Source organism: Prenolepis imparis, unplaced genomic scaffold (genome assembly GCF_030444845.1).
Source record: "Prenolepis imparis isolate NDT839.2.m4 unplaced genomic scaffold, iyPreImpa1.0 SCAF_4, whole genome shotgun sequence".
NCBI lineage: Eukaryota > Metazoa > Arthropoda > Insecta > Hymenoptera > Formicidae > Prenolepis > Prenolepis imparis.
Window position 1 is genome coordinate 19,651,759 of NW_028141162.1, and position 72,089 is coordinate 19,723,847.

At 38.6% G+C, this 72,089-nt stretch overlaps 5 protein-coding genes and 1 long non-coding RNA gene across 6 annotated transcripts; 4 read left to right on the forward strand and 2 right to left on the reverse strand.

Moving 5' to 3' along the window:
• The first annotated feature begins 2,802 nt into the window (after positions 1-2,802).
• Positions 2,803-4,792, forward strand: LOC145935028 (uncharacterized). Its single transcript, XR_014425147.1, has 5 exons — positions 2,803-3,137; positions 3,531-3,672; positions 3,770-3,830; positions 3,937-4,245; positions 4,367-4,792. It is a non-coding gene; the product is annotated as an uncharacterized LOC145935028 (long non-coding RNA).
• Positions 4,793-5,448: 656 nt separating this feature from the next.
• Positions 5,449-10,270, reverse strand: LOC145935591 (uncharacterized). The gene is made up of 2 exons (XM_083037082.1): positions 9,040-10,270; positions 5,449-5,459 (listed from the first exon to the last, which is right to left on the reverse strand). Exons 1-2 carry the CDS (start codon positions 10,268-10,270, stop codon positions 5,449-5,451), a joined length of 1,242 nt encoding a protein of 413 aa, XP_082893208.1.
• Positions 10,271-27,077: 16,807 nt separating this feature from the next.
• Positions 27,078-29,087, forward strand: LOC145935592 (uncharacterized). Its single transcript, XM_083037083.1, has 2 exons — positions 27,078-27,118; positions 28,529-29,087. The coding sequence occupies exons 1-2, from the start codon at positions 27,078-27,080 to the stop codon at positions 29,085-29,087; spliced, it is 600 nt and encodes a 199-aa protein (XP_082893209.1).
• Positions 29,088-33,018: 3,931 nt separating this feature from the next.
• Positions 33,019-35,232, forward strand: LOC145935593 (esterase E4-like). Its single transcript, XM_083037084.1, has 4 exons — positions 33,019-33,028; positions 34,468-34,670; positions 34,989-35,164; positions 35,220-35,232. Exons 1-4 carry the CDS (start codon positions 33,019-33,021, stop codon positions 35,230-35,232), a joined length of 402 nt encoding a protein of 133 aa, XP_082893210.1.
• A 9,586-nt stretch (positions 35,233-44,818) lies between these two features.
• Positions 44,819-45,577, forward strand: LOC145935594 (protein CFDP2-like). Its single transcript, XM_083037085.1, has one exon. It carries the CDS (start codon positions 44,819-44,821, stop codon positions 45,575-45,577), a length of 759 nt encoding a protein of 252 aa, XP_082893211.1.
• Positions 45,578-49,810: 4,233 nt separating this feature from the next.
• LOC145934872 (uncharacterized) lies at positions 49,811-52,086 on the reverse strand. Its single transcript, XM_083035691.1, has 3 exons — positions 51,716-52,086; positions 51,273-51,676; positions 49,811-50,229 (listed from the first exon to the last, which is right to left on the reverse strand). The coding sequence occupies exons 1-3, from the start codon at positions 51,967-51,969 to the stop codon at positions 49,811-49,813; spliced, it is 1,077 nt and encodes a 358-aa protein (XP_082891817.1). The 5' UTR covers positions 51,970-52,086.
• Positions 52,087-72,089: the final 20,003 nt, after the last annotated feature.

Below are 72,089 nucleotides of genomic sequence, written 5' to 3' on the forward strand. Positions count from 1 at the left end.
ATAGGGAAAAAAGTGAGTTTTTTAAATAGAATAGGTAACTACACTAGATGTATTATATATAAGTCAATCATAGCGCCTCACTTTGAGTATTGTGCGACGCTGTTAATTGATATGGGAGAAACACAACTGAATGAATTGCAAAAAGCGCAAAACCGGGCCATGAGGGTCATATTGCAATGTGATAGATATACCAAAGTGGAGAGTATGCTGCAAGCGCTGCAGTTTATGTCCATAAGACAGAGGCTGAATTATAATGTGTGTATATTTATCTTTAAGATTTTAAAGAATATGTTACCGGATCAATTAAGAAATAAGTTAACAATAGTGGGAAAAGAGAATGAAAGACAGACACGGCAAGCTGGGGACATTGTAGTACAGTTTCGTAGAACAACGAGTGCACAGAAGAGTATGTTTTATGAGGGAGTGAAAATGTACAATGCCTTACCAGCTGAAATAAGACGAATCGAAGAACTGGAAGCGTTTAAGCGAGAGTTAAAGGAGTATATTGTAATTAATGTAAATTAGACTTGTATTTTACAAATAGCTGAGAAAGCTAATAAATATCAATCAATCAAAATCCCTCTCCCTCTCCCTCTCCCTCTCCCTCTCCCTCTCTCACTCTCTCTCTCTCTCTCTCTCTCTCTCTCTCTCTCTCTCTCTCTCTCTCTCTCTCTCTCTCTCTCTCTCTTCCTCTCTCTCTCTCTCTCTCTCTCTCTCTCTCTCTCTCTCTCTCTCTCTCTCTCTCTCTCTCTCTCTCTCTCTCTCTCTCTCTCTCTCTCTCTCTCTCTCTCTCTCTCTCTCTCTCTCTCTCTCTCTCTCTCCCTCCCTCTCTCCCTCCCTCTCTCCCTCCTCCTCTCCCTCCCTCTCCTCTCCCTCTCCCTCTCCCCTCTCCCTCTCCCTCTCCCTCTCCCTCTCCCTCCCTCTCCCTCTCCCTCTCCCTCTCCCTCTCCCTCTCCCTCTCCCTCTCCCTCTCCCTCTCCCTCTCCCTCTCCCTCTCCCTCTCCCTCTCCTCTCCCTCTCCTCTCCCTCTCCCCCCTCTCTCTCTCTCTCTCTCTCTCTCTGTCAAAGCAGAGAATATTTGTTAAGTGGTCGTAGAAAAGTATTTATAATTTTATGTTATTGACAACATAAATAAAAGTATTCTCTGCTTTAACTAAGAACACAAACTGATAATTATAAAATATTCTCTGCTTTAATAAAAATCACAAATTGTTTTCTGTGGGAATAATAATTTTGTTATATTTAAAAGAATATATTAAATTTTAATCCATTTAAAAATTTTTAAAATTTAATGAATTTAAGAAATATTTTTATCGGCTTTCAGTATTTAATAAATATAATAAATAAATATGATTTTTTTTAAAAACGACCAATAGAGCCAAGCACGAAAATTAATTCTAATTTTTAGAACTGTATCTCTTGGTTTAAGATTACTAAGTTCCATCAATTCATAATCCTCGAACTTTACAACGGGAAAATAGGCGAGAAAAATATAGGTCCGAAAAGTCGCTGAAGCGGGAATTGAACCCGCGTCTTTCGCTTGCCGGGCGACTGCTCTTACCACTAAGCTATTCAGACCCTTTCGATCCTATATTTTTCATTTGCCGTATAATGGATGTTAGTAAATAGCGCCATTAAAATTTAATATATTCTTTTAAATATAATAAAATTACTATTCCCACAGAAAACAGTTTGTGATTTTGATTAAAGCAGAGAATATTTTATAATTATCAGTTTGTGTTCTTGGTTAAAGCAGAGAATATTTTTATTTATTTTGTTAATAACATAAAATTGTATAAATACTTTTCTACGACAACTTAACAAATATTCTCTGCTTTAAAAGAGAGAGAGAGAGAGAGAGAGAGAGAGAGAGAGAGAGAGAGAGAGAGAGAGAGAGATATCATAAATTATCATTTTTTTACTTACTGACATCGAGAAATTAAAAAAAATTAATTAAAAATAAATGGAACATGAGCGACGATTTTCCTTCTCAGAATCTTATTTAAAGACCAAAATAAACAAAATATAAAAGTTACAAGAAAAACGGAGAGGTTGCCGTTATAATACACATTTACCCGATATTTTTATCATTGAGAGCTCTATACTTCTCTCACATAATAAATAAAATTTCTCGTAAAAATACAAACTCACCATTATAGGCGAGAACGAAGAAGGCCTTTTTAACCAGTAGATGTGTGTGGACTAGTTTGGTCGGTATTGGTTTAACTTTTTCTATTTACGTTATTTATTATATTTAATTTACATCAAAACTGAACCTATGTGTCAAAATATCAAAATATGTCAAAATATGTCAAAACTGATAACCTAAATAAATGACATTCATGGAGCGACATCAACGCTGTCTTGTAATGAATGCTCGAACTGGACATTTTCTGGTACATGCGCATTGAGAAGGTCGATGATGACGACGACCAAAACTTGAATCAATTTTTTAGAAAATCAACTTTACATTATAATATTTCCGTTTACAAAGCACATAGAGAAAAAGTAAAGACACTTTTATTATATAATTTGAACTCAATCTATCGATTGAGCTCAGTAAGAACTCGATCGCATCAGCCGTTATTGTGTATCAGAAATATATGATACTCTCAACTGTCCGACTCGTGTATAATAACACGGCATGCCTCGCAGTCGCTACACTGTAAAAAAATTAAGTAAATTTACACAAATAATAGTTGTAAAAATTACATGATTAGTCTTGTAAATATAAGAAATCATGTAATTTTACAGAAATTATGTAATTCCACAAAAATTATGTAGATTTGTCTTTTATTATGTAAATATATCTTCTTTTATATGGAAACTTACGAAATAATATGATATTTTAAAGATTTTATGTAATTATCCAAATTTTTGTAATATTACTCAACACAACAGTAATATTCTATATATCGTGTGGTATATTCATATTCCATGCGCGCATATTGCGCGATTATAGGTGGAAGTGACGCGCTGTTGCCACTCTGTTACAATCACGTCGCGACATGTTACTGCTGTTCCTAACTGTGATGCGTTACGAGTGCGTATATTAGAGTGTTTTGTTTCCGTGCAATACCAAAGGAAGAAATCAATCAATCACTGCATCTACTTGTATTCAACTTTTTACAAGAAAGGTAACTGTAATATTTTAGTAAGTTTTTTTCAAAACGTACAGGAGGTTAAGTAGCAAAAGGGAAAGTAGTAGGTCTTTTGTACATAGATTAATAATCAAATTATTTTAAGTTTTTTATGTAAATACTCGCGATTCCTTGTTTAATATCCATTCACTTTGCACACAAATATTATGAAAAAATTGTTTCATACAGCATGTGCTAAATTCTTACACAAGTATATACATGGCCATGGAAACAAAAAAAGTGTAATCTATAAATATTACATAGTTTAATTTTTGTCTATAACAGCAATCATTAATTCTGTCGCATTGTTTAGATCAACTACTTTGTACAACATATCCTAAAGTATTATTATATGTAATTAATGATATACATTTATATGATGTTATATAGGTGCGCATGTAAATGTGTGAGATATACGTTACAATAATATAAAGATATCATCGATTCAAATAACCCTACAGAGTTAAAATTGATCAAAATCATCATGAAGCATTTTAAAGAAGATTTTGAAGAATTATTTAAAACATACCCTGTAAATACTTTTTTAAAAATATGTATTGTAATTTATTTTGATTATGAAAATGTCACCAAACTTGCATTTTATTAACTAAAGTTAATTTATTAAACAGGAAGGAACAGCTTTGGAGGATATAGAACCGCCAATTGTAGCACCATGCATCGTAATCATAAGTAATTTCGCTATACATATAATAATATTTAATTTGATTTTAGTATATTATAATTGTTATATATTTGTGATTGTGCTCTAATTATCATATATATTTGATTATTACAGATGATCCAGCATGTCGAATGTTTTATTTATATATAGAAAAATTATTGATTGAAAGGACATATTGCTTTTATGAAGCCTTAAAAATGTTGATGTCGGTTTATTATATTTTCAATATGGAATATCCCAGAAATAGTACATGTACCTTAGAATTTTTACAAAAATATTTTTTAAATATTCATCCAGCTTGTGGCTCAAAATCTCGTAAGGTGTCAACAAAATACAAAGTACTATCACTCTTTAATAAATTAAGAAGCATATCAGACCAAGAAAATATTGCTACAGATAATATGTAACAAATACATAACAAAAGTAAGCATCATTCATATTAAAAAAATATATACGTTATATATTTATATTAATTTGTAATACACTTTATATCTTTACATTTTTATACTTGTTTCATAATCTGTACTATTTTTATTTGTTCCAGATTTTTATACAAAAGTAGAAATATATTATGGTCATTCAGGACTTTTTAATTTAGCCTACTTTGTTCTATTACCGCTATAGATATATCTCTATTTAGATTCTCTATTATTATGAAGGTCGACATAAAAACGAATTAAATGCGCTACATTATTTTGCAATGGGAATCTCACGTAAATATGTCAATAATTTGATGAATTCGACGAAACAGCGATTTTGGTATTAAATTATATACTAATATCTATATTACAATAATTCTTACTGCTGTGAAATTAATGAGTTTATTTTTTCATATTTTTAAATATAATTAATTAGTGTTTTTTATTTTGTATTGTTAAACATAATTAAAGAGAGATTTATTTTTGTTTTTAATTTTATATTGCTAAGTATATATAATACATTTATTTTCGTATTACTATAAGTACATATAATTAATGAGTTTTTTTTGTTTGTATACTAAATATAGTTTTTAAATTGTTTTTTTTTGTTTGATATTAAAAGAAATTTTTATGTGATTATATAATTTTACTTTTGCAAATGCAATATTATGAATTATTTGAATAAGTAAATTTTATCAACAAAAATTTAATATAATAAGTAATAAGTATTGTATTAGATAATTATTATACTGTATTACACAGTAAAACTTGTATCTTTTATTTATACTGTTAACATTGTCAATAAAAATAATTGAAGGTTTTTAAAACAGGGTAAATATTTCTCCATGCAATCACGTGGCATATCGGGAACATATATATATTTTTGACTAATCTCTTCTTGAATAATTATAATAAAATTTATATTTTAAAATATAATATCACAAACATGCAGAATACTATTACAAAAATGTTTTGTAAACATAATCTCTGTAATGTAAATTTCATATTTCGATTTGTAATAATACAAATGCGTAAACTATTATTACATTAATATTTTGTGGATTTACATTCTGTTGTGTGAATTTAATATTTGAATGTTTAATAATACAATTATAAAAAATATTTTTACATTATCGTCTTATAATTTTACATACATATTGTAAAGTTATTTTTGCAATCAGCTTAATTACAAATGAAGAAATTAATTTTACTTGTATACTGCAAATTTACAAACGCGTGGAAATTTACAACTATTATAGTGGGTCTTAAAATTACCCACTATAATAGTTGTAATTTTACACAAAATTTTTTTACAGTGTACGCAAAGCTACGCTCAGTAGACTTGGCGCGAGACACTACCGTGTCTCTTGATTTGTCCGCCGACATAAAAAACAAATGTTTTTCATTAACTTGCATGTTTATAGCTGTTTCTCCCCTCGTCTTTAATGCAGATTTAAATACACAAATAGCATTAACAGAAGCCGACGAAAATTTATTACGTTTTTTTGTTTTTACATTATTTAAAAGAGAAAACATTCTCTCCGGATCGGCATTAGAATTTGGAAGCGATCTAATAGTATTTATAACATTTTTTAAATTAGGATATTTAGCATTATTATTGGTGTCTCGACGTTGTAAAATTTCTTTCCAAGCATTATCAAAATTTAATTTAGTGAGGCTTTGTTTTTCTTCCATTGTAAAATCTGATGCTAATGCAATCCATTCTTTTTTTAAAGCATCTTCATCAAAACTGCTAATAGTTTTAATGACGAAAGAAACGTTATTGAATGATGTTTCTCTATTATAAAATAAGCTTACAAATGGTTGAAAAACTATTAATTGTGATAAAAATGTGTCATTTATTGGTAATCTTTTACGAATTTCTTCTGCAGCAGTCACATAAAATGTTAAACAATTTTCTCGAATAATTTTAACAATGTCTACGTGACCTTCCAGTAGTAATTCGTTAAGATATTCCTCACATTCTGAACCCAAAGTAACTTTATTAAGATCTTTTTGATTCTCCTTTAGAGAGAATGCAATATTTTCAGAAAATGGTTGTAAATGCTCTTTTTTTAAAAAATTTTTGCAGATTTGGAAAAAAAATTTTTTGGATTTTGGTTGTAATAAATGAATTCTGGTTTCTAATGCTTGAAAAAATGCATTAAATGCATTAAAGAAATTTAAAGTATATTTAAAAAAAAGAAAATAAGCTTTTAGTTCTACGTTGTTCATCATAGACAGTAATATTTTCCAGAATTTTTTTTTTCCCTTACAACCATTTCGGTAAGAAAATATTTAATTGTATCCCAAGATTCAAGAAGTCGTTCGACACATAAATAATGAGACAGCCAGCGTGTATCACATAATTTTAATATTTTGCGATTTGTTTCTTGGAAACATTCACAAAATTCTCTGAAAATTGCTGTACGTTTTGGGCTGCTGTTCAAATAATTAGAAATTTTTTTTATAAATTCATTGCAATACGCAGGTATTTTATTACATGCAGTATGCGCTGCTAATGCAGCGGAGTGGCAAGGGCATGTTAAAGTTAGTAAACGTGGACATAGTTCTTCCAACTTTTTTTTGAACGATAAATATTTCCCTGTCATAACAGATGCGTTATCGCACGATAAGGCAACAATATTTGGAAATGGTATCTGCAGTTTCCACATTTCACATTTAAATGCCTGAAACAACTTTTCTGCGCTTGAATCTTTGGCATCAATATCGATTAATTTGACTAATTGCGAGCGAACATCTAATGTCTCCGAATCAACGTATCGGACAAAAAAGTCATCCATTTATTATTAGATATGTCTGATGTTTCGTCAATAAAAACTGAAAACTTTGTATTTTGAATTTTATTGACGACACGATCCGTCTCAATCGGACACAAAATGTTTGTAATAATGGTTTTACATTTCGTTCGACTCATGCTCATGCTTTTCAATACGTCAGGATCTTCTCCTATTTGTTGAAAAAATGTAAGAATCTTTGTTGCATTTTGATGAGAAATGTTTTCAGCAATTTATGCTGCATATCTGATTTCCGCGGATTTTTTACGCTCATTAAATGGCAAAAGAGATTTATTTTGCATATTTAAATCTTCTAAATTTGATTGATTTTTTTCTAGATATTTTTTATATGTGTTTTGGATTCTGCATGACGATGGATTTGCGATAAACTACTAGCGATAGATTTATCGCAAATCAAACAAAAAAATAAACTTTCGTCATGTGGCACTTCACGCAACCAAAGTTTAAATTCTTCAATATCTAACCATTCTTTTTTAAATATTGATTTACGCGATTTTTTTATTGGTATCTCAACATTATCATTACTATTATTATCAGATGATAATGTATTCTTTTTAATATTATTTTGATGATACGCGGAGTCAGCATGTCTTAATATGTATGTTGAATTGCACGAAAAAGTTTTATTGCATATACTGCAATAAAATAAAGACTACTATCAGATGATACTTTACATACCCAAGATTTGTATCGGTCGTCTATAAGCCAAGCTTCTGCAAAACTTCGCTTACGAGCTTTTCGGGGCTTCGTTAATTCAACACACATTTTTCGTTACTTTATACTATTTGTTAAAGCGAAATATATATACTGATCAAGAGCTAATTGCTCGAAAACGAGAGATGTTTATAGTAAAACGGTCTACAGCTGACTCGACGAATTTCGAAGACATAAATGTCAAAAACCTGTCGCTAGATTGTTATTGTGTCAAACAGCTGATTGGAGAGCTGCTTGACAAGACGAGACGCGCGGTAAAACGATCAACACGCGCAAAAAAGGTAAACACGGCTCGTCGGGAAGCCGAATATAATGATTGAAATACATTTCCCAATATACAATATTTTAAATTTTTTGACGGAAGAAACCACCACCTTCTCGCGGTTTCCGTTGAGCAACAATATGTACGTCGTACATTAGTACAAAATAAATAGGGAATAAAAAGAATAAAATCTTAAACAATATTTATAAATTAAAATATTATTTTATTACAATTATTTCTTTAAAGATAAAAAATCTTTTTTAATAGAAAGGCGTATATATTGGCCAAGAGTGGATTTTTATATATAAAATATACTTATAATTATTAATTATCATTATTATTAATTAATAATTATTTTTAATTAAAATTTTAAATATAAGTTACTTAATTTATGTTTAAAATATATTAATTTTATTAATATTATTTTATAATATTAAATATATTTTTTATATTTTATATTTTCTTTTTGCATATTGGGTCGCATCGCCTACTCGCTATCGCCAGTATTCCGGATTCGCTCGAAATTCGTAGCTCTATTCTATCAAAAGAAAATAAAGGACAAAAGATATATACCTGTCCTCTTCTACATATGTTCGAAGGACAAGGGTTCTCATCTTTTCGGTGCGCTCTGCGCTGCCGACCTACCCCCTCCACTGCAAGATGGCTGTCGCGAAGTGGCTGTCGCGCGTGAAATCTTGCATCACTGCCCCATAAACGCCAGCGAAGGCTGTGGTTTTAGTGAGGTAGGTCTTGGACCCCATCGTCGATCCACATGTGAATCGACGATGGGGGACAAGGAGTCCCACATAACCCTCATCCCCTACCCGGGGGGTGAGTGGTACCATGAGGTTTCCACAGCGCAAAAAAAAAAAAAAAAAAAAAAAAAGGGTGTCGTCAACGGTGCAAGAGTGACTGTGAGCGACGTAATTCTCGTTCGATGTTTCGACCGCGCCTGACAGGATCCACCCTAGGGAGGTGTTTTGTGCGACAGGCTCTCGCGGACCTCCTTTCACCACGCCGGAATCCAGGATAGCCGCGTAGACGTCCGCGCATAGCAAGATGTCCACCGGATCGATGACTTCGAACTCGGGATCGGCCAACTCCAATCCGCGCATGTGAGTCCATGACTCCTTCCTCATCGTCGTTGTTCCGGCGTACACGGTGAGACGTGGAAGAATTAAAGCTGACACGGTCATCGGTGACCCTGCAGTGCGCGGCCGCAGCTGAAGAGATGCCCGGCCGTTCGCGGTGCCCGTTTGCGTCCCGCCGACGCCGAAAACGGTGATCGCGGCCGTTCTGCGCGGAAGCCGCAATCGTTGTGCTAGCGTCTCCGAGATCATGGAGGCCTCCGAACCTTGATCTATTAACGCCCGCGCTGCGTGTAATCCGCCGAATTTGTCCGCGACCCGAACGCGCGCGGTGGCTAGAAGAACAGCTCCCCGTCCGAGGCCCGGACGTTGTGCCACGTGTGATGTCGCGGCGACTTCGCGGCAGGTGTCGTGCAGCGACGTGTGGTGTCTGCCTCGGCACGCAGAGCAATTTTTCTTAGATTGGCACTCGCTAACCTGATGTCTGCCGAGGCAGTTGAAGCAGAGATGGTTCGCCTCGACGAGTTTCTTCCTTTCCTCAGGCGACTTCTCCTGGTAGCCGTCGCACAGCATGACGAAGTGGTCTTTTTTGCAGAGTGAACACCGTCCTCGTTTCGCCTCCTGCTTCTGCGCATGGTGAGATCTCGTTGACTTACTGTTATTCTCTCCTGACTTGTTCGGCTCATGCTTCTGCGGATGGAGAGCTTCGAGCGTGTTCAATTTCTTCTCCAGGAAGTCCTGGAGCGTGTCGTAGGAAGGTGGGGTCGAAGTTCCTGCGACGGCATCCTCCCAATCTCTCCGTGAACGTGCATCGAGAAGTTCGACAATTAGATGCACAAACAAGTCTTCGCAGTTCCTTATTGGTCGCTCGATGCTTTCGAGGGAGCCGACGGTGGAGACCATGCACTGCAGTATCCGTCTCAATTCGCTTGCCGACTCGCTCTTCATTTTGCTGAGCGCCGAAAACGTCGTGAAATATGAACGCACGAGCAGTCTCTTATTTTCATAATGCGCGATGAGTAGGTTCCAGGCCCGTTCGTAGTTTTCAGAGACGGCCGGAAGATTGCGAATGAGCGCCTCTGCTTCACCCTTCACGCTTGCTCTCAAATAATGTAGCTTCTCCACGGCTGAAAGGGTCGCATCCATCCCGACGACGGATCGGAAGAGATCGCGAAAGGGCGGCCAGTCGGCGTACTTGCCCGAGACGTTCGGTAATTGGATGCGCGGAAGGGTTGTGCGTTAGTAGGAAAACTATGAGAGTTCTAACCCAGGTCCTCCGAGGGGGGGTGCGGGGCGCGGGGGTATCTCAATGGCGCGGGGTATGACGTCACGCGGGGCGGGGGGTATCTCTTAGGCGCGGGGGCTGACGTCACGCGGGCGGGGGACGCTTATCGCAGAATCGGGGGGGGGGGTCTAAGCATGTTCGGCAATTGAATATCTTCGTGATTTATGGCTACCCGAAGCCATAAAACTATGTTTTTCATTTTATGGACATTTTATCATTAGGAAAGGAATGAAGATTTTAGGGCCGACGCTGCGACGAACATGTCAAACGTTATTTATAGGGGTGCAAATGTAAAAGCGTTGACGTTCGGCAGCTTTGTACCCTCGCGGAAAATCTCCCATAAACGAGAGCGAAACATCTTCCTTAATATTTTTTAAGGAAGAATTGCGACGTATCAGCGCCAACGTTCGGCTGCTTGTAACCGGAGCACTCTAGAATCCATAAAACTATGTTTTTTTTTTCATTTTATGTCCATAAAATCATTAGGAAAGGAATGAAGATTTTAGGGCCGACGCTGCGACGAACATGTTGAAACGTGATTAGGTGCAAAAGCGCTGACGTTCGGCAGCTTTGTACCCTCGCGGAAAATCGGTCGTAAACGAGAGCGAAACATCTTCCATAATTTTCTTCTTGTGTCCTTACTCCTCTATCCATAAAACCGATATCTCGGGAAACTATCTTTTGAGATACGCCAAATGTTAGAAAAGGAGATAGAATTAGGTGAAATATATATAAGGAGGATGAGAGCGCGTCAAACCATAGTACGATTTGAAAGCGCATAGATGCAGCGGTGAAAAAAGTTTAGTGGTTACTTTCTTGTATTAGAAGTGTTAGTGGTATAATAGTGAATAAAAGAAATAATGGAAAACATCGAGCAGAACGAACGCGACCTGTTAGAGCAGTCCCGCCAAGTCACCACTTTGGGCGAATATTTTGAATGGGCGCTGCGCTGCGAGGACTTTATCAAACTGCTCGAAGAACGCAGTCGTGTCAAGCGTCTGCGACTCTCGATTGGATATAGACAATCTTTGGTTGCTAGAATCGCGCGACTCGAGGGTGCAAAGACTCGATTGCAGAGACAGTTTATACCCAGTGGTGGTAATTACAGTGGTGGTAATTACAGCGGCGATAATAACACGGGAAGACTCGTTTGGCGAGAGATCGATACCGCGTTCGAAAATCGGATACTGACAGGTGCGGTGATTAACGCAGACTATATCGAACCGCGACAATTTTTGGAAGACGCTAGTAGTGTAGTACTCGAGCAAGTGCAAGATGTTATAAAAATACACAACTGTGCAAAAGTAAATACCGTGTTCAACGGTGAGTTTGTGACAGGTGATAAGCGCGCCAACAAAAGCATTAACACGCGAAATTATGAACTCTTTCGCACATCTGATTTACGCGAGTGGTATGACCGGCACGTCATCGAATCCACATTGGCGTCTCTCGAAGAGTTTCAGGAACGTGATAGCGGATGGGCATTGTCACGAATCCTCGATCTTACGGTCAACGTCAACAAGTGCAATCCTATGCGTGCTAGGTGTTATTTAAACTTGCCGCGAGAAATTGTGACGAAGAGAGCAGTGGTGAACGTGCGATCAACGGACAATGCATGTTTCGCATGGTCAGTGGTGGCCGCTCTGTACCCCGCAGAAAGACATGTGGAACGAGAATTTTCATATCCCCATTACACGACAGTGTTAAATCTTCAGGACATTGAGTTTCCGATGACGTTAAACCAAATTAAAAAGTTTGAACATATAAATAACATCTCAATCAACGTCTACGGCATCGAGAAGAAGAAAGAACTATCTATTCTTCCGATACAACTCACCGATCGCAAAAAAGAAAAACATGTAAATTTGCTGTACGTGGAGGAGGATGATAACATTGGGCATTTCGCGTATATCAAAAATCTGTCTCGCCTCGTAAGCTCGCAACTGAGCAAACACAATGGTCAAAAATATATCTGCGATCGGTACGTATATTTATTGCAAATTATATAATAATTGTAAATAAAATTGTAAATAAAATTGTAAATAAAATTGTAATTTTTTTTTCTTTCACAGATGCTTGCACTATTTCGGATCGGAGGACAAGTTGCAGTCACATACAGTATACTGTCGAGAAATGAACGACTGCGCTATCCGATTACCAAGCGATAAAGACAAGTGGCTCGACTTCGACAACTACAACAGAAAGGAGCGACTTCCCTTCGTGTACGCCGACTTGGAGTGTGTGCTGAAGAAGACGCCGGAATATGCGTCATACTCCCAACATCACGAGGTATTCAGCATCGCTTATTATATACATTGTTCGTACGACAACTCGTTATCCGCGTATAATTCTCGCCGTAGTATCGATTGCGTTTCATGGTTCGCCGAAGAACTTAAAAATTTAGCGCATCGCGTAAAGGGTATTTTGTCTGATAATGTCCACATGACAAAATTAACGCAAGATGAACGGGAAAAATTTCATAGCGCCACGCAATGTCACATTTGCGAAAAACCGTTTGTACAAGACTATACACGCGTACGCGATCATTGTCATCTGACCGGGCGATACAGGGGTCCCGCGCACTCAAACTGTAATATAAATTACAAAGACTCTTATGTCATTCCTGTAGTTTTCCATAATCTATCCGGCTATGACGCACATTTTATCATAAAAGAAATAGCTACCGCGTATGAAGGACGCGTAGATGTGCTTCCAATAACAAAAGAAAAATACATTTCATTTACAAAGACTGTCAATAGTACTGACGATAAAGATTGGAAAGCTTGCGTGAAATTACGATTCATCGATTCATACAAATTTCTCAATGCTAGTCTTGACAAATTGACATCTTTTTTGAATAAGGATAAGTTAAAAATTATACGTTCCAATTTTTCTGCATTATCCGCTCACAATTTTGAATTATTAACACGAGAAGGTGTCTTTCCGTACTAGTACATTGACTGCGTGGACAGGCTGTAGGACACGCGTTTACCACCACGCGAATCGTTTTACAGTTCTTTCACCGGTGACACTGTATCCGAGAGCGACTACGCACACGCCGTCAACGTGTGGCAGCAGTTCTCCATTCAAATCTTGGGTGAATACAGCGATCTGTACTTAAAAACTGATGTCTTGTTGTTGGCAGATATATTTGAAAACTTTCACAACACTTGCATCGCGAGTTACGGACTCGACCCTGCGTATTATTATACTCTTCCCGGGTATACATGGGACGCCATGTTAAAACATACACGCGTAAATTTCGAACTGCTTACCGATATATATATGGTCATGTTTATCGAACGGGGTATACGCGGTGGTCTAAGTCAATGTTCAGGAAGATATGCGCAGGCCAACAACAAGTACATGCAGTCATATGATCCATCGAAACCATCATCATATCTCATGTATTTTGATGTAAATAATTTATACGGATGGGCAATGTGCCAACTATTGCCATATGCCGATTTTCGATGGGTCGACGACGTATCTAATTTTGACATCTAGTCAATAGCGCTCGATTCGCCTACAAGCTATATCCTCGAAGTAGATTTAGAGTATCCACAACATCTTCACGACACGCACACTGACCTACCGTTTTGCCCGACACGTGACAAACCGCCCGGCAAGCGGGAAGATAAGCTTCTCGCAACGCTATATGATAAGAAGCGTTATGTCATACACTACCGCAACCTGCAGCAATGTATGCGACACGGCCTTCGCGTTATAAAAATACATCGCGTATTACAATTCACTCAATCTCCATGGCTCCGAAATTATATCGAACTTAATACAAAATTTCGAACACACGCGAAAAATGATTTTGAAAATAATTTATACAAATTAATGAATAATGCAGTATTTGGCAAAACGATGGAAAATGTGCGTAATCATGTAGATGTAAAATTACTGACAAAGTGGGACGGACGATACGGAGCAGAGGCGATGATTGCTAAACCAAATTTTCACAGTAGAAGCATCTTTTCGGAAAATTTAATTGCCGTAGAATTACGTAAACTCGAAGTAAAATTTAACAAACCAATCTATGTCGGTATGTGTATACTCGACATATCGAAAGTGTGTCTGTACGAATTTCACTACGAGTACATGTCACTGCTCTATCGTGAAAGATGCCAGGTAATGTACACTGACACAGATAGTTTAATATACCATATTAAATGCGAAGATGTATATGAGAATATGAAGCGCGACATGAGCAAATTTGATACGAGCGATTACGCTGTGGGCAATGCGTACGGTATACCGCTCGTGAATAGAAAGGTACCCGGTCTAATGAAAGATGAAAACAACGGCGCGATTATGACTGAATTTGTAGGGCTTAGAGCAAAAATGTATGCCTTGCGAGTGGATGGCAAGAAAGATACCAAAAAAGTAAAAGGTGTCAAGAGTAACGTCGTCGCGAGAAACGTTTGACGATTATACACGGTGTTTGAATGATGATATTGAAATGACACGTAGTCAGTCTTGTATAAGATCGAAATTGCACGAAGTATACACCATTCACGAGACAAAAATTGCTCTAAGTCCGTACGACGACAAGCGGTATATCATATCTGAAACCACTGATACATTACCGTGGGGACATTATAAAATACCATTGTAAATTATATTTTGTAATGTAATGTAATGTAATGTAATGTAATGTAATATAATGTAATATTGTGTGTGTGTGTGTGATATAATTTTATGTAACATATGTGTATGTATTTCATATATTGGAACGGAAAGGATGTATTAATAAAGATTTTGTATTTCACATATTTCATGCATATTGTAATATTTCAAATACTTTTATATGTTGTACACATTATATATTTTTAAATTTTTGAGTAATTAATAAATACAGTTTGTATGAATTAAATTGTATTATCCTTATGTATCCAAGAGTTGTGTGAATTGTCAAATCCCAGCCATTTTACGTAAACCTCGTCACCCCTCCTGCGCAGTACTTTCTCCACGAGATAGACGTCCGGATAATTCGCGCTATGCAACTCGTGCTCGTAAAACGCTCCAGCGACAGATGTTTTGCGATAGTCCTCGAGTAGATAGGTTACGGGATTAGTACGCTGCACTTTAACAATTTTTAACACTTCGGTTGTCCAATTTGGTGTGTAACCTTTCTCAAAAAGTTTCTTGTACTTGCTAACGCGTACCGGGTCACCTACTTTGAACTTTGCCGGAGCGGCAATCTTTATGTTACTATATACCGTTTTTAAAAGTTTATCAGCGATCGCGGGGGTGACGTCGGCGGGTCGCATGCCAATCGTTCGATGCTTGCGCGCGTTGTAATCCGATACGAGTTCCGCCAACGCGTCGATCCACTTGTAAGTTCCATTCAGCGTAAACATCTTCCACATGTCGTTCTTCAGCGTGCGATTGAATCGCTCGAGTGTAGAATAGTGATTGATGTTATGTTTCCGTATAAGCCGTTGCACGTCGGCGTTATAAAATTCTTTCCCCATTTCGGTTTGCATGTTTCTCGGGGATCTCTTGCTATCTCGAATTATCTCGGCGATAGCGTCAGCCGTCTCGCTTCCACCTTTACTCTTGAGTGGAATTGCCCACGCATGCTTGCTCAACACATCGATGACGGTGAGTATGTAGTGGTAACCTCTGTTGAAACGAGAGTACGGACGCATCTCGACGATGTCAGCTTGCCACAGGTCATCGTATCCCCGCACTATGACGTGTCTTCGTGGATAATTTTTCCTTGCCGGCGCGTGCAGTTCGTTCACCAACTGCCGTTTCTCCAAACTATGTTGTTTCTTCACTTCGTCGGTTTTTCTCGATCGCCGTTTGTCGCTCGTTTTATGATTCATTTTCGTTTGTCTTTCTTCAATAGCATTTCTTGAGCCGTTTCTGACTCGTTCGTAGCCGTTCTTGACCCATTCTTGAGCCGTTCGTAGCCGTTCCTGACACGTTCCTGACCCGTTCCTGAGCCGTTCCTGACCCGTTCTTGAACCGTTCTTGAGCCGTTCGTAGTCGTTCTTGAGTCGTTCTTGCGTTGTTTACTTCCGTTCTTGATCCATTCGAAAATCGTTCTTGATTCGTTCGCTGCCTAGTTCACAGTCGTTTCTAACCCGTTCGTAGCCTTTCCTGACCCCTTCGCAGCCGTTACTGACCCGTTCGCAGCCCTGCTTGAGTTGTTTGTAGCCTTGCATGTAGCCGTTAATGACTTGTTCATAGCCTCGTTCGCAGCCCTGCTTGAGTTGTTGGTAGCCTCGTTCGCTGTTGCTAGGCCGTTCATAGCCTCGTTTGCAGTCCTGCTTGAGTTGTTGGTAGCCTCGTTCGCAGCTGTTGCTAGGCCGTTCACTACCACTGCCACTCATTGTAGTTAGACAGTAGTTCGATAATCCTTCGTAGCTGTTCGATAATTTTTCGTAGCCGTTCGATAACTCTTCGTAGATGTTCGATAACCGTTCGATAGCCGCTCCTAACCCGTTCACTGCTACTCATTCAGGTTGATAGCCGTTTCTGAGTTAGCGTTAGCCGCGCGTTGAAGTTCGTTTATCACAATCTGTATTGCCCGCACATCCTTCTCGAACGAAGTCAGCTTCTCATCTGATTCTTTCTGTTGATTCATCAATCTTTTAACGCAGGATTCCACATACAGTTTGTTGACGGCATCGGTGTCAGCCTCAGGTTGCGCTACACGACGAATCTTCCGCGACCTTGCGTCATAGTCCGTAACGACGCGACACAGAGCGTTTTCGTGCACATAACTTTTCACCAATCTATCCCAAGAACCGCTTGTGCCGGTTGCATCATTTCTTGCTTCGAATAATCCAAATTTGTTGATAGGCATTTTTTTCCCCGATACGAGTGACGCTGATCGACTGATTAGATTTGTCGAGACACCATTCAATTTATAATAATGCCTGCTTCGCGAAGTTCCTCGATGATCGACAGGATCTCATTGTCGTGAGCGTTGTGACCAGCTCGGCGCGAAGCGTCCAGCAATCGTACCCGATCCACTAGCTCGTTGGGGTCATCCCAGTGTATGTAATCGATCTTATTGTCGGTTAGCACCATCGCGTGAGGCATGAATACTCCCTTTTCAGATTTTTTCTTTTCAATCGATATCAATGGTGCGATTATGTTTGTACTTGTATCCCCTGTTGCTTCGTAATTGGCCTTGTGTGTCATAATTGCGTTTATGCGCGTTCGTCGCCAATAATATGCTCTTGTATTTATGCATATCATCCTCCGTGTAAATGTCATCATCGGGAATTCTCTTGAAGATCAACTCGTATAATCCTGGTGTACCAATGTACCTCACTTTGTCTATAATTATAGAGTCATATTTGTCAATGTCGAATCGTTTGTTACCGAGACGCATTTCATCCTTGTCGAAATAGACACCGTACATGTGATCGATTTTCCTTTCTTTGTCGCCACCGAGGAGAGTGCTCATGTACTCTTGTCCCAGTGGTCCCAAGTGCTTTCGCAACATTTCTTGACCTTCCAGCGTTTGTAATGTGTTTCGAACAAACGATGTTTCGAGCGTGCTGCCCGAGGTTTCGAAAACATTTTCGTTTGCGAGTGTTTCGGGTATCATAGGTTGTACGATTCTCGTTGTCGCGAACGGTGTAGAGGTTATCATCGGTTCATCCAGTAAAGCATCTGATGTACGCGGTGTCGATGAGCGATTCGGGTTTGACCGTTTCCTCTTTTTCGGTGTCGCATCATCCTTCTCCTCTTCCTCCTCCTCCTCCTCCTCCTCCTTGTACCGCTTGATGGGTAAGATTTTAATCTTTGTGGTACTTTCCGGCTCGTTTTTCACCGCGATCGAGTTGTCGACAATCTTTTGTAGCGGCTCAATAATAGGTCTAAAATGGGTCTTGACCGCGATATCGTCATCGATCTTACCGGTCTTCAAAGCGCGATGTTTCTTGCGGATTGATTCACTCGTTTTCGCAATCTCCTTAGCTATCTTTTCACGCTCGCGAATATTATCGCTCTCAGCCATGTTGACAGAGTGTCGAACGCTCGTGTTTCACCTCTCTCAACAGAACATCGGCAACGACTAATTGTTTTGCGGTATCGCGAACACGTTAAATCCGTTTCTGTATCGGCCGTTCATAAGCGAGCTATCCTTATCTATCTAGAAATCCATACTTTTGCTGCCAACAAGTACAACATAATTCACTAAAATCCTCGTATGACATGTCGGTATTCACGTGATCGTTGTACACGCACCGGCAGAAATGGTGTCCGGCGGTCCGGCGTTTGATGTGTGAATACGTGTATGACAGCCGAAAGTCATACGCACACATACATAGCGCGAAAATACGTGTCGCTTTAAGCGCGTCGGAGATCAAGGAGCGAAGGAGAAAGTAGTAGGAGGTACTCCGATATTGCATCTCTTTCGCACATCGCACGATCGAGAGAGAAAGCAATGCAAGACGTGATGTCTGCTAGTAGTGTCCAATAGCTATCTCACTCACTCGACGCTCGAATGAAGGGAGTGCGAGTGAGAAAGCTATATGGACACCGCGGATCGCGCTGTCTCTCGTTCGCTCCAATATCGATCCGTCGTACTTTTCTTTTTCTCCTTTAAGAAATGTGACCCGCGAGTCGCCGGGCGGTCCTCTCCGATATCTGGACGATGTTTGCCGCGTTCATGGCCTCCTGAACAGTGCCAAACGGATGTTCAGAGACTGCGGCGACGATAGCCTCGTCCACTTCGCCCATCGTTTTACGAGGACGACGATTATTATCACGATGATCGTGCAAAGCATGATCACCGCCATCAATAAATCGTTGTATCCAGCGTCGAACAGTTTTCTCAGAGCACGGAATAGCAGCAGTAATCTCTGCTACTGCTCTTCCGGCCTGATACTGTCCGACAATACGTCCACGTATTTCCGGACACAGGTTACGAGGCATTGTTAACTTTTTATCGAAATTACGTCCGCTTAATGCTGAGTCACCACGATAAATAAATTAATAAATGAAAAATATAAACAAATGAAAACCGCGGTCTCTAAAACATTCGCAGCCGCTGACGTAGTAGTAATTGTAGCAGTAGTTTGTTCGTGTATTTTCAGCGTACGGTATAAAAAAATTAAAATAATAAATTTTTCTTTTTAAGATCTCAAAAAAATTAGAAATAATTATTAAATAATTATTAACATAATCAACATAATCAATTAAATTTAATCCACCTGAGCATTATTCCTCAAAATTTTTTATGTTGTCGTTAAAAAGTTCTTTTATTCTGCCAAATTGTTGTTATTTAAATTATTTACTATCGATTTATGCTCTTAATTTTAAAATTTATGACTACAAAAAATTATAGCGAATTAAAGTTCAAATGTCGGCATTTAATAACTAGGGCACATATGTAAATGAGATAATTAATGGGGATACTATATAAAAACAATTAAAATAACGTTTAAGGGCAACACGGCTTACAAAATTAATAAAAACAAATGTTTATTACATGTAAAAATTTAAAAATAAATAATTATTTATGAATAATTGTTCCATTTTTCGCCACAAAATTATTATTTCAGCTCGAGTTAACATCGTCTTCTGAAAATAAACAATTGATGTTATAAACAATTAATAATTAATATCATAAAATATATAAATAAATTTATATAAATTCATATAATAACTTCAGCCGCTTCGTCATCTCTCGTTTCTGCTTCACTTGCTTTATATTCCTCTGAAAAATACACATACTATTGTAATAAAAATTTATTATTTGAACAATAAAATATACAGATTAATATATAATATCTTCATCTTTCTCGTTGATTATCTCACATTCATATCATATCTATTTTCCTTTAGTAATACATATATTATGCATATACATATATTATAAAATACTGTTCATAATCATAATATATGTATTTCTAGAGGAAAGTAGAGATGAGATGAATGTGAGATAGTCAATGAGGGAAATGAAGGTATTATATATTATAATTTGTATATTTTATTGCTTAAATAATGAATTTTTTATAACAATAATATGTATATTTTTCAGAGGAATATAAAGCGAATGAAGCAGAAGCAAGCGATAACGAAACGGCTAAAGTTATTATATGAATTTATATAAATTGATTTATATCTTATGACATTAATAATTGTTTATAACATTAATTGTTTATTTTCAGAAGACAATGTAAACTCGAGCAGAAATGATAATTTTGTGACGGAAGATGGAATAGTTATTAATAAGTAATTATATATTTTTAATTTTTTGCATGTGATAAACATTTGTTTTTATTAATTTTGTAATCCCTGTTGCCCTTAAATGTTATTTTAATTGTTTTTGTGTAATATTCTTGGTAATTATCACATTTACATATGTGCCCCAGTTATTAAGAGACGATATATAAAGGAGGATGGGTAAAATCATCGGATTTTGGCCTAAGCGATGGAACCTTTTTTATGCATGTTTTCTTATATTTTTGGATGTGCTGAATTCAAATCAAACGTTATTTTCAAGGTATACCAATGGGAAAATATTGAAAATCGCATTTAAATTGCAGATCTGCTCTTAGCATAACCCAAGATTAATGACGTAAACGTGGCGGTTATCTCATCTCGTGTGTGTGTGTTAAAAGTCAAGCATTACAAAAAATATTGTATGTGGCATGTGCGGAAGACAACGAATTACGTCGCGCGTGAAGTTGTCGCATTCGCCTCAGCTTATGATACAGATACATTCACACTCGTACTCGTGCCTTCGGCTTGTGCTACAACTTCACGCGCGACGTAATTCATTGTTTTCCACATTTGCCATACAAGATACTATTGGGATATTTCAGAAAAAAATTAGTTTTATTCTCACATTTAGACTGACTTACAGTCAAATTCGGCTCTATTAAAAAAAAAAAATTATTTTTATTAGAGCGCTTAGATTTATCTTTTCATATTTTCCGGCAATAATTACTCCGGCGCGGTGATATAATATATTTCTTCATTTTTTTATTGATTGGAGTGGATAAGATTGTAACATTTGTGGCGTGAGCTTAGCTAAAAAAGCAAGATCATCATATCGTCATGTAAGTGACAATATGTTTGAATACGTAATATGTTACAGAAAATCTCATCGTGACCAAACTCAAGCTGTTCAAAGCACAATTCCAAATAAGTACGACGAAGGGTCATGCTAAGAGGAGAACTTCAATTTAAATGCGATTTTCAATATTTTCCCATCGGTGCACCTTGAAAATAACGTTTGATTTGAATTCAACACATCCAAAAATATAAGAAAACATGCATAAAAAAGGTTCCATCGCTTGGGCCAAAATCCGGTGATTTTACCCATCCAGCTATAATAATTTTTTCTAGTCGTAAATTTTAAAACTAATAGCATAAATCGATGGTAAATAACTTAAATAACAACAATTTGGCAGAATAAAAGAACTTTTTAACGACAACATAAAAAATTTTGAGGAATAATGCTCAGATGAATATAATTGTATCCGGTTATTGATATAAGGATTAAAATAGTTAAAATGAGCTTTAAGCTGAAAATTAAACGCATTTGTTTACGCATTTTCAACCTACAGTATTAAAAAGTTAATTTCTCTTTTTAAAATCTCAATTAAAAGATAAGAAATAATTATTAAATAATTATTAATATCATATAATCAATTAAATCGACAATTAATGTTTCTAAAGGAAAAGTAATAAATTTTAAAATTTCTTTTAATTTTAATATTTTTTAATATTCTTTGTGTATATAATTTGTAATTTGTTTATAATTTAACATAATATTTATATATTGAGAGAGAGAGAGAAAGAGAGAGTCCGAATCGATTGAGATATACTGACAATGAGATACGTTTCTTTGAGAGAATTTATGTCGTAATTAATTGTAATTATCATTGTAATTGTAATTATCTTATGACATCTTATCATCGTATACATTATAATTATAATTGAAGGAGTCCAAATTTTTTGAAAATAAATTCAAGAATATTAATATTTTATTTTATCGCTTTATAATTTTGCATTTTTTGCCATTTTTAAGTTTTGAAAGAAGGGTGAATTTGATTTACAACAAATTATATTTTATAAAGGCGTATTAATTATTTTTTTAAATAAAAAAACTGATACTTTTTTTAGCTGCATATATAAAAAATTTAATGAGATTAAAGATACAATTTAATACAAGTCAGAACACATCATTTAATTGTAATATAACTTTGTTGAAAAATCGATATGTATATATCTTATTTAAATAATCGCGAGAAATGTTTATAACTTTAATTTTTTTTTAACTTTTTCAAAATTATGAATATAAATGTCAATAGAGGGCTTCTTTATATTTCTATATTATTATTATATCAATATATTATATGAATGTTATTAATATTTATAATTATTTAATAATATTTTCATACTATTAATACTATTAACATTATTATTAATATTATTATATTATTTATTAATCATTATGTTTATACATATAAACATAATAATTAATAAATAATATAATAATGTATAGCATAATATTTTTATGTGATTTAATTATTAATAGAATAAATGCACTCGCGGGTCACATTTCTTAAAGAAGAAAAAGAAAAGTACGACGGATCGATATTGGAGCGAACGAGAGACAGCGCGATCCGCGGTGTCCGTATAGCTTTCTCACTCGCACTCCCTTCATTCGAGCGTCGAGTGAGTGAGATAGCTTTTGGACACCACTAGCAGTCATCACGTCTTGCATTGCTTTCTCTCTCGATCGTGCGATGTGCGAAAGAGATGCAATATCGGAGTACCTCCTACTACTTTCTCCTTCGCTCCTTGATCTCTGACGCGCTTCAAGCGACACGTATTTTCGCGCTATGTATGTATGCGTATGACTTTCGGTTGTCATACACGTATTCACACATCAAACGCCGGACCGCCGCACACCATTTCTGCCGGTGCGTATACACATGTTTCAAGTTGGTATCATCCTGTTTAAACAAGATTAGCAGATTTGCGTTGTCGCGTATAAGATGTTTCGGTATTCTTGCGTATGTCTGACAGAGATAGAAGCAGTCGACGTTCGAGTGGCGTCCCATTGAAAAGTACACTCTTATCGTATTTTGTTTGTCGCACGCCACGTCATCGAAAACGAAAATCGAGTTTGGACATGCTTCGCTCGGTGGAATGACGTCACTGTTATTGGAGAATGTAAAATAGCCGATTTCATCGATCGACGTCAACAAATTCTCCAGATACCGATATTTTGGCTGTTGCAGCGACTTTGAGTACACGTACACGTTTTCAAAGCGGACATCGTGCGGGCTTTCTATCAAACTAATCAACACGTTAGTTTTACCACAATTCGAGGGGCCGCAAACGATCGCGCGTATAGTAGTCGGCAGTATCGTACCGTGTCTACGCATCTCCGCGTTGCCCCCATCGATCGTAATCTGGCGTCGTAATTCGTCACGCGTATCGCGAAAGGTTGTCGCACGAAATTCATGTTCACACTCCTGACTGGATCGAACGTCTGCCTATTTATAGCTGCGCGGAACCGCGAATTGCTCAGTAACGAAAAAATGTTTGTCTTGCTATCAAGTCCTTACGATATTTGTAATTTGAGCGCGGAACAGCTACAATTTGTGTCGAAAACAGTTTTATTGCGAATGTGCGGCAATTACGTCCACTGCGTGTGGGACAAGCTTCCGGAACATATAAAGGCGGATTTGGAGGTTCAAATCTATCGCCGCTGTTTCGAACATTACAATCGACCATGGCAGCGAACGCACATTGACGGTCCAGCGCCGATGATAAAAGATTGCAGCGAATGTCAACGAAAATAGGTAGAGGCCTATTAAATCTCGCGATAAACGCACTTCCGATCGAATTCCATATCCCCGGCTATCAATTTTGCGGTCCGCGCACGCGACTACAAAAGCGATTAGCCAGAGGCGATCGAGGTATCAACCCATTGGACGCGGCGTGCCGTGAACACGATATAGCGTACTCTCGAAGCAACGATCTCATCGAGAGACACGCGGCAGATAGGATACTCGCCAAGGAAGCGCAAACTCGCATCGTTGCGAGAGATTCGACTCTCGGTGAGAGAGGCGCCACAGCTGTCTGGGCAGCGATGAAAGCTAAGACGAAGTTCGGTATGGGCCTGAAGACGACAAAGACAAAGACGAAAAAAAAGATGGCGAAGAAATGAATACTTCCGGTAGCGAAACGTGGGGGTGTATTGCCGATTCTACCAATGTTGGGCGCGCTCGGATCTCTGATCGGTGGAGCGGCTGGTGTAGCAAAGATGGTGAACGACGGAAAAGCTGCACAACGTCAGTTGCAAGAGATGGTACGTCACAATCGCGCCATGGAAGGTCACGGATTGTATCTCGCTTCATACAAACACGGACGAGGAGTTTCAACGAGAAAATGGAAAAAAAAAAACGTCATAGAGACGCTGAAAATGCCGCAGGGTGTAACTACCCACATACAATTGCTACAACCGGCAAAACGTATGCACATTCCGTATTTTAGAGGTGTTTTCATGCGTGATTCATTACCGATCGGTGGTATATATCGAAACGAGAGCGGCATCGTAAATTTGGATAACGCTAAAGGATCGGGTATTCATTGGGTAGCGTATGCAAAGAGGGGGGATCGCGCTATATATTTTGACAGTTTCGGCAATCTTCGACCGCCGAATGAATTGGTGCGATATTTATATGTGACAAAGATACAATACAATTACACACCTGTTCAAACTTACAATCAAAGCATCTGTGGACAATTGTGCTTACAGTTTCTCCGAGCGGTCGATGCACGCGAATTTAAAAACTGACATTGCGCTATTTAACTCAGTATTCGTTTAACAGTTTTGTCAACATGTCTATGACATTCACACTGACCGGGAAGAGTAGTGTTCTCGCGGTAAACTACTTTCCCGCCGTAGATTTGAGCGACGATGAATACGAGCTAGGTCTAGCGGATTTTGAGACTTATCACACGATATCGAACGTGAATTCCTCGAATAATAAATTTTACTTTGGCAAAGATGACTCGGAAATTACGATTCCCGAGGGATCGTACGAGCTGCAAGCGATACATGAGTTTTTGAAACATGCAATTTCACGAAAACGTCCGCGACACGCTGTTCGTGACGATGATAAAAAACACGCTGACACCACGCATATTCGGACGAATGACGACGGTGACTTTGAAGATGGAGAATATCCGATAGTGCTCCGCGCTAATTATAATACGATGAGGAGCGAGATCAAATGCGCCTACAGAATGAATTTTAGCAAGCCTAACATCATGGGATCGCTGCTGGGATTCTCGAACCGTATACTACAGCCGCGAAAATGGTACTAGTCGGACATGCCGATTAATATTATCAACGTGAACATTATCCGCGTAGAATGTAATGTGATCGCGGGCGCGTACAGCAACGGCAAACTCGTTCATACGATACATGAATTTTCACCGAGGGTACCACCAGGATATAAGATATCGGAAACATCGGCGCACATCATTTACCTGCCGATCATCGTGCGGAGCATTACGGATTTAACGTTACGCGTTGTCGATCAGGACAGACGATTGCTCGATTTTCGAGGAGAAGAAATCACCATTAGATTGCACGTACGACGACGACAGCGATAACGTACGTGTGCGGCGTATGAGATGCTCGTGTTGAACGGAACGAAAGACACGAGAGATAACACAATCTTTACGGAGCCAGCGACAACAACAACAACGTCGACATTCGCTAATATCCAATCATCCGGTTGCACTAAGAAAAAGAAACTGAACGCATCAAACGTTGCGTTTTTACAATCTTTGGGATTCGCGGTCCGAAACATCTGAACAATGACCGACATCCTCAACATCGGAGACGAGCCAATCTTCGATGATCGCATCGTCAAGATCGAGACTCACACGTACAACCCGTTCGCTAACACAACATTCGGACACAGTGATGAGATAAGAATACCTATACAACAACAGGATCTGTATACGTTGCCGTATGAGAGTTTCCTATACATCGAGGGAGAACTAAAGATAAATAAACCAGCCGAAGGATCTGCTGTGATACAGGGAAATAATTGTGTCGCATTCATGTTCGATGAGATTCGATACGAACTCGATGGCGTGGAGATTGATCGCAACAGAAACGTGGGAATAACAAGTTTGCTCGAAAACTATGTAACGATATCATCCGATAGAAGCGTGATTATGAGAAACGCCAGCTGGACTGATCCGACTACTGCGAATGGAAACTTCAATTTTTGCGTACCGCTCTACATGTTATTGGGATTTTGCGAGGATTACAGACGAGTGGTGATTAACGCTCGTCATGAGTTAATCTTAATACGATCGCGCAACGACAACAATTGTCTGTGTGGAGATTCGACGCTGGAGCTTGTGATCAACATATTCAAAATACAATGGCGAATGCCACATGTGTTATTGAGCGAGATTAACAAACTGTCGATGCTGCGCGCTCTGGAAAGCGGACATTACCTCAGCATGGGTTTTCGCTCGTGGGATCTGTATGAGTATCCGCTATTGCAGCGTACAACCAAGCATTCATGGGCCATTAAGACAGCGACTCAGCTGGAGAAGCCACGATATGTTATCTTCGCTCTGCAGACAGGTCGGAAAAACATTATGTCTGAGGATATGAGTCGATTCAACGATTGCAAGATGACCAACGTGAAACTCTATCTGAATTCGGAATGTTATCGGTACGACGATATGAATCTGGATTTCGATAAAAACAGATGGTCGATTCTGTAAGATACGTATGCGCGTTTCTGCAAGAACTATTATGGATACGAGTATCTCGAGCCGAGTCTCACCGTCTCAATGTTTCTACGTAACGGCCCATTCGTAATCATCGATTGTTCTCGACAAAACGAATCGATCAAGAGCGCAACCGTGGATGTGAGATTGGAATTCGAGTGTAAGGAGAATGTGCCGATGAATACCTCTGCGTACTGTCTCATCATACATGATCGCGTGATCCAGTACAGCCCGTTGACCAACGTTGTGCACAAAATCACCTAAACGCACCAACAATTTAGAGAGAGGGGGAAGCATAGCAGAATATAAATCAAAGTGTTATGAGATGGTTGTCATTCTTCTTTATAACTGATGCATCGAAGAGAGAGATCTCGTCATATCCGTACCAATGTTTGTGGATCTACAGGGGTTTATCCTCAATAAACAATTCATTGTAAAGAAAGCGGCAATCCTGAGAAGAGGATTTATTTTATCCCATTATTTTTTCGCATGTCCTGTACCATGGGGTGTGCTCATAAAATCGGAGAGACACCAAGCCTCATGGTTGACTCAAAATCATCATGGATTACAATAGAAAGATGGAAACGTTCCATATAGCATGGCTCAGCGTTTGATTACAACAGCTATCGTTGGTGGACCACATGAAGAAGAAGAAGAAGAAGAATCCTTTCTCGTATATGTAAAAGGACTTGAAAAGCGAGAATGGTTAGCCGATATATTGGATGATGCGGGAAACGGTTTCATTATTGAGACCTTGGATGCTGATTACGACGATATCGAGTCTCTAAATAATCTAGATGTTAAAAACACTATGCGATGTGGAAAACATGTTAAGAATTGCGCATTACAAAATGTATTCAAAATATTTAACTGGTGGTCGCAACGCCAGAAAGAATTGCAAGATTTGGAAAAATAAAATATTTAAACATTAATGTTTTATTTTTTATTCCCCCTCCTCATTCCTTCCCTCGCGAGTCGTTTAAGAATTCTTTTTATCCGAGCACCGTCTCTCCCTTCTCCTAAATTTCAGAGGGCCAATAGTATTCTAGAATCTCCCACCACATTTACCCCACTACTTTGAAAAATAAGTGTCACGTATATTCTTAATTTTATACGATCAATGTTGCGTTAACTGTTCGTGCTGGTGGTTCATTTTTAAAATCTGGAAATATGTACTACGCTGAAAGAAGCAGTGGCTCCGGCAGACGTGTGAATAATTACGTACCGAGTCGTGATGACACTCCATCGTTTGAGAATAAATGTGACGAGTAAGTTTTGTTTAACTTCTTTCTATCTTTATATTTTTTTTTTTTACAAATTGTATTACTTTTAAACTAATTTCGTTTTTACAGCATTTTGTTGGAGCGTCGTGCGGTTCGTATACTAGGCAGACGATACACATTCACAGCTACCGAGTTCAAATTCCTCGCAATTGGTATCAACGTGGGTCCACCGAGTTACGTGGAGTTCGTTATAGGAGATCGAGGAAAGGAACTGATACTATCTCTCGAAGCGTGGAAGGGACTCTACGAGCAACGTCACAATATCCAAAATTTTCTTCGGTGCGACTCGAAAGATGTCCACAGTTTTATAAGCGTTGGACCACTAACAGTGAGATTTCATACGATTAACGACGCCAAGTTAATAAGTCTTGAATCTTCAAATGTACGCATGATGATGATCGAATCGACGTTACACCATATGTTCGATCTCGATCCATGCATTGATGTAACTTTTGACCGATTGGTTAAAATTACCGATACAGTCGATATCAAGTTTACACAATGTTCAAATATCGCATCCAATGTAACGAATCCTAAAGAAGTATCAAATGTAATACGCGCTAGCGACGCCTTCAACAAGCATCAGCTCATCGATTGCGAGCTGGCAGCTTTAGTTTTTAGTCCATAATATGTAAGAAAAAAATATTTAAAAGAAGAATAAAGAGTTTTTAGGTCTAAATTATGATGTAATTTCTTTGCATGCATTTCCAATCCGCACTCTTTCCCACCCGTAAACAGTTCCCTAGCTCTTATACGTATAACTCCCCAATAATTGCGTGGTCCTTGCGGGGGATGACGTCATGCGGGAATGACGTCATGCGGGGAATGGGACCGCGAGGCTAGAGACCGAGAGGCTAGGGACTGAGAGGCTAGGGACCGAGAGAGAGGTAGCGCGAGAGAGATAGCGCGAGAGAGATGACGCGAGGCGCAGCGAGGAGAGAGAGAGAGAGAGAGAGAGATGACGCGAGGCGCAGCGTCAGCCCTAAAATCTTCATTCCTTTCCATAATATCCTAATGATTTTATGGACATTTAATGGACATTTTGTCCATAAAATGAGAAACATAATTTTATGGATTCTAGAGCGCTCCGGTTACAAGCAGCCGAACGTTGGCGCCAATACGTTGCATTCTTCCTTAAAAAATATTAAGGAAGATGTTTCGCTGCCGTTTTATGGGAGATTTTCCGCGAGGGTACAAAGCTGCCGAACGTCAACGCAAATAGGTAGAGGCCTATTAAATCACGTTTCAACATTTTCGTCGCAGCGTCGGCCTTAAAATCATCATTCCTTTCCATAATATCCTAATGATTTTATGGACATAAAATGAAAAAAACATAGTTTTAATGGACTCTAGAACGCTCCGTTGACAAGTTTGAGTAGCCGGACATTGGCGCTTGTTCTATACCTTTTTGGGAAAATGTCTAAGATCCCTCATAAAAAAGTCGTAAAGATACCATCTACAAATATTGCACTCAGAAAACTCCCCCTCCTTTGCCGAAACATCCCCTCCACCCCGCGTAACGTCAGCCCCCTCGCCGGCGAGATCCCCCCGCCCGCGTAACGCCAGCCCCCGCGCCAACGAGATCCCCCGCACCGCGCACCCCCCTCGGAGGACCTGTGTTAGAATTGGCCTAGTATAGCTATTGTTTGCAAATCAGTCAATATAATTATAATAATTTCGTGTTATTTCGCTTTATGTTACATCAAAAAAACAGTTCAAATAATTACTCATTAGTTGGAAACATTAAACAATTTTCTTCTTCAATATTTTTCAATTAAACAAAGTGAGATCAAAATCCTCAATATCAGGTAAATTAGCGTTATAAGTTGACTGCTGATTGTTATTTGATGTTTCAACATCTTTAGCACCTCTACCAGAATTTGATAGATTGTCTGAACTGTTTAAGAATCTGCACAAAATTAAAAATATAAATTTCGGAATTAATCAATATCATATTTTTTTTGTAAAATGTGTACGATGTATAATTGTTAAGTACAAATAATAAATATATACATATAAATAATATTACAAAAAATTAAAAAGAAATTTATGTTTCTATCAATGCTTGATAGATAATCAATAAACAATTTGTTCGCAAAAATGTCAATTATAATTTTGTATTATTTCGCTACATCAAATAAGCAGTATAAATAATTACTCATTAGGAAAGACCATTAAAGAATTCTCTCCTCTAATATTTTCTATTGAACAACTCTTTTTTCCAATATTCTTCATTACATTATTAACAGAAAAATCGATATCTTTTTTAGTATCCTCAGAGACAGTACTACAACTTGACAAAGGAAAACTGCTTGATGTTGCAGCATATTTACCGGAATTGAAAAGATTTTCTAAACGACTTGATAATCTGCAGAATTAACACAATATAAATTTCTGAATTAATCAATATTATGAAGACTTCAAAGTAAATTATGTGCACAATAAATAATTATTGAGTACAAAGTTTATAATTGCAAACTATAATATTAATAAAACAGTTTTATTATCCAAACATTTTTTGCTCAAAATATCTATAATCAAATACATATATATTTATGTATAATGTGTGTGTATATGCAAATATGAAAAATAATAAAGAAATTCAAGACATTGAACAGTTTTAAACTGCATGGGTATATGTATATATTTTTCATTTTCAATAGAAACATAAAACATTAGAAACATCTATTTGCAATTTTTTTCTATTAATTAATTAGAATTACTTGTATGCGTGTGCGTGTGTGTCATATATAATATGTAAGTAATTCTAATTAATCCGCTACACACACACACACACACACACACACACACACACACACACACACACTTGTTCAAAATTTGAATTATGACTATTAAGTTTAAACTTTTGCATCTAAAATATTAGTTTACTCGAATATTTACATTTGTAATAAACATATTCTACAAATCTAAATTTTATATATTATTATTCATTATGCATAATTTTGTTCATTGCATAAAAAAATGTACATTAATGATTAAAAGAAAACAAAACAGTAATAAATCAATTTATCGATGTTTCTCTTACCCCGTTGGTATATGTTCTGAAGGTACCGAGATATTATGAGATTGAGATAAATGTATCATTAATTTAAAAGAATTACATTTATCAATCTGTTCGCAAGTTTCGCATTTCTGAGTGACCTCAAATGTGTCCAGTACCCAAGTGTTGAGTAAACCAATTTAATTGCTATTTCTTCACAAAGCTTATGTTTACTTTCCATGTGTTTCATTATTGTAGAACATATACGAATACTTTTTTCATAAGTCTTAGTACAATTATCACATTTAAATTTGTTTCCTGATGAAGAATAGGGCAACACTCCTGATGCATCAATTTCTTTATGCATTCTTTTTATATGATCTTTAATAATATTCTTGTAAAATTTCAGTTGGTATATTGCATCACAAATATAACATACTGCATGATCTTCGTTATATTTTGCTAAATAATTCCATATCCATTGACGAGATTTATTTAATCTGCATAGAATAAAAAGTAAATTGTTGGAGTTAACAATATGTTAAAGCCTTGCTTGAATTATGTGCACAATGTGTAATTACTAATACTAGATAAAATCCAATATTATTAATAAGCTTTTATTGTCTCCTTCAATTTCTTTCATCCCTAAAACTTGAATTTTCAATATTCTTAAATATAAACATTAAACAATTATCATCAAATACAAAAATGTTTACCCTGTTATTCACATACTTGTTCATACTTTTATATAGAAATGCCACAAACTATCGATTATAAAAGTTCTAAATGTAATAAATGGCAAATTTATTAATATATATTACATCATATTTTGCATATACATAAGATGTTAAATAAAAGAATTTTTGAGAACAAGTAGATTGATTTTAAAAAAAATGTAATTAACAGGTGTTCTACAATTAAATTCTTTGAATTAATTAGACTTTGTTTTCTTGTTCGGATTAAATATGCTTTCAAAATATGTGACTCTTTTTATAACCTTGTATATTTGTACTTTAATATTATATTAGCTAACAATAAAAGTTAACTCAAATATTTAATATTTGTGATAAACATCCTACATATTTGAATTTATGATTTTATTCATTATACATAATTCTATTCATTGTGCAAAAATGATTCCAAAGTGCGAAAATAAAAAATGAAATTTAATTCATCGCCGTTTCCCTTACCTTTTACGTGTCGCCATTTCCGAAAGTACAACGAAATTATATTTTTTTTCTGTATTCGATAAATTTGATAATAATTAACACAAATATCAATAATGCTTGATTGTTCTTGATGTGATATAGTCTCACAATCGGTCTTATTACCTTCACTCGATCTTGCTGATATCTGCTCTGTATCATAGATCGTGCACTTCTATATAGGTACATGTGAAAAATTATTTTAACGAAAAATATACGAAAGATATACAAATTTGTAATAGAATAAAAGAAGGTCGTGGGAAGAAGTATAATTCATTGTAGAAACATAAATATTGGTACACAATCTAAACTTGCCTAACGTTTTAAGTTTTACGATTAAATGTTAACCAATAATGACACCGAGTAGGAAACAATTTGAAAAAAATTTTATAATTATAAACATTACAATAGATGCGACTGTTCGACACTTTCCAAATTTCTGAAAGATATGTTTGACTTAGCAGATATTACTTCTGTCAGAATAATTAGTGTAAATCACTAGGCTAACAAAAAAGACAAAAATACGGAATATCAATTTTTAATCAGTTAATATATAATAGACTTGTATGTGTATTAAATAAATTAAAAATATATTTATTTTATTTATTTTTATTTTATTTTGTTTTATTTATTTTATTCATAAATTTGCACTAATTTTACATTACTATTATCACTTTCAATGCATCGGACCTATCAAGAAATTATGTATAAACACAAAAATCATTCTTGCGAAAATATTTTGGTTTAATACTCTTTTAAAAGAGTATTAAATTCTTACAAAATCTAAAATAAAATTATATCTTTCTTTCTCTCATTTAACACGAAATATAAGTAAAATGTATAAAAAAATTATTTACATATGAACTATAAAAAATATATATAAAATTATTTATTTTTGGCAATCCTTAATAAATAAATAGTTAAAAAAATATGTGTGCATATAGATATAATTAATTTGTATGTTAAATAATGCAAGAGACAAAAGCAAACGATTGTTTATCAGAGGCTCTTTAATTTTTACACTTTTTTGGAATTATTTAAGTCAAAACTGAAATTATTGCAAATTGTATGAATGTATGCAATTGCTTGATATAGCAACTACTTGATACAGCACAAGATGTATTACTATGCTTATGTAAAATACTATTTTATTAATGACAATATATCAACTTTATATTTTTCTTCTTACATTTACAGTATCGCATAAGAACACATATTTTTACCTGAACAAACTAAAATGTTATTTATAAAATAACTTATGTACATTATTAGTACATTTTCTTATTAGTTATTAGTACATAGTTATTTTTACATTTTATTAAAATTATTTTTGTGGAATATATAATTATAATATATAGAATATATAATTGTATAAATTATATATATATATATATATATATATATGTTATAAATATGTTATATAAAATATATATAAATACATAAAATATAAATATATTATATAAGATATTTAAAAAATGATGGATATCTAGATAAAAGACATTTTTCAATGTGTGGCGATGCTTACTTAGGAAATAGTTAACACATTATATGTTTACAGATAATTTTATACAGTTTTACAAAATCATTTCACGTTATATATATTATATTGTATATATATAATTGAATATATAATTAATAATTATAGATTATACAAGATATAAAATACATGGAGAAATAATGGATATCTGTAGAATATACCTATAATTATAGATTATACAAAATATTATTAAGAAATATAAAATTTCTTATATAAAAATTTTTTTTAAGTTGAACAAACAATTTATGCATAAGATGCTCCTCAGGTATTTACGGACGAGATCAGGGTGAACATGTGAAGAAATTGAATAGTGATTTCCACAATGTTGCACCTCTCAGCTTATACTACGAAGAGCGATACCGTCTTCGAGATACACAATTTCGAGATGAAATAAGCACTAGTATTCGCGAATTCTACTTCGGCAATGAAGACGATAAATCCGATGAAGCTAGATTCAAAGTCATCGATGTAAGTTCAAATTAAATAATATAAATGTTAATATTTTTGAAGTTTTAAAACGAAAAGAATATATGATTTCATTTTCTATTTTTATTATAAAAAATAAGACATTTTCTTTAACTCGCAAATAGAGTATACAGTTTCTACAAAAATTATTTTATTCTAAAAAATTATTTAATAATACTTATAATATGTTTTCTATTTTATGCAAAATTAATCCAACAAGAGAATTGCAGTATTAATTTAATTACTAATTAGTTTCTACTAATTACTATTTAATTACTAATTTATTTAATTAGTTTCTGTATTAATTTAATAACTTTGCAGATGTACAGCGACGCGTGGCTTAATCACGGCACTCACGAAGCTATCCAAGACTTTATTGTGAATCAAACTTCACCAGTCTATTATTACTACTTCGCGTACAGAGGAAGCGCGTCTTTTAGCTCGATATTCGGCGATAGAAAGAAGAATTATGGAGTGTCACACGCGGACGAATTGCAGTATTTGTTCCCTGTGGGTGAACAATTGTTCGTGGAAATGGAATTGTCCAAGCAGGATAACGAGATAATCAGTATCATGACCGAACTCTGGTACAATTTTGCAAATTCCGGGTGTGTTAATATTTTAGCGATAAAATTTATTACTGAATACAACCAGCTATCTCACAATTCGGATTTACATCGTGATTTTATTATGACTATATATCAGAATTGTATACATATACATATATAAGTTTTATAAAAATATGAAAGACCAGTATATAATACAATTAATATTTAATCACGATAATAGTTAGCGTAATAATGTCTATTTTTTGCATTATTTTATCATGATTATCTTATAATAATTATACAATGAGTTAATAATGGAGTTATAATAATTTTTTCTTTTGATTATACGTTGAAAATGAAAATGATTAGTATATAAGGTACATATTACAATAAAATTCTTTAGAAATCCAACGCCAAAGGTCACGAAGGCAATTCCCATAAAGTGGAAGCCGGTGAAAACAAATTATTCACCAGAGTATCTATACATAGGAAATTCGTCTAAGATAATTATGGAAAACAATCTTCTCTCGGAAAGAATGACATTTTGGAATCAGCTAACACATCGGATGAAGTTACATAGTGCAGATTAAAAAAATTTTAAGGACGAGTTGTAATTCACAGTTGTAATTAACATTTTTATAAATTGTTGTACGAAGATCTTTCAGTGATTGCAAGAACTTCAAAATGTTGAGATCTCTTAAGAATTTTTAAGAATTGATTTTCAAAATTTATTTTATAAGAATATATTTTTAATCTTAATTGAAACTTTATAAACAATTTTAATTATGGGTTATTATAAAATTTTGTATTAAAATGATTTTAATAAAGATATTAAATCTAATGTATATGTTCTCAAGTTGCATTTTCTTTATATTTTTTCTACAAGGCTTAGGCTTATTCTTTTTTTTTCTTTAAGTCTAAGTCTCTCTTCATAAACATCAATGCATTTTATGAAATCATTTGGTATCAATGCACATTTTCTTAATTTCTTATTCATAGATATAGTCGTAAAATTAAGAGCCATAATTTTTATAATCTTCTTATTAACAAAAATTAAAAGATAAATATATATCTTGTGATTATTAATTTTCTCAAATAGTAATAACATAATCTGTGCACAATTTTTCTGTTATTTTAACATGAACAGTTATATTCCATTTTTTAAAGAGTATATGATATTTTTCTTAAATTTTCTGAATCTAAACAATAAAATATAATTATTATAAATTTCCATATTTATGATTATATATTTACAATTATATATCTAATTATATATTTATAATTATATATAAGTAGATATACTATACCAATTCTAACTCAGGGGCAATGAGGGTGGAGAGGGGCGAGGGGAACCTGTGGCGCGGGGGAATGACGTCACGCGGGAGGGGGAATGACGTCACGCGGGGAGGGGGAAACGTCCGCGATATACCGCGAGGGGTCCACGGGGTGGGGGGAGCGTCCGCGATTTTGGTGCCGGGTCCGCGAGGGGTCCGCGGGGAGGGGGGAGCGTCCGCGATTTTGGTGCCGGGTCCGCGAGGGGTCCGCGGGGAGGGGAAAGGATCCGCGATTTTGGTGCAGGGTCCGCGAGGGGTCCGCGGGGAGGGGGAAGCGTCCGCGAGGGGTCCGCGGGGAGGGGGAGGCGTCCGCGTGGTTAGTGTCCGCGAGGGGGCCGCGGGGAGGGGGAGCGTCCGCGATTTTGGTGCCGGGTCCGCGAGGGGTCCGCGAGGAGGGGAAAGCGTCCGCGATTTTGGTGCCGGGTCCGCGAGGGGTCCGCGAGGAGGGGAAAGCGTCCGCGATTTTGGTGCCGGGTCCGCGAGGGGTCCGCGGGGAGAGAAGAATCCGCGAAAGACCGCATGAAGCTTTTTGGGTGAGGGGTCCGCAGGGAGAGAGGAACGCGAAGGAGAGCGCGAGGCACACGTGAGAGAGATGACGCAAGCGAGGCGTATATGCAAAAGCGAGAGAGATAGCGGTCGCGAGATGATTCAGCGAAGGAGAGCGCGAGGTGTTGCAGCGAGGCGTATATGCAAGAGCGAGAGTGATAGCGCGAGATGAGAGGTAGCGAGATGACGCGAAGGAGAGCGCGAGAGCTGATGCAGCGAAGGAGAACGCAAAGAGAGAGGCGTTCGTAAGAGAGAATTTTTTTAATTAATATTTTTTTTCTTTTAATATTTTTTTAAATTAATAAGATTTTAATAGGAGGAAAGGAGAGAGGACCTATTCTAAAATAAATTATATATTTTTTAATATTTAAAATAATGTTTATTATATAACTCTGTATGTGTGTGTGTGTGTGTGTGTGTGTGTGTGTGTGTGTGTGTGTGTGTGTGTGTGTGTGTGTGTGTGTGTGTGTGTGTGTGTGTGTGTGTGTGTGTGTGTGTGTGTGTGTGTGTGTGTGTGTGTGCGCAATCATACAATTTTGTGTGTGTAAATTTAAAAATTTTAAATATAAAATATAATATAAAATACTATGATGGCTGCGTCATGATGATCGAACCAGGTGGGTTGATATGATATTTTGCGATGATCGACCCATGTATCACGACTTGTGGTATGAGGCGGAGGCTGTGAGGTGGTGGCTGCGAGGTGGTGGGGCGGTGGCTGCGAGGCGGCAGGGAGGAACTCCTACATGACAGAAATTTTTTATTAAATATATTATTTATTTTATTAATCAATTTATTATTTTAATAATTTATAATTGAAGAGAAATACTTACAACAATTATTCCTCCTCAGAGGATTCTCTATGCTCAGCATAGTAAAATCTAGAAACGCTCGACTCGAATAGGAGAGAGCGATTTTTCGGATCAGCCCATAGTTTCATAGCCCATAGTTGATATTTTAGAGCATCAGTATGAGGTTTTTTCAAACCTATTTCGCGCCCATGTATCATCTGCACGATTAAATTAACCGGAGTGTTTGTCGATACTGCCGGAACATTCATATCTACGCTTAAGAAAGGTTTGTGTAGCGATCTTTTTAAGTCTTGGAGTTGCACGATTCGAGCTTTCCGCGACTGCAAATTTCCAATTAATAATTTCTTGGGGTTGATTTTCATTCCGAAAATTCTCATTAGTTCTTGTGGGCATTGTCCTTCTAACAAGTCGATACAACCATCACAATCTGGCTCCCACATACAGTAAAACGTTTTATCAATTTCATGTGGATGCAATCCGATTAAATCATGTTCTTTCAGCTCAGCAGCCGTCACCAACACAAGTTGTTCCAGTAATTCAATGTATTCCTCCAGAGTTAACATCTTCACATCACTCGTCATTTTCACAGCACTTTAAGTGTTTTAATTTTTAAACAGTTTAATGTGTGCAAATAGGACACACACTGCACGATAAAATTTGATTTAGGGAGCATCTACAGTTGCAACACGTTTTCCCTTCAATTAGAGTATATCTTACAGTTTCATACAACCGCACAGCACGAGCATGCGAGTATAAGTCTGCTACTCTATGACACGACACATATATTATAATGTTGCTCCCTTCTTGATTTTAATTCTACATCTCTCTTCATCTCTTCATCTCTCTGTTCTAACTGGAATATCATCTAGCTCATCATTTTTCTACATCTCCAGAGAGTTTTGTCGACTATGTATATCAGACAGGGAAGAAATAATTAAACACAGTTTAACAGTAAAATAATTTATTTGTTGCAAGCATTATAAATAATTTCATTTATAACACAAGTTATCAATTCACAATCTATAAGTGATTCGCTATTAAACATATTACTATCACGTATCGCCTTTGCGGCATTGCTCACATCGCGGATATTATCACATTGTGAAATATTTACAAATTGCTTAAATTTTTCATTAACACTATGAGTATTCTCACACAGCCAGGAATACATATGATCAATACATTTTTCGAAATCGAATAAATGTAGTAACGTTGATGGTTTCATGTACAAAGAATTATCAGATGATGTAATTTTTATAATTTTTGAAGTATACATGTTAACCGCTTCGAGTGTCAGATCACTAATCCATAGCGGAGTTTCAGTTAGCTGCTCAATGTCTGCTCGTTTCCGCATTAGAGATTTCCATGTTTCAATGGGCAATATTATTTGATTACCTCGATTATCACCGAGAGCCAATTCCACATAGGATATTATTCCGACGCTGATTCCTATTTCCAAATATTTGTATGATGTTGGGGTTAAGACGTATCTTCTTCCAAGTATACGAGCCGCATGATGAGATAAACCGCTACAAAAATTTTATTGAAAATAATTATTTAACAAAAAAAAAGTTGTTTATTGAAAAATTCATTCAACAGATAATATTGAAACTTACTTGTCACATTTCTTCTTGCACAAAACATTGCTCTCTTGTACTGGAACGTAATAATTCATGCTGGTGGAGTACATTTTAAAAGAACCTTTTCAATCGAGTGATCAATGTGATATTAAATTATTTTTAAATTTTATCCATAATATCCATTGTGATGGGGTGGGGATTATTGCTGATCCAATATTATTTTCAACCAATCAAAGCACCGATGCACGACTGCTGCTATGACATCATCCTCAAATGAAATGTCAGAATTATTGTCAAGGTTAAAATGTGCAAAATGCAACATATTCAAAATTTTCAAGCGCCGATGTACGGCTGCTAGTGAATCATCCTCAGATGAAATGTTAGAATTATTGTAAAGGTTAAAATGTACAAAATGCAACATATTCAAAATTTGAAGCGCTAATGCACAGCTGCTGCTATGACATCAGTCCCAGGTGTTCAAAATGCAGCATATTCAAAATTTTCAAGCGTCGATGTGCGGCTGCTATGACATCATCCTCAAATGAAATGTTAGAATTATTGTCAAGGTCGAAATGTGCAAAATGCAACATGTTCAAAATTTTCAAGCGCCGATGCGCGGCTGCTATGACATCATCCTCAAATGAAATGTTAGAATTATTGTCAAGGTCAAAATGTGCAAAAATGCAACATATTCAAAATTTTCAAGCGCCGATGCACGGCTGCTATCACCTTGAGATGAATCTTGCGAAATGTGCTAAATGTATCACGAGCGCCAATGCACCGGCTGCTGTCATCCCCCAGGTGTTCACAATTAGTTGATTAGCAAAATGTCCAAAATCGCAATTTTCAAACATAGCTGCATGGTCGCTATGACATCATCCTTAATGAAATATTAGACGCAAAATGTATCAATTTCAAGGCCGATGAGCCGCACGTGACAAAATCGCAACATACTCGAGTTTTTCAAGTGTCAGTGATCAAATCAAAATGCTGGTAAGGAGGCATACTCTGTCAGTATCTTTGTCAGAGGTTCAAGAAGTGCATCTCGAGTAAAGAAATATGGCACAATTGGAAGCAAGTTTGTTGGAGCAAGCCACAAGGGTGAATTCGGTGGAAGAATATATTGTGTGGGAGCAGCAATGTGACGAATACATCGAATCACTGGAAGAACAAAGTCGAATAAAACGTCCACGATTACCGATCGGAGTTCGACAATCGCTTGTCTCCCAAATCGCGCGTCTCGAAGGGTTGAAGAATTCGGTACGCAGACGTTTTGTACACGCAGGTGCCGGAAGCAGTTCGCGAGACATCGGACTCATATGGCGAGAGATTGATACGGCGTTCGAGAGCCGCATCTTGACTGGTGCGGTGATAAACAGCAATCACATCGAACCTCGTCAATTTCTAGAGGAGGCCAAAGACATTGTGATCAGACACGTGCAAAAAGTGTTGCAAAAACACCCTAGTGTGAAAGTGAACACTATGTTTAATGGCGAGTTCGTGTCGGGCGATAAGCGTGCTAATAAAACTATCAATACAAAAAACTTTGAAATCTTTCGCATCTCCGATTTACATGATTGGTACGATCACCGCGTTATCGAGCCCACACTAGCATCGCTAGAAGAATTTCAGGAACGCAATAGTGGTTGGGCATTGTCGCGAATAATCAATTTAATTGTAAATATAAACAAGTATAATCCAATGCGTGCGGGATGTCACATTAAATTACCGCGAGAAATAATGATGAAGAGAGCAGTGGTTAATGTGCAATCAAAAGACAATGCATGTTTTGCGTGGGCGGTGGTCGCTGCTCTGTACCCCGCCGAAAGAAATGTGGAACGGGAATCATCATATCCGCATTACACAACAGTGCTGAATCTCCAAGACATTGAGTTTCCAGTGACTGTAAATCAAATTAAAAAGTTTGAAGTTCATAATAACATTTCGATAAATGTGTACAGCATCGAAGAAAAGAACATTGTCTCGATACGTCTCAGTGAGCAGAAGAAAGACAGACACATCAACCTGCTGTACGTGCATGATAGCAACAGCGTTGGACATTTCGCATGGATCAAGAATTTATCCCGCCTCGTGAACACACAATTAAGCAAAGATGGTCACAAGAAACATATCTGCGATCGGTACGTATATTTATTGCAATAAAATTATATATTAAATAATCATAAAATAATTATAAAGTGTTTGTAATTGCTATTATCTTTTACAGATGTATGCATTATTTCGGATCTGAAGACAAACTGCAATCACATACGGTAGACTGCGAAGAGATGAACGAACGACTGCGCTATCCGGTTACCGAGCGATAAAGACAAGTGGCTCATCTTCACCAACAGGAAAGAGCGGCTTCCATTTGTGGTGTACGCCGACTTGGAATGCGTTTTGGCAAAGACGGAAGAAGAAAAAAACTTTCAACATCATCAAGTATTTAGTATTGGATACTATGTACACTGCTCGTACAACAATTCGTTATCCGCGTACAATTCTCGTCGCAGCACCGATTTCGTTTCATGGTTTGCCGAACAACTACAAAATTTGGCGCAACGCGTAAAGACTATTTTAACCACAAATGTTCCTATGGTAAATTTAACATCTGACGAGTGGGAAAAGTTTCACAGCGCAACGCATTGTTACATTTGCGAAAAATCGTTTGCGCAAGATGATACACGCGTACGCGATCATTGCCATCTGACCGGACGATACAGAGGTCCCGCGCACTCAAATTGCAATCTAAATTATAAAGAATCTTTTTGTATTCTGATAGTTTTTCACAATTTATCAGGTTATGACGCACATTTCATTATCGAGGATATAGCTACAGCGTTTGAAGGGAGCATTGAATTACTTCCGATAACTAAAGAAAAATATATATCATTCACAAAAACTGTCAATAGTACCAACGATGACAAAGATTGGAAAGCTTGCATAAAATTACGATTCATCGATTCATATAAATTTCTCACGACAAGTCTCGATAAATTGGCACCTTTTTTGGATAAAGACAAACTCAAAATTTTACATTCGGAATTTAAAAATTTACCGATTGAAAATTTCAATCTATTAACACGGAAGGGCGTCTTTCCGTACGAATATATAGACTGTGTCGACAAGTTGCAAGATACGTGTTTATCGCTGCGCGAATCATTCTACAGTTCCTTGACCGGTGACACAGTATCCGAGACCGATTACGCGCACGCCGAGAACGTCTGGAACCGATTCTCCCTTCGAACGCTAGGCGAATATAGCGATCTGTATTAAAAAATTGATGTCTTGTTATTAGCAGATATTTTTGAAAATTTCCGCGACACTTGCATCGCGAGTTACGGACTCGATCCTGCGTATTATTATACTCTTCCCGGGTATACATGGGACGCGATGCTAAAACATACAAATATTACGTTTGAATTGCTTACCGATATCGACATGGTTATGTTTATTGAACGGGGTATACGCGGTGGTCCAAGTCAATGTTCCAACAGATACGCGCATGCTAATAACAAGTACATGCAGTCATATGATCCATCGAAACCATCGTCGTACCTTATGTACTTCGATGTAAATAATTTGTATGGATGGGCAATGTGTCAACCATTGCCTTATGCCGATTTTCGATGGATCGAAGACGTTTCAAACTTTGACGTTAACGCGATCGCTCACAGGTTATATTCTCGAGGTTGATCTAGAGTACCCACAAAATAAACACAACACACACATTGACCTACCGTTCTGTCCGACGCGCGACAAGCCGCCCGGCAAGCGGGAAGATAAGCTCCTCGCGACGCTATATGATAAGAAGCGTTACGTCATACATTATCGCAACCTGCAGCAGTGTCACGGTCTTCGTATCGTAAAGATACATCGCGTATTACAATTTACTCAATCCGCATGGCTCCGCGATTACATCGAACTCAATACGAAATTTAGAACACAAGCGAAAAATGATTTTGAAAAAAATTTGTACAAATTGATGAACAACGCGGTATTCGGTAAAACTATGGAAAACGTTCGAAATCATGTAGATGTAAAATTATTGACAAAGTGAGACGGACGATACGGGCGATGATCGCGAAATCAAATTTCCATAGCAGGAGCGTCTTTTCGGAAAATTTAATCGCCGTTGAATTACGTAAACTAGAAGTAAAATTTAACAAACCAATCTATGTTGGTATGTGCATACTCGATATATCGAAAGTGTGTCTATACGAATTTCACTATGAGTACATGTCACCGCTCTATCGTGAAAGATGTCGGATAATGTACACCGACACCGACAGTTTAATATATCACATCGAGTGCGACGATGTGTACGAGAACATAAAACGCGATATCGCTAGATTTGATACGAGCGATTATCCAATTGACAACGCGTACGGTATAGCGCATGCAAACAAAAAGGTGCCAGGCTTGATGAAAGACGAGAATAACGGCGCGATAATGACCGAATTCGTCGGGCTTAGAGCAAAAATGTACGCGGTGAGGGTGGACGGCAAAAAAGACACTAAAAAAGCAAAAGGTGTCAAAAGTAATGTCGTAGCGCGTAGTATAACATTCGACGATTATACGCGGTGCCTGAATAACGAGATTGAAATGACACGTCAGCAGTCATGTATTAGATCGAAATTGCACGAAGTGTATACCATCCGCGAGACAAAAATTGCTCTAAGTTCGTACGATGATAAGCGGTATATTATACCTGATTCGACCGACACATTACCATGGGGACATTACTAGATACCCTTATAAAATATAATGTAGTATAATGTGTGTATGTGTGTATGATATATTGTTATGTAACATATGTGTAATATATTGTAACGATTAAAGGAAAGGATGTATTAATAAAGATTTTGTATTTCATATATTTCATGTATATTTCATATATTTTATACGTTGTACACATTATATTTTTCTTAAAATAAATAGTCTATATGAATTAAGGGGGGGGGGGTGTAAGGGGATTCGGTATAGAGGTAGCACCTTTGACTGAGAGCGGTCACATCCAGCGTATCCGCGAGGGATGGCTCGAGGTAACTGGTCCTTGTACGGAACCCAACTCTTACTTATGGCTCCCAGCGCCACACCCCGGAAAACTGCATTGACCTGCAGGCCAAACTAAGTAAGGGTAGCCAGATATGGTGAACCTGATGGAGGGCAGCAGTAACCATCAGTATTGCACTAGGGCAGAAGAAGAATAACTTCGGAATGGCCTAGGAGCAAGCTATTCCAAGCGTGACTGAAGCAGTCTTAAACGGTCGGAATACTGCGGTGCAGAAAGGCAGGGGAATCTACTGCACTATCACTCCCATGAGCACTATGCAAATGTCGACAAATGAATCTAGTTTGTCTGGCGATCCAACTGACGATCGGCGCTGTCTTGCGTCCGGGGTAGACAGTGGAAAATTGGCTACCGGGCATGGGGGTGTGGACCACTGGGCACCACATGCGAAATATGCGACCAGAGATGACAAAAAATTCAGTGGTCGTGCTGAATGCCGGCTGGCAACCTGGAATGTTCGAGGACTTCGACAAGTAGGAAAGCTGGATATAGTGAAGAGGGAACTCATGAGGTGTAATGTGAGGATGGCAGGAATCTCTGAGACTCACTGGCGAGGGAGAGGTCACTTCCTAAGCAACAGTCATGCGGTCTACTTCTCCGGATCTGACGACACAAGCCGCAACGGTGTGGCTTTTGTGATACCCAGCGGGCTGGTTGGTTCCGTCCTTGGCTATGACACTGTCAGCGATCGCATAATATCTGTTCGCATCAAGGCAGCACCTTGCGTACTGAACTTCATCCAGGTCTACGCACCGACAGTCGACGCGGATGCAGAAGACGTAGACAACTTTTACAGCTCTCTGCAAGCAACCATCGAGAAAACCTCTAACCGAGAAATCACAGTAATCATGGGGGACTGGAACGCCAAAGTGGAACGCACCGATAACGATAACCACATTCGCAACGCAGTTGGGAGATACGGTATAGGAACTCGAAACGAAAGAGGTGACAGGCTTATCCAGTTCTGCATTGATAATAACTTTACAATTGCCAAAAAGTCTTCAAACAACATATAAGAAAACAATACACCTGGACGTCACCAGATAACCGTACCAAAAACCAAATTGATTATATTTTGATCAACAATCGATGGAGATCGGTCATACTCTCAGCAAAGACACTTCGCGGGGCTGATTGTGGCTCGGACCACAAGCTACTGGCTTTCAAACTTAGAGTAAGAATGAAAAGGTGTAAAGGAGCCGCAGTAAAGGCCAAACTACCGCCAGTTACTGACCAAAGAGCTTTCCTTAGCAGACTTAATCACGAAATAGCATCGACCGACATGGAGGAATTGACCGACCCAGATGATTTGTGGAAGCGACTCAAGGGCGTCATCGAGACATCTTTAACTGAACAACAACCAAAAGATCGAGCAAAAAACCGTGACTGGATTTCGGCCAATACCTTCAAGATAATAGAGGAAAGAAGAAAATTGCTAGCAACCGGCTTAAATAACACCGAAGCGGTAGACGAATACCGCAGGCTATCGTCGTCCATCCAAACAAACTGTCGAAGGGATAAAAATAACTTCCTAAACGATATCTGTGTGGACATCCAACTTCATGCAAACCGATTTCAATCGAAAGACGTGTTCCACAAAATCAAACAGATCACGCGGAAATTCAAACCCCGCACATGGACTATCTCTGACGAGAATGGCGTCCCGGTCACGGAAATCGACAGCATAATAGAGACGTGGAGAAGATATTGTGAGAGATTGTATGCGGAGGATGAGCTGGTGGTGGCCAGTGGGCGGGAAGAATATGAACAGGAGCCACACATCTTGATAGAGGAGGTGGAAAGAGCTGTTGGAAGACTGGCCAATAACAAGTCTGCTGATATAGACTATATAACAGCAGAAGTACTCAAGGTAATGGGATCTACCGGAACAAGAATTCTTCATCGCATCTGTCAGAGAGTGTGGACCACCACAGTATGGCCCAAAGAGTGGACCACCACCATAATAGTTCCACTCCATAAGAAGGGCCCAACCTGCAAGTGCGAGAATTATCGACTAATAGCACTCATCACGCATGCCAGCAAAATCCTACTACACATTATACATAGCCGACTGCAGCCGTTTGCCAACCGACAGATAGCTCCAGAGCAGGCTGGCTTTGTCAGTGGCCGAGGTACAAGAGAGCAGATCCTGAATCTGCGACAGCTGATCGAAAAAGCTAGAGAGTACTATATACCCATGTTCTTGTGTTTTGTGGATTATGAAAAGGCGTTCGATAACGTCAAATGGCACCTACTGTGGCCCATTCTTAGGGAAATGGGCTTTCCGCTGCACCTCATATATTTAATTAAAAATCTATACGAAAATAGCACAGCTATCGTAAGACTCGAGAGTACCACCTCTGGAAAGAGTGTAATCAGAAAAGGGGTCAGACAAGGCTGCATACTCTCACCATTTCTGTACAACATCTACAGTGAATATATAATGAGGCAGGTGTTGGAGGACTGGAATGGTGGCGTGACCATAGGCGGTGAAAAGATCTCGAATCTTAGATATACGGACGACACGCTGCTGGTCGCGAGGAGCAAAGAGGAGCTCCTTGCACTCCTGGATAGGCTTAATAACACCAGTTTGGATTATGACTTCACATAAATAACACCAAGACAAAAATCATGACCAGTCGACCGGGAACATGATAACTTCCCTGGCACGTCACGCATTGGTCGTTTCGAAGTAGTCGATAAATTTGTATATCTGGGCGCACTAATAAATAACCGGGGAGACTGCGGGGAGGAGATTCGCAGGCGTATCCAGCTGGGAAGAGTGGCAATGTCCCAACTGACCAAGGTATGGAAAAGCCCCAACATCACACGCCAAACCAAAATCAACTTGGTCAGAACATTGGTGTTCTCGGTATTCCATTACGCCTCCGAAACATGGACGCTACGAGCAGCCGACCGACGACATGTGGATGCGATTGAGATGTGGTGCTGGCGAAGGATGCTGCGAATCCCTTGGACAGCGAGGAGGACAAACGTGTCTATACTGGCAGAAATAAATCCGCCCCAAAGACTGTCCAGCTACGTGTACAGCCGCATCCTCAAGTTCTTCGGACACATAAATCGCAGCAATACTATCGAACACCTGATAGTCCAAGGGAAGCCGGAAAGGAAGCGACGACGAGGTCGCTCACCAACCCGATGGACCGATACAGTTGAACAGCTCCTTAATACCAACATGGAGGAGGCAGTGAGGGCCACCATCAACCGAGACAGATGGCGCACCACTATTAGGGACGCTATCAGAAACATGGAAGGACAAGCATAGTCACCACACATCTGCCAAGATGTCAAGGACTTAGATGATGATGATATGAATTAAATCACATTGTCCTTATGTATCCAAGAATTGTGTGAATTGTCAAATCCCAGCCATTTCACGTAAACTTCGTCATCCCTCCTGCGCAGTACTTTCTCCACAAGATACACGTCCGGATAATTCGCGCGATGCAACTCATACTCGTAAAACGCTCCAGCGACAGATGTTTTGCGATAGTCCTCGAGTAGATAGCTTACGGGATTAGTACGCTGCACTTTAACAATTTTTAACACTTCGGTTGTCCAATTTGGTGTGTAACCTTTCTCAAAAAGTTTCTTGTACTTGCTAACGCGTACCGAGTCACCTACTTTGAATTTCGCCGCAATCTTTATGTTACTATATACCGTTTTTAAAAGTTTATCAGCGATCGCGGGGGTGACGTCGGTGGGTCGCATGCCGATTGTTCGATGCTTGCGCGCGTTATAATCCGATACGAGTCGCGGCAACGTGTCGATCCACTTGTAAGTTCCATTCAGCGTAAACATCTTCCACATGTCGTTCTTCAGCGTACGATTGAATCGCTCGACGACCGATGCCTTCATTACCGAATATGTAGAATAATGATTGATGTCATGTTTCCGTATAAGCCGTTGCACGTCAGCGTTGTAAAATTCCTTCCCCATATCAGTTTGCATGTTTTTTGGGCATCTCTTGCTCTCTCGAATTATTTCGGCGATAGCGTCACCCGTCTCGCTTCCACCTTTACTCTTGAGTGGTAGGCCCACGCGTACTTGCTCAACACATCGATGATGGTGAGTATGTAGTGATAACCTTTGTTGAAACGAGAGTACGGACGCATCTCGACGATGTCGGCTTGCCACAGATCATCATATCCTCGCACAATGACATGTCTTCGGGGAAAATTTTTTCTCGCCGGCGCGTGCAGTTCGTTCACCAACTGCCGTCTCTCCAAACTATGTTGTTTCATTGCTTCGTCGGTTTTTCCCGATCGTCGTTTACTGCTGTTTATTTTATCGCTCATTTCCGTTACTGAGCCGTTCGTAGCCATTCTTGGCCCGTTCCTGAGCCGTTCGTAGCCGTTCTTGAGCCATTTGTAGTCGTTCTTGACCCGTTCTTGAGCCGTTCGTAGCCGTTCTTGACCCGTTCTTGAGCCGTTCATAGCCGTTCTTGCGTTGATTACTTCAGTTCTTGACCCATTCGAAAATCGTTCTTGATTCGTTCGCAGCCTTGTTCACAGTCGTTTCTAACCCATTCGTAGCCGTTCCTGACCCGTTCGCAATCGTTCCTGATCCGTTCCTGAGTTGATAGTAGCCTTGTATGTAGCCTTTAATGACTTGTTCGTAGCCTCGTTCGCAGCCCTGCTTGAGTTGTTCGTACCCTCGTTCGCAGCTGTTGCTAAGCCGTTCACTACCACTGCCACTCATTGTAGTTAGATAGCAGTTCGATAATCCTTCGTAACTGTTCGATAATTGTTCGTAGCCGTTCGATAACCCTTCGTAGATGTTTGATAACCGTTCGATAGCCGCTCCTAACCCGTTCACTGCTGCTCATTCAGGTTGATAGTCGTTTTTGAGTTAGCGTTAGCCGCGCGTTGAAGTTCGTTTATCGCAGTCTGTACTGCTCGCACGTCCTTCTCAAAATAAGTCAACTTTTCATCTGATTCTTTCTGTTGATTCATCAATCTTTTAACGCAGGATTCCACATACAGTTTGTTGACAGCATCAGTGTCAGCTTCAGGTTGCGCTACACGACGAATCTTGCGCGATCTTGCATCATACTCTGTAGCGACACGACACAGAGCGTTTCCGCGCACATAACTTCTCACCAATCTATCCCAATGATCGCTTGTGCCAGTTGCATCATTTCTCCGTTCGAATAATCCAAATTTGTTGATAGACATTTTTCGGTGCGAATGACGCCGATCGACTGATTAGTTTTGCCGAGACCCCGTTTAATTTATAATAATGCCTGCTTCGCGAAGTTCCTCGATGATCGACAGGATCTCGTTGTCGTGAGCGTTGTGGCCAGCTCGGCGCGAAGCATCGAGCAATCGTACCCGATCCACTAGCTCGTTGGGGTCGTCCCAGTGCACGTAATCGATTTTATTGTCGGTTAGCGTCATCGCTTGAGGCATGAATACACCCTTTCCAGATTTTTTCTTTTCAATTGACATCAACAGTGCGATTATTTGTTTGTATTTGTATCCCCTGTTGCTCCGTAATTGACCTTGCGCATCATATTTGCGTTTATGCGCGTTCGTCGCCAATAATATGCTCTTGTATTTTTGCATATCGTCTTCCGTGTAAATAATGTCATCGGGAATCCTCTTGAAGACTAGCTCGTATAATCCAGGTGTACCAATGTACTTTACTTTGTCTATAATTATCAGGGTTGGCATGTTTTAAACAATTTGTTTAAAACTGTTTGATTAAAACATGTTTAAAACAGTGGACACTGTTTTATACATTTTTGTTTTAAACAGTTTTAAACTACTGTTTAAAACTGTTTAAAACATTGCAATTAAAACATATGATTATTTGAAAAAGAAACTGTAAAGAAAAACAAAAACAAACAAAAACTAATAGACGTGCAAAACTAATGTTGCAAAAAGGTTTTTGTTTTAATTTTTTTAGTTTTTTATCTATATTTATATGTAACATATAGATATAAAAATATAAATATAAATAATGAAATAAAAATAATAAGATAAGTATTATTTTAACAGAATATTTATTTTTGGATATTAAATATATTAAGTAACAATCAATATAATTGAATATATTAAAGACTACTTATAAATTATAAAGCTATCTGCACAAACTATTAAAATCTAAATTATAACACATTGCATTTTACATTTTATCTATTGCAAATAATTAAATAATGTTATTCCTTTAACTAAAAAAATAATAAACATTTAAGTACGAAAAAATGAACGGTAACAATAACATATTGAAATTGGGAATTGCATTGCAGTTATTGCATATTGGATATTTTTTTAATACCTACTTTTATAAATTTAATTAAAATTAATAACTCAAAATAAAATAAAGAATATATAATTTTATATATTAATAAAGAATTATTACTCAACTAACAATAAGTCAAACGTTACAGTATTAACATTTTCTTTTAACGCAAGCCACCATGTTATCGGTTTAACATTTTTAATGGATTCCTCAGAAAAAAGACGCGAGTGATCGAACATTACATTACGATTACGGTTACATTACATTACGATTACACAGATCAAAGCTATCAAGTGTTTTTTTTGCTTGTTTAAAACATGTTTTTTTTGTTTAAAACATGTTTTTTTCTTACTTTACTTAAAAACACGTATAAAATAAAAAAAACATGTTTTAAACAAAAAAATCAATGTTTTTTGTTTAAAATGAAAAAAACAAGTTTTTTGCCAACCCTGATAATTATAGAATCATATTTATCCATGTCGAATCGTTTGTTACCGAGCAACATTCCATCCTTGTCGAAATAGACACCATATACGTAATCGATCTCGTTTTTTTTATCGCCACCGAGGAGAGCGCCCATGTATTTTTGTCCCAGTGGTCCAAAGTGCTCTCGCAACATTTCTTGACCTTCCGATGTTTGTAACGTGTTTCGAACGGATGTTTCAAGTGAATTGCTTGTGGTTTCGAAAACATTTTCGTTTGCGAGTGATTCGGGTATTGTAAATAGTACGATTCTCGTTGTCGCGGACTGTGTAGAGGTGGACGGTGTAGAGCTTATCGGTGGTTCATCCAGTAAAAATCCGTCCGATGTACGTGACGTCAATGAGCGATTTGTGTTTGGTCGTTTTCTCTTTTTTGGTGTCGCATCTTCCTCCTCCTCCTCGTACCGCTTAACAGCAGGTAACGTTTTAATTTTCACGTCAGCTTTACTCTCAGGTTCGTTTTTCACTGCGATCAAGCTCGCGTTGTCGACAATCTTTTGTAGTGGTTCGATAATAGGTTTAAAGTGAGTCTTGACTGCGATATCGTCATCGATCTTTCCAGTCTTTAAAGCACGATGTCTTTTACGGATCGATTCGCTCGTTTTCACAATTTCCTTCGCAATCTTTTCACGCTCGCGAATGTTATCGTTATCAGCCATGTCTGCAGAGTGCTCGCGTTTCACTCTTCTCGACAGAATATCGGCAGCGACTAATCGTTTTGCGGTATCGCAAACTCGTTAAATCCTTTTCTGTATCGCCCGTTTGTAAGCAAGCTGTCCTTGTCTATCACTAGGAATCCATACTTTTGTTGCCAACAAATACGACATAATTTACTGAAATCTTCGTATGACATGTCGGTATTCACATGATCGTTGTACACGTGTTTCAAGTTGGTACCGTCCTGTTTAAACAAGGTCAGTAAGTTCGCGTTGTCGCGTATAAGATGTTTTGGTATTCTCGCGTACGTCTGACAGAGATAGAAGCAATCAACGTTCGAGTGGCGTCCCATTGAAAAGTACTTTCTTATCGTATCTTGCTTGTCACACGCCACGTCATCAAAGATGAAAATCGAGTTTGGACATGCCTCGCTCGGTGGAATGATGTCACTGTTATTGGAGAATGTAAATGTTGTTTGTAACGGTTATTTTCACTTTTGTTGGTTTGATGCGAAAAGATTTATTGGATAAGGTACAAAAGTTCTTATAACGATGTAGCGTGCGGATGAGAGCGAGATCAAAACGGAGACGGAAGGAAGTTCCTTGGTCGATAATCGATTCTTCCAAAATGAATCATCGATCATGAACTAGTATCTTAAAATGGCCGCTAGCGCGAATTACAAACTTATATCTAGCATGAGTACATAAAACAAAAAAACTTTTATTAACAACACTCCCACTTTTCATGTACTCTCTTTGGCTTTTGGTACTTACATCTAGACTTATGTTATATTTGTGGCTTAATATTTAATAAATCGCGAAGATAACAAAATTGTTCTCTTAACAGCGGTTTTGGTAAATATATCTGCCTGTTGCTCTTTAGTAGGAACATACTCTAAGTCAAACAAGCCCTCCTGAATTTTTTCACGCGCGAAATGATACCTGACATCTATGTGTTTCGTACGCTTATGAAACTCAGGATTTTTGAGAACCTTTATAGCACTCTGATTATCAAGAAATAATTTAGGTTTTATAATCTCTTTTTTAATAATTTCGCATATTAAACGATGCAACCAAATTAGTTCTTTAATAGTCTGCGCTCCAGCTATAAATTCTGATTCCGTGGTAGATAACGTGACTACTCTTTGTTTTTGTGAGCTCCACGAAATAGTGCTTTCTCCTAATTTAAACACGTAGCCTGAAGTCGACCTACGAGTATCGATATCTCCCGCGTAATCTGCGTCGCTGAAAGCTGACAAATTTAGATTTGCGTTCGCTTTAAAAAATAAACCATAATCTACGGTTCCCTTCAAATACTTTAAAATTCTTTTTACGGCATTCCAATCTATTTTGTCAGGTGATTCCAGGTACGGACTCACGGTACTTAAAGCAAAGGTAATATCCGGCCTGGTACCAATCGCCAGGTACATCAGGGATCCGACGGCTTCTCGGTATGGTGCTCGTATTCCCTTAGACTCCTGTTTACCATGCATCAAAACGCTCAGCTGCTGATGCTTGTCCATGGGAACAGCTACTGGATTCGCTTCAGCCATGTTGAAGACCCCGTTCCAAGACCTTCTTAGCGTACCCTGACTGATGCAGGAAAATCGAACCATCTGTCTTCCGTTCTACCTGAAACCCTAGAAACAGACTTAGATTTCCTTTAGTTATTTCAAACTCCTTTTTCAGTTGGGTTAACAGCGCTTCTGCGGCTGCCTGGTTTGACGCCGCTATCAGCCCGTCATCTATGTAGATTGCCAATATCAGCATATTTTCACGTTGATTGCTCGTGAAAACGCACGGGTCCGATCTTGTAGCTTTTAGGTTGAATTTCTTCAAGAATTCGGTGAAACGTTCATGCCAGCATCTTGAGGCTTGCTTCAGGCCGTATAGGCTTCTCTCCAGTTTGCAAATCTTGTTCGTTCCATTCTCGTAACCCTCTGGTTGTTCCATGTAAATGATTTCTGACAGTTTCCCGTTGAGAAAGGCTGTCTTTATGTCGAATTGTTGTAAAACCAAGTTCTTCGATGCTGCCAATGCCAGTATTATTCGGACGGAATCGAACTTGACGACTGGGCTGAACGTTTCATGGTAATCAACTCCTCGCTTTTGGAAATAGCCTTTTGCCACAAGTCTTGCCTTGAATCTATCAATGCTTCCATCAGCCTTTCTTTTGAGTTTGTACACCCAACGATTCTCTATCGGCTTTTTCTCATCTTGATAATGCACAATACTCCATGTATTATTCTTCATTAACGACTCGATTTCTTTGTCCATGGCTTGTTTCCATTGAGTTGCGTGTGAGCCTGTGATTGCTTCCTGATAGCTTTGAGGCTCTTCACCTTCTGCCAGAAGAACGGCATCAGGATCGACTCCATCATCATACTTTCTTGGTCTTCTGATCTTATCTCTATCTCGCAAGACTCTTCTTTCTTGATGTCTCACTTGCATGTCTTCTTCCTCGCGTTCTTGACCTTCAGGGCTGAAGGGTTCGTTCGCTGAATCCCAATTGTCGTTGCCGTCAGACGCTTCCTCGTCTATTGATTTTTCTGATTCCTCAGAGGTTTGTGATTCAGGCTCTTGCTGTTGATCATCTTGCAGTTCGATCACAAGTTCTTCAGAGAATTTAAAGGTTTGTGATTCAGTATCTTCCTCGGTTTCGGTTGAAACTGCAGAATAGTGATCATTTTCCCTAAAGATCACATCTCTTCTTGTGTCCACTCTATCGGTTTCAGAAAACCAAATTCTGAATCCCTTGACATCTTCATTGTAACCCACGAAGTATCCCTTTTCCGCCTTTTTATCAAGTTTGCTACGTTTCTCCTTGGGAATATGTGCGTAAGCTGTCGTTCCGAAAGGAAGTAGTTTACCCAGCTTGGCTTTTCGGCCAATCCATAGCTCGTACGGTGTTTCCGGACGTTGGGGAGTCGATCGCGTGCGATTGATCACGTAAGCTGCCGTGTTAATACCTTCGGCCCACAGCCTCAACGGTAAATTTTTGGCATGTATCATGGTCCTCATAGCCTCAACAAGCGTGCGATTCTCCCTTTCAGCTACTCCATTTTGTTCAGGGGTGTAGATCACAGTTCTCTGATGCTGTATTCCTTGTTTTCTCAGCATATAGTTGACTTCCGAATTCACAAATTCCAGACCATTGTCTGTGCGCATAGTTTTTATATTTCTTCCTACTTGATTCTTCATCATGACGATGAAATCCTAGATGCGCTCTACAGTCTCGTCCTTGGATCTGAGAATATAGACAGTTCTATAGCGAGAAAAATCATCCTTGAACAGCAAAAAGTAACGTGACCCATTTATGGATTCTTTTTGAAAAGATCCGCATAAATCAGAATGCACGAGCTCACCTGGAGTTTGTGACTTGTAATCGTCTGGTTTGCGCTTCAGAAAAGGTAGTCGGTGCGACTTACCAAATACACATCCTTCACAGAAGAATTTCTCTTTATCAGCCACCTGAATTTTTTGAACCTTCAGATACTGCTTCACATAGAGAGCGTTCTGATGCACGAGTCTCTCGTGCCAGGATTGAAAACTATCCTTGGTTGCCAGATTTGCTTCCATTTCATCAATCTCTGGTGTGAGCACCTTGAACTGGATCTCGCACAGTTTGTGCCTCCGCACTCCCACTGCGACTGTAATCCCATCCTTTTCAAAACGACATCCTTTAGCAGTTGAAATCTGAAGCAATCCTTTATCCAGTGCTGATCCGGCTGAAAACAGATTGTATCTGAGGTTAGGTACAAAAAGAACCTGGGCTAGATGTTTTTCCACCCATTGACTTCCATCGTAGGCTAGAACATTTATATCTCCTCTGCCCAAGGCTCCTACCGACTCGCCTTTCTTTCCCACATTGACTGGTTGAGATTTATCAAAAAGCTTGAGATTTATAAACCATTGTTTCTGGTTTGACATGTGGTGCGTAGCACCTGAATCTACATACCAGACTTCCGTATTGCTCTGCAACTTATCTAGACAGAGAGCTGCCTGCGCTATCAACACCTGACCTTTAGATTTCTTGTCGCGGCTTGAATCTTCTACCTTCTCTGCTCGACACCCATGTGCCCAGTGGTCTGGTTTCTTGCAGTTGAAACAAACATCTTCTGCGCCTTTATTCAAAGAGTCTGTCCCCTTTGAAGACTTTGAATTAGGCTTTCCTTTCCAGTTTCCCTTCTTCTTCTTGGATGACATCTTCGGGAGGGTCCCGTTAGCGCACGGTGCGATAGCCCACAGCCCGATAGCACACAGGGGGGGTGGGGCTTCGGACCCGTGTGCTATCGGGATGTGTGCTATCGGGCTGTGGGCTATCGCCCCGTGCGCTATCGGGCTGTGGGCTATCGCCCCGTGCGCTATCGGGCTGTGGACTATCGCACCGTGCGCTATCGGAATGTGTGCTATCGGGCTGTGGGCTATCGCACCGTGCGCTATTGGGATGTGTGCTATCGGGCTGTGGACTATCGCACCGTGCGCTATCGGGCTGTGGGCTATCGCACCGTGCGCTATCGGGCTGTGGGCTATCGCACCGTGCGCTATCGGGATGTGTGTTATCGGAACAATACGCCTTTTGCATTGTGCGCTATCGGGATAATGCGCCTTTTTCATTGTGCGCTATCGGGATGATGCGCTTTTTGCATTGTGTGCTATCGGGATGTGTGCTAAAGGGATGTGGACTATCGGGAATTGTGTTCAATTTTTCGTGTGCTATCGGGTTGTGCGCTATCGCACCGTGCGCTAACGGATCCCGCTCGACATCTTCATGGTAGACAAGGCTTCAGTCAGCCCTTTTTCTTGAGTCGAAAATCTTGCCTCCTCAGCAAGAAGTCTTTCGACAAGGTTTGAAAGCGTACGTTCTATCCGAGGGGTGGATTCCCATGCCGTTACGAAGTGATTATATGTTGCCGGTAGCGTCATCAAAATTTTAGTTATTGTCATTGAATCCGCGATTGGCTCATTCAGCGCTTGTAGGCGATGTGCAAGATCCTTTAACTTCGCAATGTGAGACGCCATGCTATCCTTAGGTTCCTTGGTTAACTGATACCATTTTTGTTGAAGCATATGAATGCTCGTCTCCGATTTCTGCTCGTAGAGGTTATGTAACGCTTGCCACATGTCTTTGGCACAACCGCAATTCATGATATGCACTAACTGGGAGTCCGCCACACTCGTTGCAATAAACTTCTGAGCGGCACTGTCTGCCTTCAGCCAGTTACTTAATTCTTGACGCTGCACAGGCGTTGCTTCCTGGGTTAGTACGGGCTTGTTAAAGTCGCCGTTCACCACCCTCAAGGCATCTCTGTCTCTCAACAAGACTGACACTTGAAATTTCCATTGTGCCCAGTTTTCCGCACTCTTTAACTTGGTGATTTTTGTCACTTCAGATTCCATGTCCGGCTATTTCCACTTTTGCACGTGGCAGGGTTAACCTCAAAAAGAATCGTTCGTTAAAGTTAGAGTATGTTGCATTAAAAAAAAAACTTTTTCTCTATGAAAACTTTTCGCGGCACGTAGGCCTGGGCCCATAATCTGTTGTTTGTAACGGTTATTTTCACTTTTGGTGGTTTGATGCGAAAAGATTTATTGGATAAGATACAAAAATTCTTATAACGCAGTAGTAATACTATGCCAATTCTAACTCAGGGGCAATGAGGGGGGGGTGAGGGGCGCGGGGAAATGACGTCACGCGGGGAGGGGTGATGACGTCACGCGGGGAGGGGGAATGACGTCACGCGGGGAGGGGGAGGCGTCCGCGGGGAGGGGGAAGCGTCCGCGATTTTGGTGCCTGGTCCGCGAGGGGTCCGCGGGGAGAGGGAGGCGTCCACGAGGTTAGGGTCCGCGAGGGGGCCGCGGGGAGGGGGAAGCCTCTGCGATTTAGGTGACGGGTCCGCGAGGGGTCCGCGGGGAGGGGGAGGCGTCCGCGAGGTTAGGATCCGCGAGGGGTCCGCGGGAGGGGGAAGCGTCCGCGATTTTAGGGTCCGCGAGGGGTCCGCGGGGAGAGAGGAACCGCGAAAGACCGCGTGAAGCTTTATGGGTGAGGGGTCCGCGGGGAGAGAGGAACGCGAAGGAGAGCGCGAGGCACACGTGAGAAAGATGACGCAAGCGAGACGTATATGCAAGAGTGAGAGAGATAGTGCGAGATGATGCGACGATGGAGAGCGCGAGGTGTTGCAGCGAGGCGTATATGCAAGAGCGAGAGAGATAGCGCGAGATGACGAGAGGTAGCGAGATGACGCGAAGGAGAGCGCGAGAGCTGATGCAGCGAAGGAGAGCGCGAGGTGCACGCGAGAGAGATATCACAAGAGCGAGAGAGAGATGTTGCGAGACGATGCGGCGATGGAGAGCGCGAGAGCTGATGCAGCGAACGAGAGCGCGAGAGGCGGACGCGAGAGACTTTTTTTTAATAATATTTACAGTAATTTTAATTAATAAGATTTTAATAGGAGGAAGGGGAGAGGACTTATTCTAAAATAAATACATTTTTTAAAAATATTTAAAGTAATTTTTATTTATAACTGTGTGTGTGTGTATTTTACAAAATGTTTGTGTGTGTGTGTGTGTGTGAATTTAAAATTTAAAATATTATATACATATAAAATATATAAAGCAGCGCCATGATGATCGAACCACATGGGTCGATATGATATTCCATGACGATCGACCCATGTATCATGACTTATGGTACGAGGCGGTGCGTGAGGTGGTGGCTGCGAGGTGGCGGAGGGGCGGTGGCTGCGAGGCGGCAGGGCGGAACTCCTACATGACAGAAATTTTTATTAAATATATTATTATTTATTTTATTAATCAATTTATTATTTTAATAATTTATAATTGAAAAGAAATACTTACTAGGCCCATAATGGCTCCAGAACATGTTCGGGAGGATAAGGTTCCTCCCCGAACAACTGGTGAAGGCAGCACACATCATACCATTCGCCGTCAGGGACCTCTTCCTCTATGTCGCCCCACAGCAGGTCATTATAGTATCGGTCATACTCCCGACCTATCCGCACCCACCTAGCAGCCACCACCTCACGCGCCGACTCGTACCATAAGTCATGATACATGGGTCGATCGTCACGGAATATCATATCGACCCATCTGGGTCGATCGTCATGGCGCACTCTCTCTCCAATAAATTCCATAACTGTTTAAGATGCTAACACGTCAAACGCTAAAAACTTTATGATGAACATCGCGGAGACAGACCCGCTGACGTTAAAAAGAGTAGGGGATGTATGACATAAGAATTAGCTCAAACGCTTACTCAGTACATGAGATAAGAAAACAGATGGTCCGAGACAAAGATTCCATGATGAGAATAAGCATATGAATAATATTTAAAATTGAAACCACCTTCAAACCACTTTCGAACATCAATAGAACCACGTTCGAACCACAATCGAACCTCGATCGAACCACGTTCAAACATCGATCAACCACCTTCAAACCACTTTCGAACCACTTTCATACCTCGATCAACCACCTTCGAACCACTTTCGAACCTCGATCGAACATCAATCAACCACCTTCGAACCTCGATCAAACATCAATCAACCTCGATCGAACATCAATCGAACCACGTACATACATCGATCAACCACCTTCGAACCACTTTCGAACCATGTTCGTACCTCGATCGAACACCAATCAACCACATTCAAACCTCAATCGACTACATTTAAAAAATTATAACATAAGAATGCTGTCACATGCTGAAATTAATACGAACACGTGTGGACATATAATACTTGTATGCGTATGAGGAAAATGAGCGAACAAAGATAATATTATTTCAATATTAATTTATTCAAAAAAAGGGTGTGGCGAATCATTGCGATGATTTGACCACCAATTAAATATTTTAAATACATTTTCTAAAGCACAATTTTTTACATGTTTATCGCAACGTAGGCTATAGGTAGTATCTAAGTTGTTTAATGCAGGAATATCTTCATAGTTTGCATCCAAGGTCTCAATAATGAAACCGTTTCTCGCATCGTCCATTATATTGGTCAACCATTCTCGCTTTTCATGGCCTTTTACGTACACAAGAGAGGATGTCTCTTCTTCTTCTTGTATCATACCAGCGATAGCTGTTGTAATCAAACGCTGAGCCATGCAGTATGGAACGTTTCCATCTTCCCATTGCAATCCATGATGATTTCGAGTCAACCATGAGGCTTGACGTCTATCCGATTTTATGAGCACACCCCATGGTACGGGGCATGCGAGAAAATAATGTGAAACAATGAATCCTCTTCTCAGAATCGCCGCTTCCTTCACGATAAATCGTTTATTGAGAATAAATCCTTGCAGATCCACAAACGTCGGTACAACCATTTTGTTGCAAGAATGTTGGACGACTGATGTCGATTGTTAAAAATCTCAATCATTTATATTACATCGGAGGAGGGGATAATTGCTGATTATGTAATTTTACGAACTACGTTGGACAAAGGACAATATTCGACAACACGATCATGCAAGATGAGACAATATGCTGTAGTATTTGCCGGTACATCTTCCTTACATTCAAACTCTATTCTCACGTCCACGGTAGAATTTTTGACAGAATCATTTTGTCGCGAACAATCAATAACTGCGAGAGGACCGCAATGTAGAAATTTCGCGATAGTTAGTACATTCTCAATATCACACCCGTAATAAGATTTGCGAAAACGAGAGTACATATCAAACAAGAGGGCGAATCTATTTTTTTCAAAATCTAAATTTAAATCATCATAGGGATAAGATTCCGAGTTTAGATACAGCTTTACGTTGGCTAATTTACAATGATCGAATACAGTAACATCTTTTGTCATAATATTTTTTCTACCAGTCTGCAGTGCAAAGATCACATATCGCGGCTTTTCCAGCTGAGAAGCAGTTTTCACAGTCCATGAATGCTTGGTTGTACTATGTAGCAGAAGAAATTCGTATAGATCCCAAGCGCGAAAACTCATGTTTAAGAATTGCCCGCTTTCCAATGCTCGTAGCAAGGACAGTTTATTAACCTCATTCAATAGTACATGAGGCATACGCCATTATATCTTGAGTAATTCAATAGCAGCTTCAGCAGGTCCATACAGACAATTGTTGTCGTTGCGCGAACGTATCAAAATTAATTCATGGCGAGCATTAATCACAACACGTTTGTAATCTTCGCAAAATCCCAATAGCATGTTGAGCGGCACGCAAAAGTTGAACATACAAATTTCATTACATGACCCATTATGTGTCATATCCCATCCAGCATTCTTCAAGATTTTACTTCTCTCGGTTGTTAAAGAAACATAATTTTTCATCGTTGAAGTTATTCCAACGTTTCTGTTGCGATCAATCTCCACACCATTGAGTTCATATCGAATTTCATCAAACATGAACGCAACACAATTATTTGTTAATATCATCGTTTCATTTGCATCTATTTTAGATGTCATCAACTTTCCCTCGACATACAAAAAGCTTTCGCACGGCAACGTGTACAAATCCTGGTGGTGTATAGGTATCCGTATCTCGTCGCTATGTCCAAGCGATGTGTTAGCATATGGATTGTATGTATGTGTCTCAACCTTGACGATACGATCATCAAAGACTGGTTCACCACCAATATTCAAAATATCAATCATCTTTTCGTACGATGAATCCCAATGATTTTAAAAATTCGCGATTCAATGCGCTGAGTTTCTTTTTAGTGTAACGAGATCTCTGATTATTATCGCTCACTGCCGCAGCTGCTCTCGCAAAAGTATTGTCCCTCGTAATGTCCCTCGTAAAATTATCTCTCACGTGCGCCGTATCATTTAGCACGAGCATCACACGCTAATTTTGTCGACGCCGTACGTGCAATCTTACAGTAACTTCCTCTCCTCGAAAATCTAACAATCGTCCTTCTTGATCAACAATGCGTATCGTTAGATCAGTAATGCTCCGTACGACGATCGGGAGATAAATGATCTGTGCAGGCGTTTCCGATATCTTATATCCTGGCGGCACGCTCGGTGAAAATTCATGTATCGTGTGTACACGCTTGTCATTACTGTACGCACCAGTGGTGACGCTACATTCTATACGGATAATATTCACGCTAATAATATTTATAGGTAAATCCGAATCATGCCATTTGTGAGGTTGCAATATACGATTCGACGAGAATCCCAACAACGATCCTATATTGTATGGTTTATTAAAGTTTATTCTATAGATGCATTTGATTTCGCTCTTTAGAGTATTATGATTGGCGCGAAGCGCTATTGCATCTTCATTCTGCTCTTTATTGGAAGGATATTGTGAAATTGCACGTCTCAGATACTCATCTATAGCATGTATTTCGTATGATCCTTCGGGTATTGTAATTTCCTTGTCATCGTTATCAAAGTAAAATTTATTATTCTTAGAATTTACATTCGGAATCGTATGATAAGTTTCAAAATCTGTTAAACCGAGCTCATAATCACCATTCGATAAATCTATAGCTGGAAAGTAGCTTACAGCGAGAACGCTACTTTTGCCAGTCAACGTTAGTGTTAGCGACATGTTGTCAAACTGAATCGTGATGATGGATTGACAGGTTTTATATCAACCGTTTGAAGAAATCGTAAACACAATTGTCCACAATTATTCTGATTATAATTTTGATAGGATGTGTGATTGTATTCTATTTTCGTAACATTTAAATATTGCACCAATTCTTTGGGTGGTCGTAGATTACCAAAACTATCGAAATATATTGATCGATTTCCCCTCTTTACATATGCTACCCAATGAGTACCGGGACCATCAACGTCGTCCAAATTGACGATACCGCTCTCATTTTGTCGCACACCGTTTATCGGTAAATTATTGCGCATGAAAACACCTCTAAAGAATGGTATATGCATACGTCTTGCCAGTTGTTCTAATTGTACATTAGTTGTTACACCCACAGGCATTTTTAGCGTTTTTTTTTTACGTTTTTTTTTTCTTAGTTGAGAATCCCTGTCCACGCTTGTATGGAGCGAGATAAACTCCACGACCTTCCATAGCGTGATTATGACGTTGCATTTCTTCAAGCTGACGTTGCGCAGCCTTGCTATCATTCACAGCCTTTGCGACTCCCGCTGCTCCACCGGCCAACGAACCGAGAACTCCCAACAATGGTAAAATTGGCAAGATACCACCACGCTTCGCCACAGGCAGTATTCGTTTCTTCTTCTTTTTCAAAGATTTTTGCACATTCATCCCCATACCGAATTTTGTCTTTGCTTTCATAGCTGCCCAAACAGTCGTAGCGGCTGCTCTTTCACCAAGAGTTGAATCTCTCGCAGTAATACGTTTTCGCGCTTTCGCAGCGAGTATATCAGCAACGTATCGTTCTCTGAGGGCGTTGCTTTGAGAATATGCAATGTCGTGCTCGCGACACGCGGCATCCAATGGATTAATACCTCGATCACCTCTAGCCAATCGCTTTTCCAAATGAGTCCCCGGACCGCAAAACTGATAGCCGGGAATATGTAATTCTATCGGAAGCGCGTTTATCGCGCGATTAAAGAGACCACTACCTATTTTCGTTGACATTCGCTGCAATCCTTTATCATCGGCGCTGGACCGTCGATGTGCGTTTGCTGCCACGGCCGATTGTAATGTTTGAAACATCGACGACAGGTCTGAATCTCTGGATCCGCCTTTATGTGTTCCGGAAGCTTGTCCCACACGTAGTGGATGTGATTTTCATATCGCAATAAAAATGCTTTTGGTACAAATTGCAGCTGTTCGGCGCTTAAACCGTGAATATCGGAAGCACTTGTTAGCAGAACAAACATTTTTTCGATACTGAGTGATTCATGGTTCCGCGCAGTTATAAATAGGCTCTCCATGACTCATTCATTCATTCGAGAGAAAACATGCGGTTCGTTCAGCAATCGACGATAATCAAAGTTACAAATTTCGACGATAAAACACGGTTGATGTCGGATAAAGAAATACGCAGACATGGAAACATACTGCCGAATACTATACGCGGAATCATTTGCGGTCCTTCGAATTGTGGTAAAACTAACGCATTGATTAGTTTGATAGAAAGCCCGCACGGCGTTTGCTTCGAGAACGTGTACGTATACTCGAAATCGCTTCAACAACCGAAATATCGATATTTGGAAAATTTGCTATCACCGATAGAAGAAATTGGTTATTTTACATTCTCTAATAATAGCGATGTCATTCCACCGAGTGAGGCGCTTCCGAATTCCATTTTTATCTTTGATGACGTGGCATGTGACAAGCAAGATACGATAAGAGAGTACTTTGCAATGGGGCGACACTCGAGCGTCGACTGTTTCTATCTTTGTCAAACGTATGCCAAGATACCCAAGCATCTTGTACGTGACAATGCAAACTTATTAATTTTATTTAAACAAGATGGGACAAACTTGAAACATGTGTACAACGATCACGTAAATACAGATATGTCTTACAATAATTTTCGTGCATTTTGTTGGCAACATAAATATGGATTCGCAGCGATTGACAAGGACAGTCCGCTGACTAATGGACGATACAGAAAAGGATTTAATCAATTTGCAATACCGCAAAGCACTTAGTCGCTTTCGATGCATTGATTGAGCAACGTCTAAATTGCAACATGATGAATAACGATCGTGAAAAGATTGTGTTAGAGATTACGAAAACGAGCGATTCAATCCGTAAAAAATATCGTTTCTTGAAAACTGGTAAAATGGAGGAGGACGATGCATTGGAGAGGCATTTTAAACCAATCTCTGAACCTCTGAAACAGCTTGTTGAAAATACAGTTGGTGTTGAGTCTGGTGAAGAAAAGATTGAACCATTGAGTATGCTCGGAGAGAAAAAAGAGTTTAAAAGCGATCAAATATATCATTGAGCGGTATAACTTCTACTCCAAAGCGAATCAAAAGCAGGCGAATGCAACAATTATTGGATGCAACTTGTGACGTGACGTTTTTAACGCCCGTCACAGGGCCGGCACGGCCCGGCCGAGGAAGGGTCGAGAGAGAGGACGAATTTTGGGTCGGCGAGCGACGAACTTTTCTTCGTCGACTCGCCTTTAGTTAATTAAGTCCGATAGATTTACCGAGTGGAAGTGAGTGGTCAGAGAAGGCCCTGATGTATCGAAGGGAGCAGCCATCGTGGGATGGCGGAATTTGCAGCAAGAGTGGACGACCTGGGTGGAAGCGGTGCGCTCGGGGACGCCGGGTAACACGGAGAAGTAAGGTATTTATTGTCCATAAATAGAATAAATACGTAAGGGCCCATTACTGCCGGATATGTTTTACAGCCTCGGATAGCGGACGGAGTTAAGCGGAGGAGCACATCAAAAGGTACCAACATCTCGAGACAGGGATGGCTGCTCCAGTGGGGCCGCCGGCACCGTCCCGAGGAAAGCGGAACCGTCGGAGACTGATCACCTCTCGGCGGGTTTCCCCGCAAGTCAACAGCAGTAGAGAAGGAGAGAAGCAATTATTCGAAACGTGCAGCGAGCAGCCACAATATCCGCACCAACATTCCGAAAAGTACCGAGAGCCGTTTCGAAAATACCGGGGCAACGAGGCCCACAAGGATCGACTATCGTCGACAGAGGATCCAGGATCGATTATAGGCGGCGCGCGCAGCGCCACCGACGTCGGCTACCGGCGTGCCGTGAGCCCAGAGTCGTACACTGTTCGACGAGACTGCGGCGTGCGAACACCGACGGACGACAAATTATTGTAAGGCCACCACTTCAGAGTCTCGGTAAGAGCGAACTCGGCGGGGACTCGCGTCTCTAGTAACACGGTTAAGATTGTTATCCATGTCAGTGTTAATTACTTTCGTTACCGAGCCCTCGGGAGTGTCCGAAACGCGAGGCCCGTACCGAGATTCGCCATTAAAGTAAGAACTGCGCAGCCTCTCTCTCTCTCTCCGTGGAGAGCCGTACCGAGTCGACAGTCCAGAATTTTGTGTATAACTGTTAGTTTAATTAATTATCGAGTTTCGTCTCTGATTGTCTTGTGTCGAGTATTTGAGTCTTGTAATTTGGGAAATGTCTTTTTCCCCCGCCTCCTCGATTGAAATATAATCCGGGATATGTTCCCCTCGGTAGCGATAAATATCGAACCATAATTGTGTTGTCACACCTCGAGGATCTACCGAGTCACGAGGCCGTAAATACGTAATGTGAAACTGCAATCCATTTTCTAAAATGAAATATATTTATTTAACTTTTATTTAAATATGTCAGTGTGCCGATTTAATGACTCTCCTTCTCTCCGAAGCCCCGAGTACGATTCCCCGCATTAAGAATCCCGTCCCTCTGCCAATTAAGAAACTGAGTTATCGAGCTTAAGCCGTCACTGTAGTAGAATTAATTATCGGGTTATTGTGAGTGGTGCGGCCTGACCGTACCTGGCGCCCAAGCAATCTGTCGAATTTTGTGTGTCGAGATACCGAGAAAAGTGACGAAGTTGCGCGGCACTGGAAGGAAAAGTCCGTTGCAAACTACTTCTACTCCGATACAAGATGTACAGCCAAGGCAATTATTGCATGATAAGACATCTATCGAGGAAATTTTCGAGACTTCACCTCAATCGCTTGTGACACCAATTCAACATTCATTACAAACATCCGATGGTCAAAATTCATTGCGAAATCACCTGGGTCCACTTGCTCAAAAATATGTGGCAGCTATATTGAGTCAAGATAAAAATTCCAAGATGGATTACGTATACGGTGTTAAATTTATCGACAAAGGAATGACGCTCGGTAATAAAAATTTCGATGTGGATAAAAATGATAATATAATTATCCATGGATCAAAATACGTTGGAACAGCAGGTCTTGACGAGTTGGTTTTCAAGAGAATTCCCGACGATGAAATATATACTGCGAATGACTTGCAAAACTATAAAAGTATATTAATAAGAACAAATGCTCACAGACGAAATGGTAATGTGAATCAGCCTGTATTAGGTAACAAGGGATACAAATATAAATATATAATCGCACCATTATTCTCTGATAAAAAATCTGGAAAAGGTATACCGCATGCTATGATCTTAAACAATAATAAGATTGATTACGTGCATTGGAATGATCCCAACGAGTTGGTAGATCGTCTGCGATTGCTCGAAGCTTCACGTCAAGCCGGCAACAACGCCCACAGCAATGAAATATTATCGATTATCGAGGAACTTTACGAAGCTGGTATTATTATAAAATAAGTTATACATCCACGATACGAGTCAGTCTGTCAATATTAGTGGTATCGAAATGTCGATTAATAAATTTAGATTATCACTTGGAACGTCGAATAATAATTCATATTATCAATGGGATGGATTACTAAGAAATTACGTGCGCGATAATACTCTGTGTCTAACAGCCTCCGGCTATGACGCAAGGTCGCGCAAGATACGACGTGTAGCGCAACCGGAAGATGATAATGATGCAGCCAACAAACGATATGTCGAAGCGAGTGTCAAGCTTTTGAGAGATCAACAGAAAGAAATTGAGAAAAAAATAATCAGGCTTGAAAGGAATATGCAGGCGCTATTATTAACGCTGGATAAAACGGCTGTAACGCAGACTATATCAAAAGATACATAAAGAACTGTACGTGAAAATTATATCACATTATTACAAATATGCCTCGATCAAACACCTCTGAAAAGCAGCTACTCGTGGAGGAATTGCACGCTCCAGCGAGAAGAAATTTTCCGCGTAGACGTGTCATAGTACATGGATACGACGACCTGTGGCAAGCTGACGTGGTCGAGATGCGTCCTTATGCAAGAGTCAACAAAGGATACAATTACATACTCACCGTCATCGATGTGTTGAGCAAGTATGCATGGGCCCTGCCGCTCAAGAATAAGAGCGGACGCGAAACAGCTGACGCTATCGCTGAGATAATTCGAGATAGCAAGAGATGTCCGAGAAACATACAAACCGATAGAGGAAAAGAATTTTACAATGCAAATGTGTAGAAACTCGTAAAAAACACAACATCAATCATTACTCGACGTATTCTGTTATGAAAGCCTCAATAGTGGAACGATTTAATCGTACTTTAAAGAACAATATGTGGAAAATGTTTACACTTAATGGTAATTACAAGTGGATCGACGCGCTGTCCCGACTCGTTGCAGAGTATAATGCGCGAAAACATCGCACTATCGGTATGAAACCTATCGATGTTACTCCGGAGATTGCCGAAAAACTTTTAAATACGGTATACAGTAACATAAAAATTGCTGCTCCGGCAAGATTCAAAGTAGGCTGTCAGGTACGCGTGAGTAAATTCAAGACCGTCTTCGAAAAAGGTTTTACACCAAATTGGACTACTGAAATATTTAAAATTATCAAAGTGCAGAAAACTAATCCTGCGACATATATACTTGAAGATTTGCGCGGAAATTCCAAATCGCCGGAGGATTCTACGAGTATGAGCTACATCATGTTGCAAATCCCGATGTATATCTCGTGGAAAAGGTTTGCGGAAAAAAGGCGATGATGTTTATGTGAAATGGTTGGGACTGAATAAATATCACAACTCATGGATTCATAAAAATAATTTATTATAAACATTTATTTAAAATATTTATACACTGTTTATTTTACAATATATTTATCTAATAAATCTTAATTATTATTAACGATCGCTAGTCAGAAAAATAGGAGTAGTGGAAATGATCGACCAAAACTAGCAAATAATAAATTTATTTAAATTTCACGACGTTTCGACCATATGATTGTGGTCCTTTTCAAGTGAAACACTGAAACAAAATTTTTTTACATATCGTCGGTGACACAAAACACTTTTAGTATAACCAAGCCCAATTTACAAGAGATACCCATACTTACAGATAAAATTAGTTACAATTACATCTCAATTATACACGATTGTCATTGTACAGCATTTTTTATTAAAAAGTCAAATAAATTGAAAGTGCGAGACAGCAGACAACATATCCTCCCGAAGGATCGTCACAGAATAATAGATTTCAAGTAAGCTTACTTACACGACCTTAATTATTTTGTTATAGACATCATTTAAACTCTCTGTATCCTTCTGTGAGTTAATGTTATTATCAAGTTTTTTAATGTAAAACATTTCAGCTATCTCTCTCTTCCTTACATGTTTTTCAGTATGTAAAACATTATATTTATTCCAATCGAAATCATGTTTATGCTCCGACCGATGTTTACTTATAACAGAATGTGACGTATGATGCAATTTTATATTATTACAATGTTCTTTAAACCGTGTACTAAGATGTCTCTTCGTTTGTCCTATGTATGCCGCTGGACAGTCATTACAATTTATTTTGTAAACGACGTTAGTCGCGCGATCTCTAGTCAAAACATCCTTGCCACACTTAATGAGGGTATTCAGTTTTTTAGGGCATCTATAAACTTCTTCGTTTAAGGCATGGATTAATTATAATAAGAAACTCTATACATTGAATCAACAACTGATCTTCCTATTGCGTTGCAGAAGGTATGATTTAATGCCTTCACACATTAAAAATATAAAATTTAATATCTCATTCCGTAGTAGTTATGTAAAACATAAGTTCAATAACATCATTAAAGTTAATCAACAAAAGTTATTAAAATTAGAGATTAAGGACTTAAATTTCAACTTAAATTTCGTTAAATCAAAAATAAAATCCGTAGAGGAAAAATTGTTAAACTGTTTACCAAATGATCTTGTGTACGGTTTCTTCGAATTAAGTAAACAAAGACTAAAAAATTTTAATCGCATAAAGAAAAATAACGCAATTAGCAAATTCAACCATTTGAAACGAAAATGCGACATTGAGTTTGATCCTTTCAAAAATATTGACAATTCAAAATGGTTAGTTAATATTAGTAGCAAGGAACTTCCTGACACAATTAAGAATACTCTAAGTCTTGGCGGAAATTTCGCGCTCCCGTTACAACAATCGAATAAGAATGACCGCTTGATGTATACGTTAGAAGTTATAAAAAATTTTGAAGTCAATGCTCTTAAAATACCGCGTGAAGATAGATTGGATGCAAGAAACTCAATTGTAGATTCTTTAAATATATTTCTTCGAGATAAAAAACACGTGAGCGTTACAGATAGACTGATCCAGAAGGGGTTTACTTTGTGTAAGGATTTTCTAAATAAAAATAAAGATATTTTAGTCACTCGTGCTGATAAGGGGCAGACAACTGTAATCTTGGATAAAAGCGAATATTTGGAAAAAATGGAGGTTTTACTTAACGACCCTTACACATATAAAAAACTTAAAAAAGATCCTATAAAACCTTTAACTATTAAACTAAACTCATTGTTAAAATCATGGCGTTCTAATGATATTATAGATGAGAGAACGTATAAACATTTGAATTGTACAAACGGCAATTTACCACGATGCTACGGACTTCCTAAGATTCATAAGAACGGTGTTCCTTTACGTGTTATCGTTTCGTCACTCGATAGTCCATTTTACAATTTAGCGAATTATATTCACAACATTATACAATGTTCCATAAGAAAGCCAGATTCACATATAAATGATGGTTGGTCGTTTTCAAAAAATATAAAGGATAGAGTAATTAAAGAATACGAAATAATGATCTCCTTGGATGTTACCTCGCTTTTTACCAACATTCCTAAAGATTTGGTCATGAAGGGAATTGAAAAGCGTTGGGATGACATCTCGAAGAATACGAAATTAAATTTAACACAGTTTACATATGTTGTGGAAACCATTCTTGACTCAACCAGTTTTATGTTTGAAGGGCAATTTTATGAACAAATATATGGGAGCCCAATGGGTTCTCCGCTATCACCAATTTTAGCCGATATAATTATGGACGACCTTGAATCACACTGCTTGGGCGTTTTGGGCTTTGAGGTCCCCGTGTACTATAGATATGTCGATGATATCTTTGCCATAATACCAAGAGATAAAATAGATAATATACTTTCCACTTTCAATAATTATCACGAACGTCTGAAATTTACACATGAGATAGAATGTAACTCGTCCTTAAATTTCTTAAATACTACTGTGTATCGTTCTAATAACAAACTTATAACGAATTGGTACAGAAAACCCACGTGGTCGGGTAGATATATTAATTTTCTTTCGAGTCATCCGTTAAAATTTAAAATTAATACAATTTATAGTCTGGTTGACCACGCGATGTTATTATCCGATGAGCGGTTTCACCGAGAAAATATAGAAATAGTTAAAAATATTTTATTAAATAACGGCTTCCCCACAAATATCATTAAACGATTTTTACAAAAAAGAACCAATTTTTTAAAATATAATAAGAATAGTAATATTGACGAGAACAAAATTGAATCTCCGACAAAAACACGTTACATTTCGATACCTTATGTGAGTGACATTAGTGATAGTATCTCATTTTCTCTAAATAAATTCGACTTGGAAGTCGTTTATAGATGCCCTAAAAAAACTGAATACCCTCATTAAGTGTGGCAAGGATGTTTTGACTAGAGATCGCGCGACTAACGTCGTTTACAAAATAAATTGTAATGACTGTCCAGCGGCATACATAGGACAAACGAAGAGACATCTTAGTACACGGTTTAAAGAACATTGTAATAATATAAAATTGCATCATACGTCACATTCTGTTATAAGTAAACATCGGTCGGAGCATAAACATGATTTCGATTGGAATAAATATAATGTTTTACATACTGAAAAACATGTAAGGAAGAGAGAGATAGCTGAAATGTTTTACATTAAAAAACTTGATAATAACATTAACTCACAGAAGGATACAGAGAGTTTAAATGATGTCTATAACAAAATAATTAAGGTCGTGTAAGTAAGCTTACTTGAAATCTATTATTCTGTGACGATCCTTCGGGAGGATATGTTGTCTGCTGTCTCGCACTTTCAATTTATTTGACTTTTTAATAAAAAATGCTGTACAATGACAATCGTGTATAATTGAGATGTAATTGTAATTAATTTTATCTGTAAGTATGGGTATCTCTTGTAAATTGGGCTTGGTTATACTAAAAGTGTTTTGTGTCACCGACGATATGTAAAAAAATTTTGTTTCAGTGTTTCACTTGAAAAGGACCACAATCATATGGTCGAAAC

Excerpts from the sequence above, each read along its gene's own strand:
- LOC145935592 (XM_083037083.1), top strand. The coding sequence starts at position 27,078 with ATGACCAACGTGAAACTCTATCTGAATTCGGAATGTTATCG. Across the intron at positions 27,119-28,528 it reads CTGAATTCGGAATGTTATCG|CATTTTGTTGGAGCGTCGTG; the intron begins GTACGACGATAT and ends TCGTTTTTACAG.
- LOC145935594 (XM_083037085.1), top strand. The coding sequence starts at position 44,819 with ATGCAAATGTCGACAAATGAATCTAGTTTGTCTGGCGATCCAACTGAC.
- LOC145935593 (XM_083037084.1), top strand. Across the intron at positions 34,671-34,988 it reads CTAGATTCAAAGTCATCGAT|ATGTACAGCGACGCGTGGCT; the intron begins GTAAGTTCAAAT and ends ATAACTTTGCAG.
- LOC145934872 (XM_083035691.1), bottom strand. The coding sequence starts at position 51,969 with ATGGCTGATAACGATAACATTCGCGAGCGTGAAAAGATTGCGAAGGAA. Across the intron at positions 51,677-51,715 it reads ACGTTACCTGCTGTTAAGCG|AAAACGACCAAACACAAATC; the intron begins GTACGAGGAGGA and ends ACCAAAAAAGAG. Across the intron at positions 50,230-51,272 it reads TTCTATAATTATCAGGGTTG|TAAAGTACATTGGTACACCT; the intron begins GCAAAAAACTTG and ends TTATAGACAAAG.
- LOC145935591 (XM_083037082.1), bottom strand. The coding sequence starts at position 10,270 with ATGGATGCGACCCTTTCAGCCGTGGAGAAGCTACATTATTTGAGAGCA.